The sequence below is a fragment of the Microchirus variegatus genome, assembly GCF_963457635.1.
Source record: "Microchirus variegatus genome assembly, chromosome: 18".
Lineage (NCBI taxonomy): Eukaryota > Metazoa > Chordata > Actinopteri > Pleuronectiformes > Soleidae > Microchirus > Microchirus variegatus.
The window spans coordinates 9,542,218-9,610,007 of NC_139819.1; the positions used below are offsets into that span (position 1 = coordinate 9,542,218).

Here is a 67,790-nt window from a genome sequence, read left to right on the forward strand (position 1 = left end):
TAGGACATCACATTGGAGCGACTGCAGAGTTCGGTTCCAGCAATAAATGAAGTAACCTACTGTTCCAGGGCCAGTACACGAAGATCACTTTCCGATCCCCGCTGTATTTGGGAGGATCCCCGAATGCTTATTGGCTGGTCAGGGTGACGGGGACGAACCGAGGCTTTGTCGGCTGCATTCAGAGTCTGACCGTCAACAACAAGGTCACAGATATCAGACCCTGGCCTCTGGGTAAAGCTCTGAGCGCAGCCGATATAGGTGAGGAAGCATATGTCACTGTATTAAACCAATGAAAAATTGGAAAGGAAACTACTTATTTTAATCCTTAGAACAGAGAGCATTTAGTTTTTTCCATTACTATGTTAAAAGGTACAGTATATACAGAGGCTATAAGAATGTTCAATATATAATGTTTTATATTCTTTCTTTTTTTCAATTTTCACCAACTTTATAAACACACCAGCGCAAAAAGTACTCCAGCTTTTTTTCTTTTTTCTTTTTTTTAAATCAGTCACATTTCAAAGTTCACTTGGCTCGTTTTTAATGACCAAATATAAAGTAAAAGTTGCATATTTTGACACTTCTGCACAATTATCGCTACAAATATGTGACAATAAATCATAACTTTGACTCAGCAACACATAAGAAGTCTTGAGGATGTGACCTGTAAACACACACCCCCCAGGATGCCCTTATAAGGAGTTGTGTATTATTCCCACAGCCATTTACCAAGGGTGAGCCTGTGCCATGTGAGCACTAAGGGTTAATGCTGGTACATAAAAAATAACACTACATTTTAATGTGGGTGACGTAGTTTATTAATTGCACAGACTAATGCTTTTTTATTTTTGTTTTTTCCAATTTCTTTGCCATTCGGATGCACGATTAATAACGTGATCTGATTTTTACTGTCACACAACATTTTTAGAGTTTTTAGCTCCTTTTTCACTTTTAGACATCTGTCACATGATCTGTCTTTATACAGAATCATTGGTGTATTGATATTATTATTATCCCCCTCACCAGACGACTGCAGTGACCGCGTGTGTGACCTGGTCAACTGTGCCAACGGTGGCGCGTGCTTTGCAAACCGGGCCGACGGCTACATCTGCCTGTGCCCGCTCGGATTCAGGGGAGAACTTTGTGAAGAGAGTGAGTCAACTTGAGTTTTCTCTCGTCTCACATCTGCACAAAAACAAACCATGGGCTGCACAATGTACTGAAAAAATGACCCGCATGCAAGATTAACACACTTTATTCTGCCCCTTGGCAACTGTTTGGTTGGACAGAAACCAGAACCTAGTTTTTAACCTAGTTAGTTCCATTGAGAGCTCTTTAACATTGCAGACCTGGCCAAGGCAGCAGCAATATAAGTAACAGTATTGAAAAATAAAATACAATAGAAGTAAAAAACTGATATAAAAGACAGCCCAGACTCCAGAGTTAAGTGAAGGGTACTAGATTTTGAAGTTCCTATAGAAGTTTATTTATTTAATTCAACAATCAAGGTAGTCAGGGATGTTTGTGCTTATGTGTAGTAGCAGAAAATGCTTAGAAGAGAGTTATTATATTTATTCTGAATTATTCTTAACTAATTGGAACTAATGCACTTTTTGTAAGCACTCAAAGAAGGTGACTCACTGTCCAGGTCTATGTTATCTGCACTTTAACAAAATACACATACTTAAGGATTTATTGTAAAAATAGTCAACGACGTTATCACATAGTGCATGTTTTTTTTCTAACATGGAGTAGCCAAAGAACAGACGATTAGTGCAAATGCAGAAAGTGACGTCATAGACCTTTTAAAGGTAAGTGCTGAGCGCAATATGGAGAAAATTGGTTGAGATGAGGATTTTTATTTCTTACACATAGGGAGTGATTAAACACTTTACTTCTCTTTTCATTGATTTCTCCTTCACCATGTCTTATGTCCTCCTCTTCCTTCCCACGCTTGTTATTTCCCTCTTCTCCTCTGTCCAAACTCAGGTTTCTCACTGTCTTCGCCGCTCTTTAACGAGACGGCGTTTTCGTACGCCGTCCTCCCGTGGCCTCAGTCCCCTCAGAGTTACCTGTCCTTCACGGAGTTCGAGCTGACGTTTCGACCCTCGGAGCCCGGCGGGACGCTGCTGTACAGCGAGGACGCCGGCAGTGGAGACTTCCTGGCTATAAACCTGGTGGACAGATATGTAGAGTTCAGATTTGACTGCGGCTCTGGAGGAGCCATCATAAGGTCCTGGAGTATCCATTTTTTATTTAGTCTGCTCTTCCTGTGTCTTTTGATTGATTTATTTTCATGAAACATTCCATTTTGAATGTGGTGATGTGGTCTACAGGAGTGAGGAGCAGATAAGTCTGGACACGTGGCATGAGCTGAGGGTTTCCCGCACAGCAAAGAGTGGCATCCTGCAGGTGGACAGTCAGAGGCCCATGGAGGGAATAGCTGAGGTATATTTCTTCTGTGTCTGTGTTTTTTTAACCCTTTAATTACGGTAATTATGCGACGGTTTGTGCTGTAGGAAAAATGTCCAACTGTTTCTGAAAGCTAAGAAGTTACACGTCAAAGCCAACGTGGATATTGCGGTAATTTCCCTCGAGCTGTTGCCATTTTTGGCCAGTTTTTGTTCATTGAGACAAAAACTCAAACAAATGTAAATATGTGTTATACTGTTCAAATTTAAAATTTAACACACAAAATCTGGTGTTCGTGTAAGTGTTTTTTCCTCAATAAAACAGTTTTAAATTGCTAATACATGATTTGAACATGCAGTAAATTGTAAATTACTGCCAGATATTGAAAGTTAATCCCTAAAAAAATGGCAAAAGAACTTCGTCACAGGACAGTTTTTAAAGGGTTAAAGCTGGTTTGTTTTTTTTGTGACCACAAGAGGGCAGTCAAACCACACAAAAAGCTCAACAACACTCACACTCACTTTACATTCTTGGATTAACGGCAGGGCAAAGTAACAAGGTTTTTTTAAGGGTTCTTGGTAACACTAATGGTTCCAGTAAGAACCATTTTGATCCAGAGAACCCTTTAAAACCCCTTTCCTGAATAAAGGGTTTTAAAAGGGTTCTTGGTGGAACCTTTATAAAAAGGTTCTACCTGGAGCCAAAAAGGGTTCTCCTATGAGGACAAGCCGAAGAACCTTAAATGGTTCTACTTGGCGCTTTTATTTCCAAGAGTGTACTATTCAAATCACCTTTTATTTGCACTGTAGCCCTCACCTGACCCCTGAACTCTGGAGAACAATATCATGCTGTATCAACTCTCTTCTATAGTATAACGTTTATATACTATACTATATTATATACTGTTAATGGTACTAACTGTATTTATGAATGGTCGTCATCATAACAACTATTTGTCCTCAGGGAGCCTTCACTCAGATCAACTGCAGTTCACCTCTTTATATTGGAGGAGTACCGGAATACGAAAAGACAAAGAAGATGGCAGGTGTAATAAAGCCGTTCACTGGAATTATTCAGAAGGTGGGTCTATATAGAATCTATAGTATCCATACTATGCTGTATAAATAAACACATATTTTCTCGCCTAATCTCTGTTTTCTGCCGTCTTTTCATCTTCACAGCTGATTCTTAACGACCGCACCGTCCTGATAACCACCGGTTCCGCTGGCGGCGTCAACGTAGCGAACTCTGCGCACCCGTGTGTGGAAAGTCCCTGTGCCAACGGAGGGACATGCAGACCGAAGTGGGACAAGTACGAGTGCGACTGCGCTCTCGGCTATGACGGCAGACACTGCCAGAAAGGTGAGTTGTGTGAACGCAGGGTTTACTACGGTCATTACCGGGTGAATTTAACTCCTCCAGTGGTTGGTTTGTTGATAGACTTTGTTTGTTGTTTACATGACACTCCTCAAAAGTGATGTTTCTCATTGTCGGTGCTTTGGACAGCAGAATTAAAGCAAAAATATGTACCTAGAGGAAGTCCTAGAGGAAATCAAGACCTAAACTGCAATACAAAGACAACACTACCTTGCTTTCATCTATGACTTCTTCTAAAAAAAAATCTATGGGAGTCAATATAACACAATATGGATAATAACCCTGATATTAAAGGCCTAAATTAAAGTAAACTACACTATGTGGATTTGTATGGGTGGGATATGTGTGGGGGTTTTCTATGCACTTTTATTTATGTCCATAGAGACTTTTTACTTATTTATTGCTACTTTTACACTGAACAATGAATGCACTTAACTTTTTTGTACCTGTTAGAATGACAAATAAAGATATTCTATTCTATTCTATATTCTATATTCTATTCTATTCTATTCACTACATTTTCCCTGCATGACATTTGCTGGCCTCTGTGGTTTCTTGATAATAGCGATGTTTTTGTAAATAAATGTAGTGTATGGCTTTACCCATGTGATGCAGTCGCTCATCCTCTGTTATCATGTAATCTCTTTAGAATAATATATTGGACATTGTAATCCTTTAAACCTATCTATGCCTTCTTCTTCCTCTTCTTTCTCTTCTTCTTTTTATTTAATGCTTTCAATGAACAGAGTGTGGGAATTACTGTTTGAACAGTAAGTTGTTTTTGACTTAGTTAATTTCAACATTCATTCATCAGTACTATTCTGGTAATTCCCTTATACATGTAGCCACTAACAGAGTAAAAGTTGATGCTGCCCCCTTGTGATCGTATGAAGTAAAAACATGTGTTTTTCTCTGCACAGCTGTGACTGAAGCCATTGAGATCCCGCAGTTCATCGGGCGAAGTTACCTGACCTATGACAACAGAGATATCCTTAAAAGGTTGCTTTGTAGAATATGTATGAATTAAAAAAAAACAAAAAAACATGTTTAATGTATAAGTAAACTTGTCAAACCCTTGTTTTCAGGGTTTCCGGTTCCAGGACCAACCTTTTCATGCGTTTTAAAAGCACAGCTAAGGACGGACTGTTGCTGTGGCGAGGAGACAGACCCAACAGTGACTTCCTCTCTCTGGGGCTTCAGGACGGTGCTTTAATCTTTAGGTATTTGTTTGTGTGGAACAGATTGCGCGTAACTTCTCATTATTATCAGACTATATTTCTCGGGTTTAAGTCAAAGAGCAGGCTCTGACGAAACAGGCAGATTTAAACAAAAGAGGAACTGAATTTAAATAGACATTATTTCTTTGAAAGATCCTTGTATGTTAATTATTTACATACAGGAATTTAATGGGAAATATTAAGTGACATGTCATATTCATTTCGCATATTGATAACATATATAATGGTTTTCACAGGCCAGAAACTAAGTGTATGTGTGTTGAAGGACTGTATTTCCCACAATGCTTGGCAGCTATACAGCAGTATATGCTGCACGCCTGTTTTATGATGTTGTTTTTACCGAAGATATCCCTTTTTATTCATTCAGAAAAGTTCAGTTAACAACAGAAGAAGACGATGGAGGAGGATGTACTTCATACGTGAAACTCTTTGTTTTTATGTTGCAGTTACAATCTGGGCAGCGGTGCGGCTAACATCGTCGTCAACGGGACTTTTACTGACGGAAAGTGGCACCGAGTCAAAGCCGTGAGGTGAGATTCTCTCTTTGTGAAGAAATCAAGTCAAAAATCAGTCTTTCACCACTCAAGACAGCAGCAGTTATCTTCCTTGTCCACCAGGAGGCAGTACACTGCACACAAAACCAATAATCAATCTCTGTTTATTCATCAGTCCTGGGAATGTATGTGTTTTTATTTCTCTAAAAGTGGTGCTCGGACACATTTCACTAATCTGATCCATGATGTCAGTAAATAAAGTAAAGACAAACAAACGAAACAGGGTTTATAATTATATATTTATGTATCAAACAGATATGGAGCAATACGGCAACTTATTGATTTCCCAGAGTTTAAAGATGCTGAAAGTCTATGCAGTGCTTACGTTGATAGTGTGTGTTTTCCTTGCACTTTTCACATACTCAATCGATCACTTAGGGTGAATTCCAAATTCCTTGCTTAACCCTCAATCTTAACCCTCAATCTCAAAAATGCACTCCCTCTAGTGCAAGTGCTGTCCCGATTCTCAGAAAAATTAAGTTGAGGGGCAAGTTTAAGGGCTGTATCGCCCTCAATATTGAGATTTTCCGAGACCACCCTTGGGAGCAAGGACTACCCAGAATGCATTGCGTGTTTTGACATAACAAAGATGGCGCCGAAAGCAGCAAAACGAGTGCGATACAAATTAAGTATTTTCTTTGTTAATAAAGATATAAAAAATATGAAAACCATTGTATTATCTTAGTTTAGACCCATTTTATGGATTACTGACGTCATTGTTGCGTAACATTTATTTTTTTATTTTACGATCTTTTGTCGGCCGGTGCGCACAAGCGATCGTTTGCTATCGTTTACTTTTCAATAAGCCGTGGTGTATCATCTTATAACTGATTATTTTTTCCAACCTAATAACTTGACTGACAAACAGATCGTTATAAATAATCGTGACGTAAATGTGTTCTTCTTCTTCTTTTTTGGAGTTGACAGACTGGACGCAGCTTTCGCGTTATTCTGCCCCCTACAGTCTGAAGACGTATCTGCATTTAAGGAGTGTCCCATTTCTAAGTGACAAAATAACCCTCAACACTTGGTTTTGAGGGCCAGTTAAGATTTAGGGTTAAGATTGAGGGTTAAGATAGGAATTGGAATTGGCCCTCTATATCCAATTATTGGTATAAGTGCAACTTCAAGGAGAGGTCATTTGCTATCTTTCAAGAAGCATGTGAAACAGTTTTAGCATGAAAACTGTAAGATCCAAGGCCAAGCTTACACATTTTTTGAAGGTTTTTAAATAAATCATATGTAAATTATCACATTTCTATACCTTCAGGGATGGTCAGACAGGGAAACTAACAGTGGACGACTATGGAGCAAAGACGGGCAGGTCAGCAGGCAAGATGAGACAACTCAACATCAATGGACCGTTATACGTAGGTGGGTGGAGCTCACAAAGCTGTAAAATATTATTTTTATTTTATACCTGTTGTTGTTCCCTTTTGACACCTCTTTCTGTATTTCTGAAGGTGGAATGAAAGAGATCGCTCTCCACACAAACAGACAGTATGTCGGAGGTTTGGTGGGCTGCGTGTCTCACTTCACGCTCTCCACCGATTATTACTTAGCGCTGGTGGAAGACGCCGCCGACGGCAAGAACATCAATACGTGCTCCAAGTAGAACGTAGCACGAGATGATTCATCATTGTCGTCTTGGGGGAAAAAAAAACTGACTTTGCCAGCACCAAAATGAGTGGAAACTAAACCATTTATATAAACCTAAGGTTTGCTGTAACGTTAACAACTCACCGACAAACTCACGACAACAATCAAAGGACAAGTACTTTGTGAGAGGAGGCAAAAATCAGGGTCTTTGAAATTCGAAGGACATTTTTTTTTTCAACTGTAAATCGTTACTTGATTGCTGGAAGAACCTGAAGTGAGCTGAGGGCTCAAAGAGTCACCACAAATTGCTTCGTAGAGGATTTTTTGTTTTTTGACTCTAGATGATTTGTGTTGTGTCCTTGTTGGTGACGTGCTGTCAGTCTGTTAGACTAGATCTTCTAGTCTTGATTGATGTTTTAAAGGCTTCTAGTTTAGTGTGAGGGGCTGTGACGATTATCAGCTGCACCATTTGTGTGTGTGTGTGTGTTTTTTTTGTTGCTTTCTGTTAGTTTTTCACGCCTTTTCTCATTTGGGAAACTCCGATGCGAGTCACACGAGGGTCTGATGTTGAGCCCAAAATCCTGTGAAGTGTGCAGAACAAAAAAAAAAAAAACGCACAACACTGTGAACATCAGCCCCTTTTTTTTTTTTTTTAGTTTAATCGCTTTCACACCAGAGGAAAACATGATCGTCTCAACTATTCAAGCATTTCCACGCCTCCACGTGCAAGATTTGTCTGCTCTCGTTGCTTCCTCATGCCTAAGCTTTACCCTTTAAAAGGGTCTGTCTGCAAATGTTCCATCTATTCCATCTATTTACTATGTTTTATGAATTATCAAAAAGTTGGAAAAAAAAAGGGTTGAATTCATCACGGATCCTGAAATACAATAAATAAACAGATAAATTAATTCACACGTGGTGACACTTCCTTAGTAAGAGATCAGTTTATGGCCCGAATGTCATAAGTCTTTATTTAAAACACGAACATGATCAGAAATGTAGTCTGAAATATGTGACAGTTTGTATTTTATGCAACAGAGGAAGTAGCTATAGAATGTAGGAATATGTAGAATTAGCATTTGTGTTGATCTGATCGGTTTAAACATTTAAAGGCGAGGTTTGTGTTTTCTTTTGACCACTTTATTATAGTGACAGATGATCCAAATTGATCTGAGTGCAGCTGACGGTCGAGGACATGCAACAACTGCCACATTTTGTTTTGTGAAACTACTGCAAGTGAGAATGTAAATTAAAGTAAACTAACCAGAAATAGACAAGCTAATTAAATGGTTTCACTGAGATTGACATTTTAATTTTAAGCTGAAATCCTAGAGTTTGTAAACCAATGTGGTTGCAGTAAGCACAATCACAATGTTCATATTTCAACAAGGCATTTCAAAGTGCTTTGCAATAAAAACAAGGAGAAACAGCAGCAGTAGCAGCATTATAATTATAAATTAAGTACATAATATACTGTAAAACATAAACATTTTAATTAGACAAGTAAAAGAAAGAGGCGGGAAAAGAAACCAAATGTTGTTTTTAGTGTTTTATTTAAATACAGTGGCAAACGGGTAGGTTTTAAGGCAAGATTGGTTGAATTTGCAGTCTTCTGGGAGTTTGTTTCACATATTTGGGGAATTAAAAACTTCCCTATGTTTAGTCCTGGTTCTGGGGACACAGAGCAAACCTTGACCCTGATGACCTTAGTGGTCTGATTGGTTCATAGTGAGCCAGCAGTTCAGAAAACCTAACCCTAACCCTTGGAGGGTTCCACCAAGAAGCCTTTTAAAACCCTTTACTCAGGGAAAGGAGTTTTAAAGGGTTCTCTGGATCAAAATGGTTCTTACTGGAACCATTCGTTTTACCAAGAACCCTTGAAAAACCCTTTTCTTCGGAAAGGGGAACGTTTTTCAGAAGCAAATGGTTCCAGGTAGAACCTCAGCCCTTGTAGAAGAACCCCTTTGGAACCCTTATTTCTAAGAGTAGGTGTTTTATAGACTAACAGCAATATTTTAAAATAAATGAATCGGCATACAGGAAGCCAGTCCAGTCAGATTATATTATATAATAAATCATTCAATGAAAATTAAGTTTTATTTTACTCAGTGCTTTTAAGATGCTCATATCATAAAAGTTGTCAAAATAATAATTCTGTTGCAATCAAGTGCTGGTTATTTGGAGAGAGAAAAAAAAGTATTATGAAATTTGCTGCACAGCTCACAAACCCCCAGTTGTGGCACCAATCAGGACTTGATGGTGAAAAATGTCTTTACAGAAGCAACCTTTACTCACCACATACTTACTTTTTTAGATGGGATGTTCTGGAGACAACCTATTATGTCGTTATGTTGTGTCGAAATGTCAACACAACAAACACGACGACAACAACAAAAGGAATGATGATGAAAAGCGTATAAGAACCCCTTTTTTTGTGTGCGTTGTATAATACGAACACAAAAAAAACACCACAAACCCCCTCAAGAGCACAATTTCCCCTGTAAATGTTTTGCCTGCACACAAAGAGGCACATCGCAGTACTCACTTTATTTATTTTTTTACTTTTATTGCCCTCGCTGGAGGTCTTTTCAATCACAAGCACTGTGACTGCGAAGGAGTCATGGGGTTTAATTGTGTTTTTCCATTATGCTTTGAAAACACAAAGTTGTTGTTTGAAACTGCTGAGTTGAAGGTTAAATAACGTTCCATCTGTACATGTTGTGCAATTTATATTTTCTTCTTCTTCTTCTTTTGGCTTTACCACAGCAGATCACCTGCCTCCATCTTGTCCTCTTCCTTCACAACATCAATGAAACTTTGCATTTGACTACATTTAATACAACTTATTTTTGCAGTTTAGCTTCACAACTTGATTTTATTATTATTATTATTATTATTATTATTATAATAATGATATTCTCCCGATCAATGGTCACTCCTGGTTTGGTTGGAAAGAAGAACATTAACTGACTTCACACAGCAACATCATCATTTAACTATGTCAGTGACTGTGTCGCTCTGTGGAATTATCTATTGAATTTTAATCGACCGTTCTCCCGCTGTTCTCCCCCGACACATTATGCAAGAAAGAATACCACCAACACACACACACACACACACACACACACACACACACACACACACACACACACACACACACACGCACACACACACACACACACACGCACACACACACACACACACACTCTAATGGTGAGCCTAGGCCCTGAAACTGTGAGAGGATATTTGTCTGTGCCGGAAAATGTTGAGTTTCACGCTCAAATGACTCAGTGATATTTGGTAAATGTTAGATTATATTCCACTTTATTGTCATGGCATGTCGCGGGTATACGAGGCAATCAAATGCTGATTGCCTCTAAGTGCATAAGCAGTGACAGAATAAATAATAATACACACAGAAAGTGCAGGTATGTAGTATAGTGTGATAATTATGTGTGTGTGTGTGTGTGCATGAATGTATAATATTAGGTAAGGTGCAGAGGTGGAAAGAGCACTGAAATATTCTACTCAAGTAAAAAGCACTACTATTGTGAGAACATGTACTTAAGTACAAGTAAAAGTACTGTTTGTAAAAAAACATTTACTCAAGTTAAAGTAAAAAAAAAAAAAGTAGCCTGTTTAAATTAAAGAGTAAAAGTGACTTCGTTTTTTGTTGTGCAAAAAGGGCAAGTGTACACAAATCTCGCATTAATTGTTTTTAGTTTCTGGTACTTGATTTAAAAAAAAAAAAGAAAAAACAGACATTTGTCTTTGTAAAAACCATCGCTCAAATCGGCTTTGATGAATGATTACCATACAAGGAAATGTTCTATTTGGTTTGATATTCCCCACATTCATATCGTCACAGAACAAACTGTATTGGGGGGGACAGGGGGAATGCAGTGTTTCGTTTAGCCCCCAAAAGTAAGATTGGTGTCAGTATTATTAGTTCCCATGATTTATGTCCTATTTTTTCATGATAATTTGATCTCAGTTAATGGATTCCCATTTTGAAGGAAACAAAAAAACACACACATTGTGGTCAGTGTGCAGAAAATGACAAAGCTCCTTTTTTTTTGAATCATACTTTCTATCCCTCAATAAATGATGAAAGAGTAGAGACGGAGAGAAATGTAAATTTAAACAGAGAGGGGAGGCAGAGAGAGCATGTCATGGCTGAATGTGCCTTATGCTTCTTCTTCTTCTCATATTCTCATATCCTGTTCATTTGTATGTGACATAAATTATACATCATATTCTGCAGACAGGAGAAGGAGAGTGTCAAGTGTTGGACTGACTGGGATAGAATAGAATGCCTTTATTGCCACTGTACACGTGCACGATGAGATTAAAAGCATCTCCAATAAACAATGTAAAAGAGAATATAAAATAAAAGTGGGGTAAGGGTGTAAATGCACCCTGCATGTAAATCAATATGGTACTGTTTAGTGTTTTTCAGTGTTTAATTTCACATTATGATGTGGGATATTGCGCATTGAAAAGTTAAACAGTTATTGTCCACACTTGCTTTGGCTTTCTTCCTAAAAAAAATACAACCAAAGAGAAACAAATCTTTTAGACACATGTGAGTAAAAGGCGGAACTTCCTTTGAAAAGCCTTTTCTGAGAACTGAACTGTTTAACATTTCACGCCGAGGAATGTTTTTTATCGAGGAATGGCATCATGGTTCTGCAGTGGTTGCCTTACATCTATATATATATATATATATGTACATATATATGTACATATATACATATATATATACGTATATATATATATATATATATATATATATAAACTGGAGTAATTACAATATGTGCCCTCCTTCTCTTGATTATTTGGAAGTTGTCCCATCAAACAGCAGTGATCATGTGCTCCCATGCGAAGCCTGATAAACTGATGATCAAGAGTGAACATGTAAAAGCACATTTTACGGTTAGATAAGGAATAACCGTGCAGGGAAATTAGAGAAAAAAAAGGGTTGTGTGTTTTTTTTGGGTGGGGGGTGGGGTTGTGTTTATCATCTTACACCAGTGTTTTTTCTTGTCCTGCAGAGCAGTCGCTTTGTCATTCGGCCTCATGGAGCGGGCGTTGTGCGGTGTCTTGGCACTTGGAGTGCTCTGTCTGGTCGGTGCTTATCCCTCCGGTGCTCCGACCGGTGCCTGCGAGGATATGACGCCTCGCCACACTGGGGTGAATCCTCAGCCTTCACCGGCTCCCTACAAGCTTCTCACCAACGCCATGACATTTAATCCAGGCATGCCCATTACAGGTAAGACGATGCAAACAGCTAATTAATACTAAAGCAGGAGACATAAAGGTATTAGTACTGGTCTTTTTTTTTTCCTCTTTTAATAGGAAATATGGGTATGGTTGTTATTTGACTCTTGATTAAACATCATATTATGTAGGATTACTGGATCTTTCACATGCTCAGACGTCTGTGTTCATGTGGTGATGTCTGAATGTCAAAGTTCTTCTATTCGGTAACACTTTACAATAAGTACACACTATTAGCATTAGTTAAGCATGAATAAATATTGAATTAATCATTCATAACACATGAATACTCGTTTGTATGTAGTTTATAAACACAGTTATAAATATATAAGAAGCCACTTTCTACTGTATGCACTTTATGGGTACGCCTCTATTTGCTTCATTAACATTTTTATTTGTTTTTAATTTATTTATTTATATTTTATTATTTATTTTGAAAAATATATATATATAATAAAAAAAAAAAAAAAAGTAAAAATATTTGACCGTAGCTGACTTTATATGGACACGATTCACACATGCTTGAATTAGAATTAGTCATTTTTGCACACACACTCACCCTCTGAGGTAAACCATCCTTATTACACACCAGTAGTGAACAGTGGGCAGCACTTATCTGTGCTCAGGGGACATGGGCATGGCATTTTTTTTTTAGAGGTTATGGAACTCTTAATGTGTTGCATGCTGAGTGATGCAATAAAATACCACATAGGACTTCACAACAGCGTCACGTGTTCTGCCGTGTTTTTCTTGCAGTGACCATCACCGGGCCAGAATACAGAGGTGTGCTCCTGGAAGCTAGAACAGGCGGCAGCACCAACGCTCTGGGGAGCTGGACGCTTCCTCCTCCAAACACCAAGTTTCTTCAGGTGACTCACTTTGGAGGCACTTCCTAACAAATGTTAAAATACAGGGAAGGAAAATGATGTCAACCTACCAATAACTTACTATTATCTCAGAAAATAATCCTTTTCAATCCATAATGATTTTTTTTTTTTCATGATGAGATGAAAGTGGAATCAACAAGAGGCTGAGAAATGTCGTACGTAAATGTTTTATGTTCACAGTGCAGTGGGAACCCACAAGGTGCTGTTACTCATTCCAACGTCAACCTGAAAGGTAACACCACTGCATACAGATGGACGCCGTCCAACTCCACAAGCCCTGTGTACTTCGTGTAAGTCAACGTGCTTTACTTCAATACTATCAGTCAATATTTGCTATTTTTATCTCTGTTATAGTAAAAATGTATGAATGGGTGACATTTGCTGTCATTACCTTGTTTTCCAGGGCCACCGTAGCTCAGCAGCGCACAGTGTTCTGGATTAACGTAAAGTCCGTTAGTCTGACCAGAGGTAGGTAAAGCACAGTGACAAATCAGTCATTTAAAGAAAAAATATTAATACAATTGTTTTGTTGTTGTTTTTTTTAAATTGTCCTTTTCAGGAAAACCCGAAGATCTCAATTTGTCATTAGGTGCAACAGGTGCAAGTGCTGAGATGGGTGAAGGGAAACGTCTGCTTCTCCTCGTCACATGTTTTCTTCTGATGGTTGAAGCGCTGGCGTGAACTTGACTTGAAAAATAAGAAAATGTTTCCCGCCAATCTATTTGACTCAGAAAACTCTATACTGTTTTCTTAAAATAAAAAAAAAGGTGTGCGAGGTAAATTTGCATCATGCAGTCTCATCTGTAGCTTTTTATGGTGTGTGTGTTCTGTCATATTTAATATGAATGAGAGCTGAACTGGAACACCATTTTACAGACCTGAGCTGCACTTTAAATAATAATAACATACATACATTTTTAGATATAAAAGAGTGGAGATAAAACACCTTCCCTTTTTATTATACACATATTCATATTATACTATATTCACTATGTTTATATTTACCACTTCACTGCATTTACTCTTGTGCCTTGTAAATGCTGCAATGTAATCTAATGAATCTAACCTGTGGTCAAATAAGAGTCTCCTAATAACAAAACAAAACATAAGTCATTGAACTTGCATTTTTTTTAACAAGCAAATAGAATGAAAAGGTAAAAACAAAAACAAGAATCCAGCAGTGCTCTTTCATTATTGACTGAAAATCGTTCCACTTATCGAAGCGCATGTTATGACCTGTTTTTTTCCCTCACATCATTTTAATGTATAACCCAGATTATTCCCTGGTGTGGTGGTTAATAAAAAACCCAGCCAGGCCCTAAAGAGGCTTAAGACGTGCATTACGTGATTTAAAGCTCTATACCATCACCATAATTCCCTGTATGACTCACACTCTGCTACGTTACGTAACTATCCGAGTCTGAAACCGGAGCAGCAGGTGGATGTCTGGCCGACATTCAGCAGACTTATCTGTGTTATTCTTTGAAACCCATTAATAAACAATAGATATCATATAATAAGTGATATCTGTGGTAGGATTAATTGTAGGAATTCCTGAGCATAGACAATAAACGTGAGCCTTAATTATGACAGACCTGCATAAATTATGATAATTTTAGGATTTTGTGACACAGTCGTCCAAATTTTTAGTTCTCAAGTTTTTCTTGAGAGCTTTAATATGTAGTTTTGGTGTATAAGGTACATATATCACCTCTTACATACGTTCAACAACTGGTAAATGCATCACCATGGTCCCCATGTCTCAAAACTCTCAGACGATTAAAGTTGTTTGTAAGCGTTTGGGATTAAAAAAAAATCTTTGCTCACCCGACAATCATCCTCCTATAGGAAATGCACGTTAATACCAATGATGTAACATTTTTAGCCCTATGTAACTTGTGACATATCGATCTCCAACTGACTCTTGTGTCAGAGGACGCGAGCCTGTACACAGAGTCAGTGCCACTCAATAATAATTGACCTCTTTCCACTCGGAGCCAACAGCCAACTCCGTCTTTTAGCCACGAGATTCTTGTGCAGGTCCATCACTAGCCGCGATGGTTCAATAGTAATTGAGTCATTGACATGTACAGTGTTGAACTGGTGCAAGTCATGCTCGATGAATTCCACACCAGTGATGTATTTTTCCATCAAGACAAGGTTATTTTTTTTCTCTGAATGACATGAGGTGAAACACAGGGGAAACAAGCGAGGAGGAACAGTGGGAGGAAGCTGGAGAACCCGGAGAAATCCCATGCACACGCGGGGAGAACATGCAAACTCCATGCAGATAGGCCCTTGTTCTGACTGGGTCGCAAGCCCAGGTCTTCTAGCTGCCACCTTGGTAAAAAACAATGTTAATTATTACATTATAACCATGTTACTTCCAAAGTTATATCCAAATAAAAACATTTGCAAAATTGATAAAACCTCTTCTTCCCAGACCCTCTTTTTGGGGTGCAAATGCAGATGGAACCATAATTGAAGGATTTTTTTTCCCTCACCTAAAAAAAGATTGCATTTTAAAGTAAATATCACCTTTAAAATAATGTAGAAGGAGCTTGAAAATGCCTGGTGGTCATGTAACAACATGTGGACATGAGCTGTGCTGCTGAAGTGAAGCAGAGTAAAATTGCAGAGGTTTTAGGAAAGAGATGTTTAGGCGTTCTCTCGTTAGGCACAGTTTGGCACCATCTGTGCCATTTGAAATTTTTTAGGTACCAAATTATTAAAACCCATTGAATTTTATTTATTTGTTTGTTCAGTTACGCAGCGCCATAGCTCTGGCTATCATTGGTTAATTTGGGTGACTGACAGCTCATTTTAATCCTCTAAACAGACTCCGGTCTCCGAATGCGTGTTAATAGATTCATTAGCGAGTCAAAAGGACGCAAATGCGTATGATGCAATTTGACGGACATTTGCCCATCTCCAATCAGAAATTTTGCATTTCAGTTGAACATCAGTTTGAATTCAAAGCTGCCGCTTGCTCCCCACTTGCTGCTTACATCTGTCATTTTGTAGAGTGCAGCAAAGTCCACTTTCATCTTTCATCTTTCTCTAATCCCTCTCTCTGACTCGAGCTTAATGTGCTTAACATGTGGCTTACAGTCAGAGTCAGTGTACATTTGACTCATCTCTTCTTCGTCTTTCCACTTTTGTTTTAACCGTGTCTTCGGTAGTTTGCGCTCTGCGGGATTTCTTTTGGTTTACACATCACAGCTTGTTTACATAATCATAAAAAAAAACGGGGTCAGTAAAGGAGAATTACATACAGTACATGTTTAAAAAATATTGTTCTCCAGGTTGCATTGTATATTTCCATGCTGTGCTGACATGTAAACATACAAAGGGAACGCATACATGGGTTATTTAGGCTAGCACATCCCTGCACAACAATAATCCTCTGTGATGTCTCTGTGTTGTAGCACATGAATAAACATACACAAGTACAGTCTAGAGGACAGACACACACACACACGCACGCATGCCCGTGTGCACACATATGACACACCCATACATGTTTCCAGGCACATCAAACAGTGATCCACATGCATGCACAGTGTGCAGATTAAGGCTATCCCTTCCTCTAGGGGCTTGTTGGCATCTCTGTCTAAGCTGTTCACTCTTCATCTCCTTTTCTATTCCCTTCATCTCCCCTTTTACCAGCTTGTCCAGCACCATAAAAAGCAATGACCAGCACATGTGGGCCTGCTTCCAACCCTCTGTATGTCTCACAGGCAGTCATAAGACCACCGTTCAGACCAGGACAGGACATATTGGGTCATAACTGACCTTAAATTAGATATCAGGATCCGTTTTTTAAATGTATATTAATGAGAATTAACGGATCACATGTCCAGACAATGTACACACTCTCTCTGATCAACTATAGGTGCATCGACAAACAAAAGACATATTGATTACTTGCCTCTTACCAAACAAAGGCTGGCTCATTATGCCCTCTATTCAGGTGAATAACCTCAGCTGAAGGGATGCGATGAAACAATGCGTGTGCATGCGCTTGTATTCGTTACCTCTCTACGACCTTTTCTGGCTTTAGTCTGACCTTGTCAGGACCAGTAGTCCTCATGGAGAACAGAACCTGTTCCTAATAAGGTTAGGCTAAGGTTAGGGATAAAGCTTTGTTTAGGCTGTCCAACTGAAACTCAAGTGCAGATCCCTAAGACAAATAGCTGCACTAACGTGTGTGCGTGTGTGTGTGTGTGTGTGTGCGTGCGTGTAGTAAGCTGTAAGGAGAAACTTTGATTTATCTTTGTGTGAACAATTTTGCCTGATCCTCACAACTTTAAAGGACTTTTTTTGAGGGTTAAGACATGGTTTCTATGGGTTAGATGGTTTAGGTTAGGATAATTGGCCAAGGGTCTTCATGAGGTTTACAAGAGTATGTTTGTGTGTGTGTCTATGTCGTGATGAATTGCTTCTATACTCTATATAAGTTATGAGTGGGACGTCGCCTGGGTGTTTTTTGCGGTGCCATTAATGATCTAAAACAGCCGTGTGCGTGTTAGAACTGACAACGATGTTGCAGCAGTGCATGCACCAATAGTCACGCATGCATGAGCGCTCGCGTGCATGCAAAAGTGTTTCATCGTCAGTTTTCCAAGATGAATGTGGTCATGGAATACAGATGAACACAAATTAAAGGAGATCACTGTTTTGTTGTTGTTGTTGTTGTTTTTTTAAAAGAAAATCTTCACACGTGCGATGCATTTCTGAGGCAGACGTGGCTGCTTGTTAATACTGTTAGTGTTGAGAGAACATCGTGTCTGTTATGTAAGGATCTGGTGGTTAAAGGGTTAGAGCTTAGGGTTGGACCACGTTGTGTGGAGGGCGGGTGGCACTGAGCAACAGGGACAGTGGGTTTGAGGAGAGATGGAGAGAGTGAGGAGGAGAGGAGGAGTATGACGAGGCAAAACGGAGCAACATATGGGACAGTGAGTGAGGGAGGGAGGGAGAAAGAGAGGGAGTGGGTAAGAGTTGGCAAGATAATCTGAGACAAGCCACTGATTCAGAGCTTGGTGCACAGCTGGTGCGACGGGTGAAGAGGCTGCAGGGCTCACGCTGAGCGTGACAATGTGGAGCAAGTGTTTGGATTTAACTCACTGAAGAATTTTTTTTAACTCAGTAACAGGTTGGGTCGCACAGGTGGAATAGAGTGGATGCTGCTTGTAAAGAATATGGACATCGTCTATATATGACCCCACTGGACAAAAAGTTTTTTTTTTTTTTCCAGAATCTGTTGATTGGTCTTGATCTTGCTTTATCTGAGGAAGACACGCCGTTTTACCAATGACACAACTATGGAGGCACAGCATGAGCAAAAGCAAGTGGATTACACCCTGGTAGACCTACTGCATCCTGCCAGGTTGGTGGTCCTGCTGAGGTGCTTGAGCCATGTGGTCCACTGAGAGCATGGAGCCAGAGAAAGCACACACCCAGAGCAGCTTCTTCAGCAAGGTGGATGTGCCCGACCACGCTCACTACATCGTCGCTTTTTTTGTCTTCGTCATCGGGGCGATGGGCATCGTTGGCAATGCTTTGGTTATGTTCGCTTTCTACAGGTGAGTTCATGTGTGTGTGTGTCTTGTCAATAGAGCTTTCAAAAACCACATTTCATCTGCCGGGAATAAGCCCTCTGGATCGCGTCTCTGTCAGAGGCCTGAGAAGATGTGTTAATCACTGAGATCATCTAATCACAGATGCAGCAGTGGACAGAAAGTCTGAGTTGTGGGCGGACCAAAAAAAAAACCCCTGCAGTATTTTAAATAGAAATTTGGGCATCAATGATACAACATTCAATTTAAGGTTTTTGCATTATTTAATTTACCTGGCAAAAAGCTGGCAACTACCAATAAAATAATCGTTGCATCTCAGTTGCATGGCAACAAAGTGCAACATCATGACCACAGGACTGAATCTCCCCTGTGTCTTTGAGAAATGATGTGAACTGCCGTGTCAAAAAAATGTTGGCTTCATTTTAAATGCTGTTTTTTGGTGCAAGGTCGTGATTTATATTTATTTTTTCTGCCCTGTGATGGACTGGCGATCTGTCCAGGGCGTACCCCGCCTATCGCCCTATGTCAACTGAGATTGGCACAGTGGTAGGAGGATAAAGTGGTAGAAAATGGATGGATGGGTGGATATTTATTTTTCTTTGGCAAAACTCTGTGGGTTTTGGGGGGTTTTCAGAAAAAAACACTGCATTGAATAGAAGGTGCAGTTAAAATCGCTGGCAAAATTTACTTGGGTTCACCTGCAACAGGTACCTTTCAAAATAAATGACATTTTTCAATATTGTATGTCATTCTCCAAGTAAATCCGTTTCTAAATCAGTGTGTTACGTGTTGTATAATTTGGACAGCCATTCCATTGATCTCTCATTGTGTCAGTGACGTTAAGTGTTTCACAGAAACTGGGTCAAAATCGAAAGTCTCTCGCTCTCTGTGTGTGTGTGTGTGTGTGTGTGCATGCATGAGTGAGTGAGCGAGCACGCGCGTTCTGAGGATTGTCATCTGTCCATCACTTTAGATAGATTATGGACCCTCCATTGTGCAGGGGAGGATAATTTGTGTCCACTGAATCAGAAATGTGCATGATTTCATGGGTTCTGGGAAAATGTATTCGCGCACAGAGAGACACCGAGTGACAGAGGGGTGTGGTGGGTAATTACCTTGACTGATATTCTTGGAATTATGCGGATGTTCTAGTGATATGCAAACGCACATGGAACACTGGCTCCGCCATTAGAAATAAATAAGTATATACTTGTTATATAAGTTCAATGGTTCTCAGGAAGCAGATACTTTTATTTCAGTAGAACAGGACACGCACAGTTTTATCGATAAAAAGTCAAAGAGGCAGATCAATATGCTGCTTACGCTATCTGGCATGAACGCAGGTTCACACAGAGTTGATCAGTTCACACAATTCACCAACTGATTCACGAGTTACAGTTGATGATTGTAATATTATTTGGAGTTACAAAATCAGACGAATGGTCCGTCATTACATTATATATGGATCAGAATTGCACATTATCAACCATCATGTCTTTCTTAAATGACTTCCAACCAAACAAAAAAACAACTCGGACCTGCACCTTTATTATATTGGAGGAGGAGAATATGTGGTATGTACTGATCATAAAAAAATCCTTCTTTATCCTTTTTTTGTGTGTGTGTGTGTGCAGTAATAAGAAACTCCGTAATCTGCCAAACTACCTCATCATGAACTTGGCAGTCAGTGACTTCCTCATGGCCTTCACTCAGTCGCCCATATTCTTCATCAACTGTCTCTACAAGGAATGGGTGTTTGGAGAGATGGGTAAATATGTTGTTTTTTTTTAATATATTTATTATAATAAGGAGATAATATGACATTAATACCATGTTATTTCAAAAGTAATAGCTTGATAATGAGAATCACTCTGGACTACTTTCAGTGTACATTCATGGAAATGTTTGGAAATTTTCTAGAACTAAGATGGTATTACCCTGATATCACCTTCCTTTTACAAAACTCTTACCACCCAATTATCATTTTGTACCTGTACTGTAATGTAAAGTGTTACCATTTCGTATTTCCAATATGCTCAGATCTCCTCTGTCAGTTGCCTTAAACACAGAGCCTGTACATACTGCTGCTGAGTCATGTACTAGATGTTGGTATGTACTCATTCCCCGTAGGCTGTAAGATGTACGCGTTCTGCGGTGCCTTGTTTGGCATTGCCTCCATGATAAACCTGCTGGCCATCTCCATTGACCGCTACATGGTGATCACCAAGCCACTGCGGGCGATCAACTGGACCTCCAAGCGAAGAACCACCCTGGTGATCCTCATGGTCTGGCTTTACTCTTTGGCTTGGAGTCTGGCTCCTCTGGTTGGCTGGAGTGAGTATCTTATCTTAAGACATGTTCAAACCCTGATGTTGAACCCGATATCACGCACACACACACCCACAAAATGTCCCTTTTACCCTTCTAGGCTCGTATATCCCTGAAGGCCTGATGACATCTTGTACATGGGATTATGTCACGTACTCACTGGCCAATAGGAGCTACACCATGATGCTCTGCTGTTTTGTTTTCTTTATCCCACTGGGAATCATCTTTTACTGCTACCTTTTAATGTTTCTGTCCATAAGAAAGACAAGCAGGTACGTAAGCGTTATATCAGAGAATACTATGGGACACAACTGTTGTATATCTGCTCCTGGTCTCGTTCTTCTGTCTCTACCTCATCTCCCTCTTGTCCCCCACCTCTCCTCTGTCCCCCCATTTTTCCCTTTCACCCCAACCGGTCGAGGCAGATGGCTGCACATCTTTAAGTCTGGTTCTGTCAGAGATTTCTTTCTGTTAAAAGGGAGTTTTCTCTCCACTGGTGCCTAGTACTCATTGTGTGAATTGTTGGGATTCTCTGCCCTGCGTGATGTTGTCTACAGTGCCTTGAGATGATGAGGATGTTGTGATTTGGCGCTGAATTGATTTTTTTGAAGTTCTAGCTTTCTCCGTAACTGCTTCTTTCCGGTGTGTCCCGCTCCACCTACAGGGAGGTAGAACGTCTCGGGACCCAGGTGAGGAGATCCACTGTCATCAAGCAGAAGTCCATCAGGAATGAGTGGAAGTTGGCAAAGATCGCCTTTGTTGTCATTGTGGTTTATGTCCTCTCCTGGTCACCGTACGCCTGCGTCACACTGATTTCCTGGGCCGGGTAAGACTGTATTAAGATTTCATGTTCATTGTTAAAGTGGAATTTTGTTTTGCTGCTTTTAGTACGATAATGTGTTATTGTGGAGTCAAAAATGTGAAAATACCTGGGAGGTAGGAATTCAATCCTTTAATTAAAAAATGACCACATTTGTCATTCAGGCTCTAAAACGAAACTTTCCACGCGACATGTGATTTTGAGTAAGCATGAACAAAGAAAAATAGCGTTCCGTGTGGCTTTACATAATGTTCCGTCTCGTAGTACCTTGGAAAAGGGGACAGAGAACAGACGATGTACTTTCTAATACCCTGTCATAACAGTGATTTATCCACACGTCTGTCCTGAGAAGAACAGGAGGATGAGCTGTAGTTATGTCACGCTAAAATTACATCTTTCTTTTCACATCGGGAATGGTAGTCTAGATAGATAGATAGATAGATAGATAGATAGATAGATAGATAGATAGATAGATAGATAGATAGATAGATAGATAGATAGATAGATAGATAGATAGATAGATAGATAGATAGATAGATAGATAGATAGATAGATAGATAGATAGATAGATAGATAGATAGATAGATAGATAGATAGATAGATAGATAGATAGATAGACAGATAGATAGATAGATAGATAGATAGATAGATAGATAGATAATACCAAGGTTAGTTACTGTGTTCTGTCTCGTTCAGGCATGCCAACATCTTGTCGCCATATTCCAAGGCCGTCCCTGCAGTGATAGCAAAAGCCTCCGCGATCTACAATCCTATCATCTACGCTATCATACATAACAAATACAGGTAACGCACGGTTCTTCTGGGACTTGAAAAGGACACATTACAACATTTTAACATTATTTACATTTACTTGTACTCAGTCTTGTATAAAGTACCTAATAGAGATACTTGAGTAAATTAAATCTCAGCAGAAAATGACTTTGGTAGAAGTTGAAGTCACTTTTAGTCACAAGAAGTGAGGAGTTAGGATTGAGCCATGGTAGCTCAGTGGTAGGGCAAATTGTCTATCAACTGGAAGGTTGAGTGTGGGTTCAATTCTTGACACTTGACCTCATGTCAAAGCATGTGAATACTCTTCTTCTTATTATTTCATTTGGTAGTAACAAGTAACAGAGATAGAGGAAATGTAGCGGAGTAGACGTCATAGTTGCTCGGAATATAAATAACAAAGTAAAGTACAGATACGTGAACTCAAGTGCAGTAGCATGCAGCGGTAATGTACTTTGTTACATTACAACCATTGCATATATGCTGTATTTTAGGATGACTCTGGCAGAGAAGTTCCCCTGCCTCTGGTTTCTGTCGCCCAGTCCTCGGAAAGAATGCATCTCGTCCTCCTCCATCAGCGAGTCTTCTTTTGGGGACTCTGTCATCAGTAGACAATCCACAGCATCAAGGAAACACTTCATTACAGCAGCCTCCAACTCCACAGACATGGTGACTGTATATAAGATCCATTCTCGACCTGAAGTTTGGTTTTCTTTTAGATGATTTGATGATTTTTTCTTTGTATATGAAGCTGATTGAACTGATAATAACAAATGTCTACCGTTGTTTTCCACTGATCCATTGTTAGAATTAGAATTATTTCATGTTATTTTTTTTTTTCAATTAATATAATATACATGTGTTTAAATTAGATTAATAAAACCTAAATGTTAAAATATACAAGATTCTACCATGCTGTAAACCCACTATGTGCAAGACAGGTTTTAAACACTCTTAGAAAGAAAAGTGCTCAGTAGAACCATACAAGGTTCTTCGGCTTGTCCTCATAGGAGAACCCTTTTTGGAACCTTTTTATAACCCTTTTGGAGGATTCCACAAAGAACCCTTTTAAAACCCTTCATTCAGGAAAGGGGTTTTAAAGGGTTCTCTGGATCAAAAACCCTTTCTTCGGGGAAAGAGTTTTTCAGAAGCAAATGTTTCCAGGTAGAACCTCAGCCCTTGTAGGAGAACCCTTTTGGAACCATCATTTCTAGGAGAAATGGAAGAAATGTTTTCCAAGTGAAAGATGTTTCTATTTCGATTTGAAATATCTTTTTTGAGCTACTGTATGTTCGCTCGGTTTAATCCGGCTCAGTCATTTCTGTTCTCTCCTGCAGGTACTAAAAGATGTACAGATGCAGCCTTTGGGCAGGAAGTCCTTCAGAAACACATCGGCACATGGTCGCTCTAGAAGGGGGAGGTCCTATCACAAACAATTAGAGAAGCAGACCAATGCAGTAGAGCGGGTGAGAAAAGACTTTTTAAAAAATTTATTGATTATTGAGTGTACGTCGAATTTGAAAATGACCTTGAAAGTGTGTCTGCATGCAATCATCTACTGATATTTTGCGAATCATTTGTTTTGTTCTTGTTTCTTCGTTTGTTAGCGTTCATCTACCATGAACGAGTCGTCGAGCATATGTGAGCACGAACTGGTTTCCAGCTCTCTTACCATGGCCACTGTCCCTCTGCTAGTTCTTACCGGGAGGCGCAGCCAGAGCCTGACCAATGACCTGTCAGACGCCGGGCAGGAGAAAAGCAGCGTCCATGATGGACTCAACAGCCACAAGAGCGACTCGTTCACCTCCTTCAGTTTCAGAAAAGTCCCCTCAACTGATCAGTTGTTGCCTCAGGGTGTTCCGCGCATTATTGTCATCAGTCCCACTGCTGAGAGCAGCCTCATCAACCGTGACAGCTGCTGTTTGGAAGAGAGTGATGAGTCAGTGGAGAACCATGTTTTTGTCAGCTCAAGCTTCTCATCAGAAGTCTTTGAGGCTGTGGAGCTGCTGTCATGATGAGCTGCACTTCTGTATTTACCCTTTTGCTCTATTTTTTTATTATTATTGGACCGCGAATCACACACATGACAATGTGTTTATTAATCCACTGTAATAAACATTGTACCTTCCTTCTCAGAGCTCGCAGATAAAAATGACACCACTCTGTTTCTTGGATAACAAAAGAGCAGGAGAAAGGCTGATCCGGCAGATAAATCAGTATGAGGTGGAATGCTGTGTTTTTCAGCCGAGGCAGGGACACGGGGACCCTGAGGGGGTAGAATGGATTGGAGCATAGTTTTATTAGATCCCTCAAAAATGACAAAGTGCAAAACATACTGTCATAAACTCAGAGTCCAAGTTTTGCTTTAGCCCTTTAGACGAGACAACTGAGGCAAAAGCATTACGGGTCAAAAAGAAACTGAAACTGGGGCCTAACATATACTTCCTTTAATTGACATGTTCTTTGTGGTGAATTTTTGTACATCTTGCCAATTGTGTGAATATTGTTTCAATAAATGCTCCACTGCTATTTTGAATGATGTATGTTTATAAGAAGGCGTATTTGTACTGTCTTTGTTGCTCCTGACTGCTCCAATGTTGGTTCCAGTGATGCGTGTGTGTGTGTGTGAAGTCTAAACGTACTTCATTTTAGTCAGATTATAATCCCTCTGTTGATAATGTGGATGGAATGATTTTGCTCTTCTTCATCCTAATTTGTCAAAATGTTGTCAAAACTAGAGCTAGTGTAAGTTGAGACAGGTGTCATCTGCTTTTTAGCATGTTGATACTTAAGAGCTATACACATGCAATTGCATTCCCATATTAGTTCATGTGTAAAACATTTTTAATCTCACATTTGGCAACAAATAAATAAATAAATCATTTGAGAAGAGCAAATTTAATTATCCTGATGGACTGAACAGCAGAAATTACTTTACTTTTAACCCCTGGTCTAAGGTCAGCACTGAACAGGTCCTTTATGGGATCTTTATTTTCTAATGATGATATATAATTGTTTACATGCTCAACAAACATGTTCAATACCAGCACGTATTAAATATAAAGTAAATTATAGCTAGGTTTAAACCATGGGTTAAACTTATTGTGATTTTACTGTTTCCCGGTTTTGTTTGTCATTTTACTGCTGAGCTTTATAAAGTCCAGTATTTTTTATTTCTTTTGTAATGTTCAGCTAAAGACAAGAGTAGTGACCGAGATAAATCCTCCCGCCCTCGTGTCCGCCTCATTTCCACATCCTTTGCTTACTCATTTACACATCTCTCATATGAAGTCATCGTATGATTTCTATTAATCCACAGTAACTTGCTTGTGTCAAATGTTGGCCTTGCTGAAATGTGTGCAACACACTGTAACCTCTGAATCCTGTTTGCTGTTGTTTCATGTTCCACTTTCATTTCCTGTGTACCACAGCAATAATGACAGTTCCTGCAGGCACAATAAAGTTATTTTTGTGTGTGCGTGTGTGTGTGTGTGTGTGACCATCTGAAGATAGCTACTGAAGTAAAGTACTTTGAAAATCTCTTGTTTCAGCAGAGGTTTAAATTATTTGTATATTTCAATTTTTTTCTAAAAATTGAATAGAAAATTGTTATGTAGACACAGAGGTTGGACTTATCATGCTGAAAATAACTGAGTGAGCATTTAAATTGTGGTTATTTCACATGTAATGATGGAAAATGGCCACTAGATGGATGCAGAGAATCATATTTGTAAAGGATATTCACACAGTGGAGTGAATAAGCTCCTGCAGTTAAGCTAGGACTGAGAGTGGAGACACATACCTGTTAAAAAGAATAACTGTCTTCTGATCTGTGTCTGACCTGAGAAGAGGAGACTCTTGTAAAGGCCCTGCCCACTCATGAGCATACACTGACAGTGGTTCCTGTAGAGAGGGATACATCATCTAAAATCAGGCCAAAATGTCATAGTTTCGTATGTCGTCCAAAAAGACACCAACATGTCAGAGTTACTTCACCCCACGGAGTGTTTTTGGTGGCTCTGTGTTTCTGCTTGTTTATGCTTCCACACTTACACTTGCAATATGACCAACAGAGGCCACCAGAGGCTATCTCTGATTTACTTTTTTTAGTATGTCATCCAAAATTGTACCGAGCAGTCATACTTTGGTATGTCTTCCAAAATCGCACAAAAATGTCATTGTTTAGTATGTCGTACTAACTTGCACCAAAATGTAATTTTGGACGACATACTATACTTTGCCGTTTTGTAGTATAGTATGACGTTTTTGTCAAAATTTGTCAAATTTTGGACCAATTTTTTTTTTCAAAAAATGGTCACATTTTGGACCGCATAGTATAATATGACGTACTACATAGTATAGTGTGACGTTTTTGTCAAGTTTTGTACCAAAACATTTTTTTTCAAAAAAATTGTCAGATTTTGGACGACATAGTATAGTATGACGTTTTTGTCAAATTTTGGACAGACTTTTTTTTTTCAAAAAATGGTCACATTTTGGACCTCATAGTATAGTATGACGTACTACGTGGTATGGTGTGACGTTTTTGTCAAGTTTTGGACCAAAAAAATGTTTTTCAAAAAGATTGTCAGATTTTGGACGACATACTATAGTATGACTTTTTTGTCAAATTTTGGACCAATTTTTTTTTTTTAAATGGTCACATTTTGCACCACATAGTATAGTATGACATACTGCATAGTATGGTGTGACGTTTTTGTCAAGTTTTGTACCAAAAAAGTGTTTTTCAAAAGAATTGTCAGATTTTGGACGACATAGTATAGTATGACGTTTTTGTCAAATTTTGGACCAATTTTTTTATTCAAAAAATGGTCACATTTTGGACCACATAGTATAGTATGACGTACTGCATAGTATAGTGTGACGTTTTTGTCAAGTTTTGGACCAAAAAAACGTTTTTCAAAAAAATTGTCAGAATCAAAAACGACATAGTATAGTATGTCGTTTTTGTCCAATTTTGGACCAAATTTTTTTTCTCCAAAAATGGTCACATTTTGGAGACATAGTATAGTATGACTTACTGCATAGTATAGTGTGACGTTTTTGTCAAGTTTTGGACCAAAAAAACGTTTTTCAAAAAAATTGTCAGAATCAAAAACGACATAGTATAGTATGTCGTTTTTGTCCAATTTTGGACCAAATTTTTTTTCTCCAAAAATGGTCACATTTTGGAGACATAGTATAGTATGACGTACTGCATAGTATAGTGTGATGTTTTTGTCAAGTTTTGGACCAAAAAACGTTTTTCAAAAAACTGGTCAGAATCAAAAACGACATAGTATAGTATGTCGTTTTTGTCCAATTTTGGACCAAATTTTTTTTCTCCAAAAATGGTCACATTTTGGAGACATAGTATAGTATGACGTACTGCATAGTATAGTGTGACGTTTTTGTCAAGTTTTGGACCAAAAAAACGTTTTTCAAAAAACTGGTCAGATTTTGGACGACATAGTATAGTATGTCGTTTTTGTCCAATTTTGGACCAAATTTTTTTTTTCTCCAGTAGTACTAGTATAGTATAGTGTGACATTTTGAATTTTGTCCAATTTTGGACCAAATTTTTTTTCTCCAAAAATGGTCACATTTTGGAGACATAGTATAGTATGACGTACTGCATAGTATAGTGTGACGTTTTTGTCAAGTTTTGGACCAAAAAAACGTTTTTCAAAAAAATTGTCAGAATCAAAAACGACATAGTATAGTATGTCGTTTTTGTCCAATTTTGGACCAAATTTTTTTTCTCCAAAAATGGTTACATTTTGGAGACATAGTATAGTATGACGTACTGCATAGTATAGTGTGACGTTTTTGTCAAGTTTTGGACCAAAAAAACGTTTTTCAAAAAACTGGTCAGATTTTGGACGACATAGTATAGTATGTCGTTTTTGTCCAATTTTGGACCAAATTTTTTTTCTCCAAAAAGGGTCACATTTTGGAGATATAGTATAGTATGACGTACTGCATAGTATAGTGTGACGTTTTTGTCAAGTTTTGGACCAAAAAAACGTTTTTCAAAAAAATTGTCAGAATCAAAAACGACATGGTATAGTATGTCGTTTTTGTCCAATTTTGGACCAAATTTTTTTTCTCCAAAAAGGGTCACATTTTGGAGATATAGTATAGTATGACGTACTGCATAGTATAGTGTGACGTTTTTGTCAAGTTTTGGACCAAAAAAACGTTTTTCAAAAAACTGGTCAGAATCAAAAACGACATAGTATAGTATGTCGTTTTTGTCCAATTTTGGACCAAATTTTTTTTCTCCAAAAATGGTCACATTTTGGAGACATAGTATAGTATGACGTACTGCATAGTATAGTGTGACGTTTTTGTCAAGTTTTGGACCAAAAACACGTTTTTCAAAAAACTGGTCAGAATCAAAAACGACATAGTATAGTATGTCGTTTTTGTCCAATTTTGGACCAAATTTTTTTTCTCCAAAAATGGTCACATTTTGGAGACATAGTATAGTATGACGTACTGCATAGTATAGTGAGACGTTTTTGTCAAGTTTTGGACCAAAAAACGTTTTTCAAAAAAATTGTCAGAATCAAAAACGACATAGTATAGTATGTCGTTTTTGTCCAATTTTGGACCAAATTTTTTTTCTCCAAAAAGGGTCACATTTTGGAGACATAGTATAGTATGACGTACTGCATGGTATCGTGTGACGTTTTTGTCAAGTTTTGGACCAAAAAAACGTTTTTCAAAAAACTGGTCAGAATCAAAAACGACATAGTATAGTATGTCGTTTTTGTCCAATTTTGGACCAAATTTTTTTTCTCCAAAAATGGTCACATTTTGGAGACATAGTATAGTATGACGTACTGCATAGTATAGTGTGACGTTTTGGTCAAGTTTTGGACCAAAAAAACGTTTTTCAAAAAAAATTTCAGAATCAAAAACGACATAGTATAGTATGTCGTTTTTGTCCAATTTTGGACCAAATTTTTTTTCTCCAAAAATTGTCACATTTTGGAGACATAGTATAGTATGACGTACTGCATAGTATAGTGTGACGTTTTTGTCAAGTTTTGGACCAAAAAAACGTTTTTCAAAAAAAATGTCAGAATCAAAAACGACATAGTATAGTATGTCGTTTTTGTCCAATTTTGGACCAAATGTTTTTTCTCCAAAAAGGGTCACATTTTGGAGATATAGTATAGTATGACGTACTGCATAGTATAGTGTGACGTTTTTGTCAAGTTTTGGACCAAAAAAACGTTTTTCAAAAAACTGGTCAGAATCAAAAACGACATAGTATAGTATGTTGTTTTTGTCCAATTTTGGACCAAATTCTTTTTTCTCCAAAAATGGTCACATTTTGGAGATATAGTATAGTATGACGTACTACATAGTATAGTGTGACGTTTTTGTCAATTTTGGACCAAAAAAACGTTTTTCAAAAAAATTGTCAGAATCAAAAACGACATAGTATAGTATGTCGTTTTTGTCCAATTTTGGACCAAATTTTTTTTCTCCAAAAATGGTTACATTTTGGAGACATAGTATAGTATGACGTACTGCATAGTATAGTGTGACGTTTTTGTCAAGTTTTGGACCAAAAAAACGTTTTTCAAAAAACTGGTCAGATTTTGGACGACATAGTATAGTATGTCGTTTTTGGACCAAAAAAACGTTTTTCAAAAAAATTGTCAGAATCAAAAACGACATAGTATAGTGTGACGTTTTCGTCAAGTTTTGGACCAAAAAAACGTTTTTCAAAAAAATTGTCAGAATCAGAAACTACATAGTATAGTATGTCGTTTTTATCCAATTTTGGACCAAATTTTTTTTCTCCAAAAAGGGTTACATTTTGGAGACATAGTATAGTATGACGTACTATATAGTATAGTGTGACGTTTTTGTCAATTTTGGACCAAAAAAAAGTTTTTCAAAATTATTGTCAGAATCAAAAACGACATAGTATAGTATGTCGTTTTTGTCGTTTTTGTCGTTTTCTCACATTTTGGAGACATGGTATAGTATGTCGTTTTTGTCCAATTTTGGACCAAATTTTTTTTTCTCCAAAAATGGTCACATTTTGGAGACATGGTATAGTATGACGTACTGCATAGTATAGTGTGACGTTTTTGTCAAGTTTTGGACCAAAAAAACGTTTTTCAAAAAAATTGTCAGAATCAAAAACGACATAGTATAGTATGTCGTTTTTGTCCAATTTTGGACCAAATTTTTTTTCTCCAAAAATGGTCACATTTTGGAGACATAGTATAGTATGACGTACTGCATAGTATAGTGTGACGTTTTTGTCAAGTTTTGGACCAAAAAAACGTTTTTCAAAAAACTGGTCAGAATCAATCTGTAGTTTTTGTCCAATTTTGGACCAAATTTTTTTTCTCCAAAAAGGGTTACATTTTGGAGACATAGTATAGTATGACGTACTGCATAGTATAGTGTGACGTTTTTGTCAAGTTTTGGACCAAAAAAACGTTTTTCAAAAAAATTGGTCAGAATCAAAAACGACATAGTATAGTATGTCGTTTTTGTCCAATTTTGGACCAAATTTTTTTTCTCCAAAAATGGTCACATTTTGGAGACATAGTATAGTATGACGCATAGTATAGTGTGACGTTTGTGTCAAGTTTTGGACCAAAAAAACGTTTTTCAAAAAACTGGTCAGAATCAAAAACGACAAAGTATAGTATGTAGTTTTTGTCCAATTTTGGACCAAATTTTTTTTCTCCAAAAAGGGTTACATTTTGGAGACATAGTATAGTATGACGTACTGCATAGTATAGTGTGACGTTTTTGTCAAGTTTTGGACCAAAAAAACGTTTTTCAAAAAAATTGTCAGAATCAAAAACGACATAGTATAGTATGTCGTTTTTATCCAATTTTGGACCAAATTTTTTTTCTCCAAAAAGGGTTACATTTTGGAGACATAGTATAGTATGACGTACTGCATAGTATAGTGTGACGTTTTTGTCAAGTTTTGGACCAAAAAAACGTTTTTCCAAAAACTTGTCAGAATCAAAAACGACAAAGTATAGTCTGTAGTTTTTGTCCAATTTTGGACCAAATTTTTTTTCTCCAAAAAGGGTTACATTTTGGAGACATAGTATAGTATGACGTACTGCATAGTATAGTGTGACGTTTTTGTCAAGTTTTGGACCAAAAAAACGTTTTTCAAAAAAATTGTCAGAATCAAAAACGACATAGTATAGTATGTCGTTTTTGTCCAATTTTGGACCAAATTTTTTTTCTCCAAAAATGGTCACATTTTGGAGACATAGTATAGTATGACGCATAGTATAGTGTGACGTTTTTGTCAAGTTTTGGACCAAAAAAACGTTTTTCAAAAAACTGGTCAGAATCAAAAACGACATAGTATAGTATGTAGTTTTTGTCCAATTTTTGGACCAAATTTTTTTTCTCCAAAAAGGGTCACATTTTGGAGACATAGTATAGTATGACATACTGCATAGTATAGTGTGACGTTTGTGTCAAGTTTTGGACCAAAAAAACGTTTTTCAAAAAACTGGTCAGATTTTGGACGACATAGTATAGTATGTCGTTTTTGTCCAATTTTGGACCAAATTTTTTTTCTCCAAAAATGGTCACATTTTGGAGATATAGTATAGTATGACGTACTACATAGTATAGTGTGACGTTTTTGTCAATTTTGGACCAAAAAAACGTTTTTCAAAAAAATTGTCAGAATCAAAAACGACATAGTATAGTATGTCGTTTTTGTCCAATTTTGGACCAAATCTTTTTTTCTCCAAAAATGGTCACATTTTGGAGACATAGTATAGTATGACGCATAGTATAGTGTGACGTTTTTGTCAAGTTTTGGACCAAAAAAACGTTTTTCAAAAAACTGGTCAGAATCAAAAACGACATAGTATAGTATGTAGTTTTTGTCCAATTTTTGGACCAAATTTTTTTTCTCCAAAAAGGGTCACATTTTGGAGACATAGTATAGTATGACATACTGCATAGTATAGTGTGACGTTTGTGTCAAGTTTTGGACCAAAAAAACGTTTTTCAAAAAACTGGTCAGATTTTGGACAACATAGTATAGTATGTCGTTTTTGTCCAATTTTGGACCAAATTTTTTTTCTCCAAAAATGGTCACATTTTGGAGACATAGTATAGTATGACGCATAGTATAGTGTGACGTTTTTGTCAAGTTTTGGACCAAAAAAACGTTTTTCAAAAAACTGGTCAGAATCAAAAACGACATAGTATAGTATGTAGTTTTTGTCCAATTTTTGGACCAAATTTTTTTTCTCCAAAAAGGGTCACATTTTGGAGACATAGTATAGTATGACATACTGCATAGTATAGTGTGACGTTTGTGTCAAGTTTTGGACCAAAAAAACGTTTTTCAAAAAACTGGTCAGATTTTGGACGACATAGTATAGTATGTCGTTTTTGTCCAATTTTGGACCAAATTTTTTTTCTCCAAAAATGGTCACATTTTGGAGATATAGTATAGTATGACGTACTACATAGTATAGTGTGACGTTTTTGTCAATTTTGGACCAAAAAAACGTTTTTCAAAAAAATTGTCAGAATCAAAAACGACATAGTATAGTATGTCGTTTTTGTCCAATTTTGGACCAAATCTTTTTTTCTCCAAAAATGGTCACATTTTGGAGACATAGTATAGTATGACGCATAGTATAGTGTGACGTTTTTGTCAAGTTTTGGACCAAAAAAACGTTTTTCAAAAAACTGGTCAGAATCAAAAACGACATAGTATAGTATGTAGTTTTTGTCCAATTTTTGGACCAAATTTTTTTTCTCCAAAAAGGGTCACATTTTGGAGACATAGTATAGTATGACATACTGCATAGTATAGTGTGACGTTTGTGTCAAGTTTTGGACCAAAAAAACGTTTTTCAAAAAACTGGTCAGATTTTGGACAACATAGTATAGTATGTCGTTTTTGTCCAATTTTGGACCAAATTTTTTTTCTCCAAAAATGGTCACATTTTGGAGATATAGTATAGTATGACGTACTGCATAGTATAGTGTGACGTTTTTGTCAAGTTTTGGACCAAAAAAACGTTTTTCAAAAAACTGGTCAGATTTTGGACGACATAGTATAGTATGTCGTTTTTGTCCAATTTTGGACCAAATTTTTTTTCTCCAAAAATGGTCACATTTTGGAGACATAGTATAGTATGACGTACTGCATAGTATAGTGTGACGTTTTTGTCAAGTTTTGGACCAAAAAAACGTTTTTCAAAAAACTGGTCAGAATCAAAAACGACATAGTATAGTATGTCGTTTTTGTCCAATTTTGGACCAAATTTTTTTTCTCCAAAAATTGTCACATTTTGGAGACATAGTATAGTATGACGTACTGCATAGTATAGTGTGACGTTTTTGTCAAGTTTTGGACCAAAAAAACGTTTTTCCAAAAACTTGTCAGAATCAAAAACGACAAAGTATAGTCTGTAGTTTTTGTCCAATTTTGGACCAAATTTTTTTTCTCCAAAAAGGGTTACATTTTGGAGACATAGTATAGTATGACGTACTGCATAGTATAGTGTGACGTTTTTGTCAAGTTTTGGACCAAAAAAACGTTTTTCAAAAAAATTGTCAGAATCAAAAACGACATAGTATAGTATGTCGTTTTTGTCCAATTTTGGACCAAATTTTTTTTCTCCAAAAATGGTCACATTTTGGAGACATAGTATAGTATGACGCATAGTATAGTGTGACGTTTTTGTCAAGTTTTGGACCAAAAAAACGTTTTTCAAAAAACTGGTCAGAATCAAAAACGACATAGTATAGTATGTAGTTTTTGTCCAATTTTTGGACCAAATTTTTTTTCTCCAAAAAGGGTCACATTTTGGAGACATAGTATAGTATGACATACTGCATAGTATAGTGTGACGTTTTTGTCAAGTTTTGGACCAAAAAAACGTTTTTCAAAAAACTGGTCAGATTTTGGACGACATAGTATAGTATGTCGTTTTTGTCCAATTTTGGACCAAATTTTTTTTCTCCAAAAATGGTCACATTTTGGAGATATAGTATAGTATGACGTACTACATAGTATAGTGTGACGTTTTGGTCAATTTTGGACCAAAAAAACGTTTTTCAAAAAAATTGTCAGAATCAAAAACGACATAGTATAGTATGTCGTTTTTGTCCAATTTTGGACCAAATTTTTTTTCTCCAAAAATGGTCACATTTTGGAGATATAGTATAGTATGACGTACTGCATAGTATCGTGTGACGTTTTTGTCAAGTTTTGGACCAAAAAAACGTTTTTCAAAAAAATTGTCAGATCTTGGACGACATAGTATAGTATGTCGTTTTTGTCAAATTTTGGACCAAAATTTTTTTTTCTCCAAAAATGGTCACATTTTGGAGATATAGTATAGTATGACGTACTACATAGTATATTGTGACGTTTTTGTCAATTTTGGACCAAAAAAACGTTTTTCAAAAAAATTGTCAGAATCAAAAACGACATAGTATAGTATGTCGTTTTTGTCCAATTTTGGACCAAATATTTTTTCTCCAAAAAGGGTTACATTTTGGAGACATAGTATAGTATGACGTACTGCATAGTATAGTGTGACGTTTTTGTCAAGTTTTGGACCAAAAAAACGTTTTTCAAAAAAATTGTCAGAATCAAAAACGACATAGTCTAGTATGTGTTTTTGACCATTTTTCACTATAGTATGTCGTTTTTGTCCAATTTTGGACCAAATGTTTTTTCTCCAAAAAGGGTCACATTTTGGAGATATAGTATAGTATGACGTACTTTTTTGAAAAACGTTTTTTTGGTCCAAAACTTGACAAAAACGTCACACTATACTATGCAGTACGTCATACTATACTATGTCTCCAAAATGTAACCCTTTTTGGAGAAAAAATATTTGGTCCAAAATTGGACAAAAACGACATACTATACTATGTCGTTTTTGATTCTGACAATTTTTTTGAAAAACGTTTTTTTGGTCCAAAATTGACAAAAACGTCACAATATACTATGTAGTACGTCATACTATACTATATCTCCAAAATGTGACCATTTTTGGAGAAAAAAAAATTTTGGTCCAAAATTTGACAAAAACGACATACTATACTATGTCGTCCAAGATCTGACAATTTTTTTGAAAAACGTTTTTTTGGTCCAAAACTTGACAAAAACGTCACACGATACTATGCAGTACGTCATACTATACTATATCTCCAAAATGTGACCATTTTTGGAGAAAAAAAATTTGGTCCAAAATTGGACAAAAACGACATACTATACTATGTCGTTTTTGATTCTGACAATTTTTTTGAAAAACGTTTTTTTGGTCCAAAATTGACCAAAACGTCACACTATACTATGTAGTACGTCATACTATACTATATCTCCAAAATGTGACCATTTTTGGAGAAAAAAAATTTGGTCCAAAATTGGACAAAAACGACATACTATACTATGTCGTCCAAAATCTGACCAGTTTTTTGAAAAACGTTTTTTTGGTCCAAAACTTGACAAAAACGTCACACTATGTGAGCTACAATACCTAGGTAAACATGTCTTGTAATAATACCATACATAGGCAGAATTTAACATACGTGTTAAAAGTTGGATATTAAAACCATTTATTTAAATAATAAGCATCTAACAATTGGTATTCAGATGTCTGGAAAAGTATGGAATTTTGAAATGGAAAACATGTAGTAACTCTTTGTGCAATATAATCCACATACTGAGTCAATGCCTGGTTTTGTAGACAACAGTGAGACTGATGTCTGTGTGAAGAAACATTTGTACACGTGTGTGATTGGTTGTGTCGACTCGGCAAACTGTCTATAATGAATATGTACGATCTGGGGAACAAATAAAGGACTCTCTTATCTTATATATCGTCTACGATAGTATCTTAATTGTTTTAACGATGTGTGAAATAACAATATCGAGTATGACCCTCATTTTGCAAAAAACCATCACAACACACCTTTTTGAGAGGCCACACATTCACATGAGTAAGCCTAATTGTCAGATTGGACTGTTTTCAGCCAAAATATTTGGGCGGTTTTAGTCAGGGTTTTGTATGTGTCTGGCTTGAAATGTAATCTCAATTTGGCCATAAAACGCATGAAAATTAGTTGTGAGTTAGATGCCAAAAAGATTACACTAGCATAGTGTTGTCCAAAAATGGTAAAAAAAAGTCATAGTATAGTGAAAAATGGTCAAAAACAATGGTCAAAAATGGCATAGTATAGTATGTCATCCAAAAAAATGTTTTAAGTCATACTATACTATGTGGTCCAAAATGTGACCATTTTTGGAGAAAAAAAATTTGGTCCAAAATTGGACCAAATTTTGACACTGCCAATGACACTGTCAAAAACAGTGTCATTTTTCTCCAAAAATGGTCACATTTTGGAGACATAGTATAGTATGACGTACTGCATAGTATAGTGTGACGTTTTTGTCAATTTTGGACCAAAAAAACGTTTTTCAAAAAAATTGTCAGAATCAAAAACGACATAGTATAGTATGTCGTTTTTGTCCAATTTTGGACCAAATTTTTTTTCTCCAAAAATGGTCACATTTTGGAGACATAGTATAGTATGACGTACTGCATAGTATAGTGTGACGTTTTTGTCAAGTTTTGGACCAAAAAAACGTTTTTCCAAAAACTGGTCAGAATCAAAAACGACATAGTATAGTATGTCGTTTTTGTCCAATTTTGGACCAAATTTTTTTTCTCCAAAAAGGGTTACATTTTGGAGACATAGTATAGTATGACATACTGCATAGTATAGTGTGACGTTTGTGTCAAGTTTTGGACCAAAAAAACGTTTTTCAAAAAACTGGTCAGATTTTGGACGACATAGTATAGTATGTCGTTTTTGTCCAATTTTGGACCAAATTTTTTTTCTCCAAAAATGGTCACATTTTGGAGACATAGTATAGTATGACGTACTGCATAGTATAGTGTGACGTTTTTGTCAAGTTTTGGACCAAAAAAACGTTTTTCAAAAAAAATGTCAGAATCAAAAACGACATAGTATAGTATGTCGTTTTTGTCCAATTTTGGACCAAATGTTTTTTCTCCAAAAAGGGTCACATTTTGGAGATATAGTATAGTATGACGTACTGCATAGTATAGTGTGACGTTTTTGTCAAGTTTTGGACCAAAAAAACGTTTTTCAAAAAACTGGTCAGAATCAAAAACGACATAGTATAGTATGTTGTTTTTGTCCAATTTTGGACCAAATTCTTTTTTCTCCAAAAATGGTCACATTTTGGAGACATAGTATAGTATGACGTACTGCATAGTATAGTGTGACGTTTTTGTCAATTTTGGACCAAAAAAACGTTTTTCAAAAAAATTGTCAGAATCAAAAACGACATAGTATAGTATGTCGTTTTTGTCCAATTTTGGACCAAATTTTTTTTCTCCAAAAATGGTCACATTTTGGAGACATAGTATAGTATGACGTACTGCATAGTATAGTGTGACATTTTTGTCAAGTTTTGGACCAAAAAAACGTTTTTCAAAAAACTGGTCAGAATCAAAAACGACATAGTATAGTATGTCGTTTTTGTCCAATTTTGGACCAAATTTTTTTTCTCCAAAAATGGTCACATTTTGGAGATATAGTATAGTATGACGTACTGCATAGTATAGTGTGACGTTTTTGTCAAGTTTTGGACCAAAAAAACGTTTTTCAAAAAACTGGTCAGATTTTGGACGACATAGTATAGTATGTCGTTTTTGTCCAATTTTGGACCAAATATTTTTTCTCCAAAAATGGTTACATTTTGGAGACATAGTATAGTATGACGTACTGCATAGTATAGTGTGACGTTTTTGTCAAGTTTTGGACCAAAAAAAGTTTTTCAAAAAAATTGTCAGAATCAAAAACGACATAGTATAGTATGTCGTTTTTGTCCAATTTTGGACCAAATTTTTTTTCTCCAAAAATGGTCACATTTTGGACCACATAGTATAGTATGACTTAAAACATTTTTTTGGATGACATACTATACTATGCCATTTTTGACCATTGTTTTTGACCATTTTTCACTATACTATGACTTTTTTTTACCATTTTTGGACAACACTATGCTAGTGTAATCTTTTTGGCATCTAACTCACAACTAATTTTCATGCGTTTTATGGCCAAATTGAGATTACATTTCAAGCCAGACACATACAAAACCCTGACTAAAACCGCCCAAATATTTTGGCTGAAAACAGTCCAATCTGACAATTAGGCTTACTCATGTGAATGTGTGGCCTCTCAAAAAGGTGTGTTGTGATGGTTTTTTGCAAAATGAGGGTCATACTCGATATTGTTATTTCACACATCGTTAAAACAATTAAGATACTATCGTAGACGATATATAAGATAAGAGAGTCCTTTATTTGTTCCCCAGATCGTACATATTCATTATAGACAGTTTGCCGAGTCGACACAACCAATCACACACGTGTACAAATGTTTCTTCACACAGACATCAGTCTCACTGTTGTCTACAAAACCAGGCATTGACTCAGTATGTGGATTATATTGCACAAAGAGTTACTACATGTTTTCCATTTCAAAATTCCATACTTTTCCAGACATCTGAATACCAATTGTTAGATGCTTATTATTTAAATAAATGGTTTTAATATCCAACTTTTAACACGTATGTTAAATTCTGCCTATGTATGGTATTATTACAAGACATGTTTACCTAGGTATTGTAGCTCACATAAGTGAATGAACAACATATGAAAGAAATGACAAGACAAATTTCCCCACGGGGACAATAATGTTGAGCCTAACCTAACTCCAAAACCAAGAGATGTTCAATGCACATCATTTTACTGAAGCTAAATGCTAAAAGAGTGCAATTAATAACTGTGTTCCTGCAACCCATACATACAGTAACAGTAGGGATGTATAATTAACCAGGGAACTACAAAAGAAAATATAAGTCTTTGATTCATTGGGTATTAGATGGAGTAAACATACTTGTCAATAAATAAATACTTTAACGGTAACGGAACGGTTACCATGGTAACCCGACACCATTCTATAACCAGCTTGATTAGTTTCATATCTACAGGTAGGCTATGTTGCATTTGTAAACTTGTTTCGATTTGTACATATATATATAAATATATTTTATTTTAAAAAGTGAGATAATAGTCTGGAAACAACACAAACATTTTTCCATACTTCTTTTTTTTCCCCCCTTTTTCCAGACAAAATTAAATTAAATTCCATACTTTTCCATACTGCGTAGGAACCCAGTGCACATGTTTTCTGATGGACATTGCATCCAACATGAATGAAACACATCCATATTTAGCCTGGTCTCCCTGGCATCATCTTGTTCGAGTAAGGCTTGGCATCCACCAAAGCCACCTGTAAAAAAAAAAAAAAAAATTGAGAAGAAGCTATTTAACATTTTAACATCTTTGCATCAGTAATTTCCAAAAAATTAAATCGGACAACATTAAGCCTACCTTTGTAATGTTTGGGGATGCATTACTTTTTCACCACTAGTTGATGGTTAAGCCACTGCCAGCACTGTCTCTGTCTGTCTGTCTGTGTGTGGGTGTGTGTGTGTCTCCCCCTGTCCTGGCTGTTACTGATAGATAGAGTGAATAGATTTTAACATATACTATTAATAGATATATACATACATTTGTGTCAGTTGTAATCAGTAATCAGTTGTAAGTCAGTGTTATGGAATATGACTAATCAAGTATCAGTAAACATAGCCTAGCTAGCTGGCTACGAGTTCACTACTGTAATATCAGAGTTCCTTGCTCCTTCTCAACTCCCTGGTAATATTCTATTCACAAAATACAATACAATAGTGCGGTCATATTTTAAATCTTGCTTGTGAAAAGTAAGTTCACCGGTTTGAGCAGGAATATGCTGCATAGAGCTCTGGCATCTTGTTTCTTCTGTAGATGTACGACCGGTCCAAGCTGGCGGACCCATTTCCTGCACCCAGCAGCCAATGCGGCGTCAGCGAGCGAGAACACTTCCGGGTACGAGTGCCGTACTCGTTGCTGTGAATTGGAACAGAACTTTGGACTGAGGCTGACGACGTTTCGCAAGTAATGCGAAGTATGCATATTGAGAAACGACCCGGTCTCATTTCAACAGCGCATCACACCTCCGTCCCCTCCTGAAGGAGCAGCCGACGGAGTCGTCTTCTCCCTCGGCTGCGCAGGATACACACACACCGGTACTGTTTGTTCTGCTGCTGCTGCTGCTCCTTTACTTCGATTAAAAACGGTTTCCTCTAGTCTCCCTGTGTTTTTGGTGGAGGATGACCATGGATATGACCTTCCTCGGGACGGGCTCGGCGTACCCGTCTCCTCACCGCGGTGCCTCGGCTCTGGTGCTGCGGACAGAGGGAGACTGTTGGCTGTTTGACTGCGGGGAAGGAACCCAGACGCAGCTGATGAGGAGCCAACTCAGAGCCGGTGAGTTCATGGAGAACTTCTGCTGCTGCGTGAAAACGCCAAAACAAGCGAATGTGATTGAAATGTTCATTTTCTACTATTAATACATTTTTTAGATCTCATATCCACTCAAGAAAGTGTTTTATACTTTGTATTTCTATGGAAAACTACAGTTAACTGCATTCTTCAACCTGCTTTGTTTTTGGCCATATTACACAGTTCTGCTCAGTGAATATCTGTAATTATAATGTATGTTGTTGATTTAACTTTGTTTTCTACCCAGGTCGAATCTCCAAGGTTTTCATCTCCCACTTACATGGAGATCACCTGTTTGGTCTGCCTGGTCTTCTCTGCACCATCAGTCTCAACACCAACCCGGACCCTCAGCAGAACCACAACTGCGTGGACATCTACGGGCCCCGGGGCCTTCGCCACTTTCTCAGGGTGACGCTTGGCCTCACAGGGTCACAGCTGCTTTTCCCATTTGCTGGTAGGCCTAACACACACACAATGTATGTTATCATCAATACAAACATTTATTATCCATTTTTTCCAGGTTAATACCACAGTATTACCATCTATAGCTTAATAAAACTGCTCTGACATTAGCGACAATGTCTGTTTGCATCCGTAGTTCACGAGCTGGAGCCCACACTTGACCAGAGTCCAGCAGAGGGACAGCTCAGTTTGGAGGTAAAAAAAAACAAAAAAAACATCATCACATCACTCTGCTGGAAAAACACTGCAACAAACTGGACCGACGAATGTTTTTTTTTTTATGGGGGGTAATATCTCATTTTGAACTCAAAATGTTTGTCAGGGATTCTAAAATCATTGAATTCACTATAACAACCAGTCAGCATCATGCCCAACACAGTTCAAGGGCCCAAAATCAAGGTCATTAAAGTTAACGAAAACAATGCATTTTTGAATCTTGCACCTGGCAAACACTCCATATTACAAAAAAACTAATAAAAATCCAACTAAAACCAAGCATTTACAAAAAATAGAGACTAATAAAAAGTAGCAAACTCGCTCGGAAGTCATGCAGCTAGGAGAGTGGAGTGTGTGTCCATGATATGTCTACGAGACATGAAATGAGACAAGTTAAGAGGATGACGTCATTAAAAGGTGACCAAAATGAAACGGTCCATTGCATTGAATATAAATGTGGATTTCTATGGGAGATTTTTAGTGTTATTTTTGAAGTGCTGGGTTGTTTCCGTCTCTAGATGACAGCAGAGTGCAGTCCTCTGCACCCACAGGAACGACTGGGCAGGACGATCGCCCTGGACGCGTCCAGTGACTCTTACCTTCTCTTTGAAGACAAGTCGTTTGTGGTCAAAGCCTTCAGGCTGTTCCACCGCATCCCTTCCTTCGGTTTTTGCATTCAGGAGCACGATCGTCCCGGAAGACTGAAAATCGAAAGACTCAAGGAACTGGGTAAGAATCGCTGAATCCTTTCAGATATTTCTCTTTTTAAATTCAGACACACGTTAATCACTACTATTCTCATTTCTGTGTCTCTCAGGAGTGAAACCGGGGCCTTTGTATGGGCGTCTCAAAGCCGGAGAGTCCGTAACTTTAGAAAGCGGGCATGTGGTGCTGCCTAGTGACGCGCTGGAAGAAACCATTCCAGGGAGGAAAGTCTGCATTTTAGGAGACTGTAGCGCAGTTCTCGGGGCTGGGCCTTTGACTTTATGCAGTGGAGCAGACGTTCTGGTTCATGAGGCGACTCTTGGGAACGAGCACAGGGAGAAAGCAGTGGATCACGGACACAGTACACCAGAGATGGCGGCCACAGTGGCTCGGGAATGCTGTGCGAGGATGTTGGTGCTGTACCACTTCAGTCAGAGGTACAAGCCCAGCTCCATGCAGAAGGAAGGAGACGAGGACGATGTTTCGGCACTCAAGAGACAGGCTGAAGACGCTCTGCAGGGCAGTGATGTAGAAGTGATGCTGGCCGAGGACTTTCTGACTCTGCCCATTCCTCTCAGAAGACCGAGGTGAAAAACATCCACATCTCAGCATGTAGAAGAATGTTCGTCCCCCTGTGATTTGGAAGGCAGATAACATTTTTAAATTATCGATTAATCTGTCAATCATTTTCAAACAATGGCAACAATTTGAGATAAAAAAAAAAATAATCGCTGCCATCGCTGGCATACAAAGCAACTTGTAGGATCAGTCACTTAATCAGGAAGTGAGCGGAAGCTCATGATCCAGCTGCTATGTGGCTATATTGAGAGTGAGAGAACGTTTGTGGCAGAAATGACAATGCATTTTTAAAATCAATTACTGTTTTGATCAAATACTGATCAAAATCACTGGATTAGATATTTTGGTCAGTTTTTTTGTGTCTTTTAACAAGTGGTGTTTTTCTCCCCACTACATTTTCTTCTGAATGAATTATAGCCCAATCTCACACCTGGTACAATGCAGAGGAAAAAACATGCAATCGTCTTCGAACGTTTTCCAGAGCTTTATTTCTGGATCTGTACACAAGGTATTAAAGTACAACAGAAAATACAAAATAATGTTTAACAAAAGACAAAAAAAAAAAAAAACTCAATGTTTATGTACAATTCTTATAAACAATAAAGATAGCTTCTTGAACATTTCTCATAGTGAAGTTTTTGATTGTCTATATTTCTGGATATACATTTTTAAGTTTTGTAGGTTTTTATTCACAAAGATGTTTTTTGTTTTCAGCGGACTGTGGTTTTGTTTTTCAAAACTACTGCTATATATTTTTTTCTTTTTCGAAACTTCAAAACACAATATAAAATAAATTTGTTTAGAGCCTGCTTGCGCACACAAGTCTCACACCGGAGAGATCGATAAAATCACATTTTTGTGAGTTCACAGGGAAAGTGAAAAACCTACTTCTATTACTGAATGGCCTTAACATTCTGACAGTTTTTCTGAGTCTTTTGTACAAACCACAGGTGAAATAAATATCACTGCACTGCTAAAGCTAGAAGAGCTTGGGAGGACCTACTGCATTATGCACATTGCATGAAAAATAGAAACGAGCTCTCTACATACTTAAGAGTAGCAGCCATCCCTTTACCATCAAGACAAATCGACGACATGTAAAAAGGGGGGGGTGAGCGTCTTTTACATGTGGTTGCAAATTCCAAACGCAAAACTGCAACACTGAATAATACCAATATGTCTTGGGGTAAAGCCGTTGTGGGCGATACGCCTCAGAACGGGAAACAGCCAGCATGCGTGGTTTCAGCTGTGCCCCGCTGTGAGGGTATCAGGACTTTCCAAGGAGGGGGGAAAAGAAATTCAAACACCTAGGTCAAAAGGTAAAATGCAAAAAGGAAACTCAAAATATCTGTACATATCTACAAATTATTGCCTTTTGGACAAGGAATCAAATTAAAAACTTTGTATCAACACAGATTCACAAGTGTAAGAGGTCAGTTAATAGACTTTTAAAGGCTATTTGCTAATTATTTACACGAAACACACAAGTGAATACCTTCTCTGATGCTGGGCTTGGAAACTTAAAAGATGATTAAAGAGGCATGGATCCTGTCTGTACATATGCAATCATGAAATACTACATCATCTACTGACGTGACAAACATGATGAACCCCTGAAACAAACTAATTATTCATAGCACAATGCATAGATAAATTAAGTAAACACTACTACTGCATCCAATCAACTGACAATGACCTGCTAAACATCTTACGGTTCACAATTATGGACTCAAGTCAAGATATAGCGGCTCAATTTCTGCTACTAGACTCCAAGAAATTGTAGACCAGATTATGTGGTACAGGTTAGGCAGAGGTCAAATACATAATCGGAGTGGCTTTAAAATAAAATAAAAAAAAAGAGAGAGCTAATACTGCTGGCTGGCTTACCGAAATGGTCTGAGAAAATGGCCCGACTTGATTTAAGAAGAAATTCTAACAATAAAAACATTTTTTACTAAAGAACATGTAGCATGGGGCTGAAAGGATTTAACAAATGTGAAGATTGATATCAGTTTAAACAGCATTGTAATATTGTCATTATAGTCTGACTGACCGCATCCTAGAAAGAAGCAGGTTTATATATGGATGTATGTATATACATCCATATATAAACTTGATATTGAACAGTGAAATCAGATGACTCCCATGTTGTTCTGGACAGGAATTTCTCATCCGTTATACAGTACTACACACTATAGGGACTATAATTTGGGTCAACTATATGGGATATAAATATTAACTGTAGCAAACATTCAAATGTTGCAGTTTGGCCACTTTGAACAGTTGAAGAGTAAACAGAAAAGCTTCCACAGGAGAAATAATAATAATTAAAAGAAGAAGAAAAAAAAAAAAAAAAACAACATGGACCATCTTAGCAGCTGAAGCTAAAACTTCCGGGTCTTCAAGCTAATCTCCAAATGTTGTTCTTCATACAATGTCAGGCCAGGGTTTATTTTTTGAGACAACTAAAACCATTTGTGCTAGTCTGGTTACTTTAAAGTACCTGTAAACCAAACACTAATATATATAAAAAAAAAAAGAAAAGAAACGCACCTCGTACCACTTCAAAACAAAAGAGTCAAGCGACTAAATACTAAAAACTACAGGCAGAAACCAACGCAGGTTTTGGCAGCTGAAAAAGAATGGCAGGATAACAAAAGTGTCGCTCTGAAGATGTGTGTAGATGTAAAGGAGGAAGATACACAACTCTCCGACTGCAGCCTCTGGGCCTCGCTGTACAAAGATGTTCCACATCTCAAGACTGCAAAAAAATAAAAAATAAAATAAATGGCTATATAAACTCTTGAGAGAAATCAAGATTTTAGTTCTATATGATAGACATCACTGATGTCATATTACACAAAAATGAAAACAAAGTATATTTATATACATATATAGATATATATATAGAATAGAATTTAAACAAATTGGTTTCTCCAGTGAGGTCAGTCTTATTTACAAGAGAGATATGGGGTTTTAAAAAGGGAAGAACAAGGGAACAGGTGAGGAAGATCACTCTGATTGAAGTGCTGCAGTGTGCTGTGTGTGGTGCCTCGCGTGTGCTCCTAAAAACCCGTTTGGCTCGCCGCTGCCGGCCAAGCTCCCAAAGTCTGTGACGGACACGGCCATTTTAGCGCCGGTGATTCGGTGGTGGTGTGTCGTTGTCCGCCGTGCCTCGAAGTCTCCCAGGTTACTCACAGACACGTCACTCATAAAGGAGTCCGGTAGCGCCATCTTGAGTCTTTTGGAGGGCCGCTCGCAGTCCTTGTTGACACACACGCCCCCCAACTGGCTCAGGTCAGAGTGGTAGAAGCCAGCGTCGAGCATGTTGAGACAGTCGGGGTCTGCGCCATTGGAAGGGAACCCGAGGGACTCGTCGTGGTTGAGGGACCCGCGGTGGAGGCTTTCCAAAGGAGGAAAGCTGTAGGAGTCGAGGCAACTAACATCTGCAGGGCTGCACACGGTGGCTACAGTGTTGCTCAAAGCTGCAACAACACAGGACAATTCAGATTACATTCAGATGTAGCTCCAACAGTTTTGGCAAGAAACACAAGTTGCATAAGGAAAAATAAGACAATTACTAAAACAAATGGGATACGAGTAAGAATTTATATCTGCCTATATCACACTAAAATTAGGGGGTATATACCTGGAAATGTTGTTTGTTAGTTTCTGTTGCAAATACATTAAGATAAATAAAAAAAATACTGTGTGCCATTTTAAAACTCTAAAATTTACGATTCACTAAAAACTAGGGATGCACCGATTGATCAGCCGGTGACTGGAATTGGTCGATTTCCACGTGATCGGCCATGACTGACGACCGGCCGGTCAGACAGAGATATGCCGCACAGCATATCTGTCATATAACAGCAGCTCACTTTGTAACATGAGCTGGTGCAGGTGGAGAGGCTAACGGGATAAGCAGTTAGCAGAGGCTCCGGGTAGCAAGTTAGCTCAGAGTCTACAGAGAAGTGGGAATTTCCACACGGCAGCTTTACACTACAGTATTCACATCGATCATACAAAGCCAGGTTTCCACGGCGCTACGTTTACTAATCATACATGAGCAGTAAGACGTAGACAGTAAAACCAGCACCAACTCGTTAATGAGAGTTCCTTCTTGGGGATGTCCACAGAGCAGGTGCCACCACCTTGTGGTGCTATTCAGTATTGCAGTACGCTTTTTAAATTGAAAAGAATTGTTATTCCTTAACATCTTGAAGAATTAATTAGTTAACCTGTTCCATTTCTTTTAACAGACATTACATGACTGAAAAGTTGGTTGTATTTCTATGTGAGAATGTTATGTTAAAGAAAAGATAGAAAATTAATCCCTGTGTGCTGTAATGTGGTTAGAAAATGTTTTGTCGGAATCGGCTAAAATTGTTATCGGCAGGTCCAACTCCATGAATAATTGGAATAGGCCCAAAAAATGGCAAATCTGGGCATCCCTACTACAAACATCTGTGGCTAACAGCTGGAAGATGGAGCATTTCAGATTTTGTGCTGGAAATGGCAACACTGCCCAAAAAAATTAAGCAGTAGATGAAGATACATGCGTGTTCACCTGGGTCTTGTTCACAGACAAAGATGATAAAAATCTAGATGCATTTTTTTAGAATGGAGTAAAAAAAAAAAAAAAAAACTACCGACCTGTGAGATCACTGGCAGTGATGGAGTTGAGCAGACTGAGCTGTTGGTCAGTAGTCGTTTCCAGCCTTCCTCCTCCACCAGCACCTAAACACACCGAGGAGGAACTGTCCACTGCCAAACCCTCTGCTTCATCCACAAGTCTGTCCATCAGGTCACTGAATACAGAAGAGCACATATAAGCACCAACACACAAATGGTCTCTTTATCAAAGCTCATTGTGCAAATGTGTGCAAAAACAGAAGTAATACAGACACATCTTGTGTCACTTACGTTACACCAGGATAGCTGCTGTATTTTTTCTTGCCAAAACGATTTTGCTGTACAAAGAAATCAAAGCGCTCCGACTTTTTCCACATGTAATAAAACGCCACACATTCTGCTACAGTTCGTGTTGTGACCTGAGGGGGGGGGGGGGCAAATAAATACAGGAATGAGAAACGTTATTAATCGAATTTGCTGTATGACAGTGAATGTGTTTAAGAAACTGTGGAACAAGACTCACTTTGTGTTTCTGTATGAGGTGAAAGTTTTTGTCATACATCTGTAGTGCGTGTTCGAAGTTCTTGCATTCTTCCTCTGACCACGGAGGCGATTTTTCTGAAATAAAAGCAGTAAAACATTTACATATTGCACAATAAAAGACTTGTCAGCAAAACGTTATTCACTTCAATTAAATCTTTTCACCACTACCAAATTTAACATCACATATAGATGCTTTATAATGAATTCTCTTAATTGTAAGTTAAATTGATATTCATAAAAGGTATTCTATTCTGGTGGTGAAATTGATTTTTTTGTTTCACATATTACACAAACTGCTCAACAAGAAGAGATAATAACCTAATGTTTAGCTTTGGGCTGGTCGTCACTTATTATCCAAAAGTCAGAAATCCATTCCAACTGGAGTGGAAAAGTTGATGTTGAATTACTTATCGATTACTAAATCAATTAATTTAATAGCAGATTAATTACTTTGAGTCATGGCTGGCCACATCATTCGTGTTGTTGCATAGGAGCCATATTAACCGTCTAACAGAATCCATATATTCTGTTATAAAAGATTACTATTTTCTGTTTATTAGGCTGTTGTTTAATAAGACAATAAATAACATAATAAAATTCCTTTGTGCTTCAAGGAGAATATCTACTTTCTCAGTCCATTTGCCTGAAAACAACTGGCTGAGCTGAAGCTCACTTTATCGAGGAATAATTATATAACAAATGGGAAATTGGTGCTTTAGGCAAAATATTGCAAATTGAGTTATTGTAAATTCTGATTTTTTTTACTCTGTTAATAAATATTTAAAGGACTATCTAGCTAGTGTAAAGGATCATTGAAAGTGTTATCCTGATTTTACTGTAGTTTGGCTCTACACAATACACAAATCCACACAATATGAAGGAATTCCAACAGAAAATCATATTTGTTCCCCGTGTTCCCTCTTACACTGTGATTAATGATATGACAACACTTTCCTCATGTCGAAGTGACAGTTTAGTACAGTTGGCGTTAACATCCGGTACATTTACATTTTTCACTTACCTTTTGAGGACTTTACACGGCTGCAGTATCTTTCTAGTGCTTCACGGGTGTTGTAGTTGAACTTGACAAGCTCATGCAAAGCCTACGTGGAAAAAAAAATAGTCACGATTAGAAAATACTGTGTGTAATTTAGTAAGAAATATTCAAAAATCCGGCTGACGACAGAAGCGTAGCACCATGCTCATCACATGAAATGTTTATGAATAAAAACGTGACTGACCTGCTCATTATCTCGAACATGTGACCCTGGTTTGTCACATCCTGTATCATCTGCTGTCCGTGACGATACTTCACATAGAAAACTCCTAACTTTGTTTTCTGGTATTGTACCTGGGCTCCATAACAACTCGTCGTCATCTTCATAAACTGAATAAGAAAGTGAAAGGTGAGATGAGTCGCCTGGTTTGACTTTAGCACATTTAACATAATAGAACAGCTTAAAATAGAAAAATGTAGTCACCTTTCTCCCCATCTTTGTAATGACAGAGGCAAGAAGGAACCTCTGCTTGGTACTGTGATCCCACCATTATTTCCTTCAATAAAAAAAACACAAACACAAAAAAGATAGTACAGATTATTTCAACTGTTAATTTTCCCTCCCTATACCCACACATACATAAGAAATAAATGTCAAGGTTTTTTTTTTATTATAAAACACCCAATTGTTTTAAAATATCACTAATATACTTTTGAGGGCCCCTTGTATGCATGTTATAACATTAAATGGGTCTTACCTTTCTGGAGTCCTCTGGGCTGGGACCATCTTCATCACACTCTGACTCTTTATCACCATCAGAGATAGCGTTGGCTGAAAAATTAATAATAAAATAAAAACAGATAAATACCAGTTTGCACATAAAGGTGACACGTTCTTAAATGGCACAGCAACAGGTGATTGGCAAAGCCCCTCATGCAATAAAATCCCTGACACTTAATGGACTTGCACATTGTACCAGTCCTGATTTACTTCATGACATAAAATAAATAAATAACTAAATTGACAAAAAAAAAGCTAATCACAAATTAAATGTAAGAAATTCCAAATAAAAACTAATGAAGCACCATAACATTTTAAACCCCTTTGAATGGCATCTTTTTAAATAAAGTTGAGTGAGAGAGACTGAAAGCACATTCCCAAAGTTACATCAGATGTTTGGATACCCATTGTATATAGCATTGACAGCGTTGACAATAATAATTTTTTTTTTCTTGTTTGGTTTTGCAATTGAAGAGTAAAATAGAACGTATGACTTACATCGAAGTGTTCTTGGAAAGAAATCAGTGGCTTCGTGGGAAGTGACTGAAGGCGTAAGATCATCAGCCGAGGACTGGGTCTCCTCCTCGTAGTCTCCAGACAGAAGGTCTTTAGCTATTTCCTCCTACAGAAAAACATTATTCACTGTATAACTGACACAGACCAAGAATGACGTAAACAGATATCTGAATGACATAGTGAAAATAAATAAAATTGTTAATCTTACTTTACGCCAGAATGTGCTGAAAATATGACATCACAATAGAATAGGAGGTATTTACCTTGTCCAAAGTCATGTCAGGCAGCTCATCAGTGATGTCTCCCGAGGAGCTGTCTATACTGGATCCTGCCGAGGCCTCATAACGATAGATGGCCAACAGCTCTTCCAAAGGCATGGTCCCCTCCTGTTGGGGTCAATTCATAAATTGAAAAAGCTTGCACATATGAACACTTTGATTTCCTGTCTGAATTCTAACAAAATATTCATATTAGAAACAATTGTAAATGTCCTTTATTAGGTCCCACAGGTGCTCTGAAATATTTTATTCAGAATACAAACTCAGTTACATGCAGAGGAAAACAAAATATTAATTCACTATCATTTTAACACTAGAGGGCCACTAATAGAAAATGTATGTGCAAAGTTAGCTGATTTATTCATTTTAAATGATGCAGCTTTAAAAAAAACAAAATAACATACTCAGACAGGTGACATCAACAATTGGCACAAACGAACAACTTCACTTTAAATATTCACACAAAACTTGCATAATCCGCATTTATTAGTTCACCTTCTCTAGATCCGCAATCTCAGATCTGAAATTCCTCCCTCCATCCAGAGACTCTTCCTCCTCCAGAGTCCTTTCATCATCATACTCATGAACTAACATATCCGCTGTTGGATCAAAGTCATGGTCCTCTGATGATAAAGAGCCAACTGAATGAGAAAATGAATGAGTAGAAGAGAAAACAATCATGAGTATATTATTTTTCTTTCACATATAAGCTCATATACACTTACATTTAAATGCACACAATGAGTATACTGTGAATGCATATAGTCAAAGTAAACGCCCCCTATAAGCCAAAAAAAGATGCAATGCAATATGAGCAAATAATGCAATTGCATGTAGAAAGTTGAGTCGACTAAAACATCATTACAAAATATCTACACATATTATGACAGAGGTTTTCTTACCTGGACTTGAACTCCCTAGAGAAGCCTGCAAAAGAACACAAACCAGAGCATAAATAAAACACTGCAGACAAAACATGGGTTCAAATATTCTACATGCGCTTTAACATGATGTTTTACACTCGGCGCTGGGTTAAATTGCTTGTTATGGCCTTGGGCCAGGACCTCTGTTTTACCGCTAACGTTACCTGTGATAGGTGGCTAATGTGTCGTCGCGGCGGACGCGACACGCCGACGACAATTATAAGCAAGACACAGGCTTATAACACACTAATAAAATAGATGACATGACCGAGAATAGATCCGAGTGAAATCAGAGGAATATCATCACCAAGTGATGTGATGTTTGCAATGTCGCCTCTAGAAACAGTTTGCTAGCCTCGAAGCTAAATCCAAAGCCACCGTTAACGCTGTCCATCGAAAAATGTAAACACTAATTTCGTTTGCGCGGCACAACCATCGATAGACGTGAATTATCCTTACCGCGTAGGTGTCGCTAACTAAAAAGGAGAAATACAAATTTTGTCATTCATCACAAACACGACATAGCATGTTATTTCCTTTAACAAGTAAGCTAGCGTTAAATTTACGTATCAATTTACACAGCCGCTACTTCGTAGCAGCTGAGAGAGCGAAGGCGCAGCGGCCTTGTAGTGAAGGATCGGTCCACACATTCAAGCCTATTTTTGAGCAATGGAAATGGAATTTGTGACACGAAACCGGCTATATAGACGGAAAAAAGCCTACTCTGTCCAATCGATAACAAACAAATGAAAAATACAGCGCAGAAAATCAAAAAATGTCGATTTGAGATCGACAGCTTCTCCCCTGTTTTCCCTCTTACCTCCGCCATATTGGTACCTTTAGCTGATGGGCTCGCTCCGGCGCAAGTACCCGGATGAGCGCTCTGAGCCAATCAGAGATCCAGGTGTCCGCTGTAGTCGTGACGACGTTCAAACCAACCACCGACCAGACTGACGGCAATCATCAATAAATGGCGAATCTACACATCACTATATCTTGAAGTCACACTATCAGGGCGGAGTGTGTAAATATCTCTCACAGTGACATTTAATCAGAGCATTCCTAAGAACGTACCGGCTGATTTTCTATGCCCAATGCTTAGTAATGGAGCTGCACCGTTTTACTGTCAGAGATGCCTGTTGCCATCCTCTGTATATTCCCGTTACAATATTCACAGGGACGTCAAATTGTAGCCACTGTAATGTCTTAAAAAACAAATTAAAAACAGGCATTATTTTAGGTTAAAATAACTAATCTTTAGCTGCAATTATTTTGCATACAGATCAATTTATAGATTAAAGATCATTTCTATATAAGTCAAACGTTAAGATTCCTGGTAAATGCAGTGCCCACAGTTCAATTTGTGACAGCTACAGTCATGAAATAAATGAACACACTTGCTCTTGAGGAAATGATATTGCCTGATGTTCATTTATTAATCATACTCATAATATATATAATACATGTTTATCATGCTCTTTACATTGCAAAATGATCTCAAAGTGCACACAGTAACAATAAAAACAAGAGAGCAAAACAAGCAACATATAACAATAAAAGCACAATGGAGTTAAAGATTTTAGTCATTTATGTTCATCTGTGCCATTAATGTCAATTCATAGACACACAAACACATCTGAAATACTTACAGGACAAGAATTTTATTTTCCAAAAATAAAGAATAAATAAAAAGCCCTGTAATCATTTTCATAAATAAATACTGAAAAATAAAAACTTTAGGTGGATAATTAGGTGTACAGGCCACCAGAGGGCAAAAGTACCCTTAAAAAGTAACACTACTCACACCAGTGATTGTTCCTTCCCTTCCTGTTAAACTCCTCCTGATATGTTGGAGTCACGTGGAAAAACAGGTTGACAGCAGTGGAATTAATGAGCTTCTGTTACTGTACTGTGAAAAGAAAGGAAAAGAAAAACAAAACATTAAAAGCTTTTAGTAACATACTGATAAGTTGAGGAAAGGGCTGTGACTGCTGCTTTACATTCAGGAGATCTGTGTGCAAGCCACTAATGATTAATTGTGTCCTGATGATTAAAGGTAAGGGGGTGGGAGTCCTTCCTGCAGCACAACCAGAGCTGTTATCCGTCTGTTTTGACTGTGTCAACAAGATATATTTTGTTTAATCATAAAGTTTTATGCATCTAGATTAGATGTAAGAGAGGCATCGTTCAGTTTGACTACATTTGTGAGAGATACATTTTACAGTTTAACCCTCTCCCAAACGCATCAGGGAGCGGAGGGTGGTGTCCTTCACAAAAAATGATGTTGGTCCTCCTCATTTGCTTCCTCTTCAAAATGCAAAAATCCACGCTCTGGCTGGTTTATTATTATTCAGGCTGCTAGAAACAGCGCGGTACAAGATCTTTGAAAAGCAAGGCCCTTACCCAAATTGTATATAATAGTCTTATTGAAAGGCTGCGAGAAGCAACCAAAACAACTATATACTTATACAATATAGTAGCATATTCAATTTCTGACAATAAATGTTACACAACGGACCTCTAAGTTTGTTACATTTTTACTAAAGTCCTCATATTCTCACGCATAAAGAAAGATGTACAGTATATCATGATTTGTATAGCAAATACTGTTTAACCAGTAACCATGCCTATACCAGAATTGCAATTAGTGTGTATTGAACTTTTCAACTTTCCAGCACTGTTGTTGTTTACGTCTTGGTTCCATGCAATTTGCCACGTTGGTGGTTTTTTTTTTTGTCATTTTGTTACTGCCTAGTAAACACTTGTCTGTTTGGTAAACAAAGTCCCCCCCGTTAGGTTGTAGGAAGGGCAGCGTGGGTTTCCTTTGGTGGACAAGTGAGTCACTGTTTGGAGAGTTCACAAACACATCCCATCTGATAGTGTCTTTACCCGAGCTCCATAATAAGGAGCAAAAACTGGTCCAGATAAAGCAAAACTGTACCGACTTAAACAGTGCTGGTTCTTCTCCTATTTATTAATAATACTAGTCATAACATGTCCTGTTTGAGGTCAAAAGTGGTTGCTTGCGTGGACAAGAAGTGTACAAAATACAACCATCCATTTCTGTCTTCTTCCTGCAGCTAATTCATGATTATTGCGCTGGTTTTTAAAAAGCCCACTAAAAGCCTTCTTTCACAGAACAATGTAGTCAGGAAGATGTGGGACCTCACCTACTGAGTGAAGCTTTCAGGTCAACAAGTTATCCTCTGACGTAGATTATGGCGAGGCGGGTGACAAAGGGTCACAATCCATTGTTACAATGTAAAACGGATGCTGCTGGTTAGCACGGGCCGACACCTACACTGGTTTCTACAGCTGCCCACTCAGCCGATGAGGCACTGGAGGCAGAAAAGGAACGGCAACATTCATGGTTTTATGATCTATTATATTTGAGGTCAAATTGACTCATCAGCTGCATAAATGGAGCATTACTTAACCTTGCACATATGTAGGTCTTCACACGGTGGTTAAGATTGTTTGTTGAAATAATGTTTTCCACTTGTAGATATTTACCGTGAACGCCCTCATATGCACAATCAATAGAAATCGCATCTATAGATTTATTGTGAAAACAAACACGTTCATTCAGTATCCAGTGGAGTCTTTCTCCTGTCAGTTTATTCGAAACACCAAGCAGCAAACTCAACAACCTTGGGTTGACTCATACGTCCATGTAATGCAGTTTGTGTCGTTGCTGAACTGCATGACACCAAACAAAGACGAGTAATTGTCTTGTTTACTCTGCCGTCTGATGGAAAAACTTCTCAACAAGTTGTTACACTTTAACAGCACAGACTACCAACTCTGAAATGACCATAGAGTGGAATTAAAAGGTCCCATATTATGCAAAATCAACTCTTTAATCATCTTAATACTTATATTTGGGACTCTGGAGGTCCTACCAGTCGCCAAAATGTGAAAAAAGATGACTTACTCATGCTAAATTCCTGGAACTGTTGTCACATGGAGCTCTGCTTTGTCCGCAAAACATGTGAGAGTGCTGGCGAGGGCAACGACATCCGAAAAGTGTTTTTAAGTTCTATTCTTGGCTCCACAGTGCAGCACAGAGTTCTACACAAACTTCCAGCCTCAGAGGATTTATCTGCCCAGTGGATACATGTTATATATGACAGCAATGTGCCTCCTAGAGCCTGCAAATCATTACTTTTCCAAATGCTAACTGCTGTTAGCTCCCAGTAGCCTCTGTGGCTACTTTTTTTTTTTTTTACTACTAAACAGAGCGTTCTGAACAGGGCTGTTTTGACAGGGTGATTGAACTGCTGTGCTGCTTCATCCTTATGGTATTTTGACCAAAGCATGTCACAGACATGTTCATTAGGACACCAGGGAACTAGGTTAACTTGGAGAAACAGGGTATAATATGGGACCTTTAACACTTCTCTTAGACCCACAGGATGAATTTGCGACATGCTTTATTCTTCAGTTCCAGATACCCAGATATCCAGCGAGTCATCTTTCAACTAAAAGGTCGTCGGGTTCAATTTCCGGCGCGTCTACATGCGGATGTGTCCTTGGGCAAGGCACTTGACCCCCATGTTGCTCCTGACCTGGCAGCGTGTGAAATGACATGCAAGCTGTGTGATAGTAAATGGCTATAAGCGAATGGGTGAATACCAAAACTGTTGTGTAAAGCACCATTGAGTGGTCATCAAGACTAGAAAAGTGCTATATAAATATAAATACATTTACTACTATGTGTTACATTAAGTTAGTTTCCAGTTAAAGTTGGGTAGATATAGGTTGGGGCTAAAACCACTAGATGGCAATGTGTGACAGCCATGGGTTCTTTGTGACTCAGCCTTAGCCTTGCATGTCCCCTGTAGCCTACTATGAACACAACGACCCTGCTCAGTCAGGTTGGCCGTAACAATGACTGCGAGTAAAGCAGGGGCCTGTCGTGTTGATATTCGTCGGTGAATCATGTAAAACTCTGCCACGTGCTTTGACACAGATTTGTGTGTGTTTACATGTAGCCTACACTATTTACCTCCGCCGTGCAGTTTACCAAGCAGCGAGCAGCTGCAAAGCCAACGCATCTTTCTGAGGCCATTTTGATGTTTATGATACGGGGTGAGTAATATAAACAGGACCTTGTGTAAGATGACGTCATTTTGAGAGAAAACCGATTGCGCATTTTATATTTATAATCAACTCTAACATATACTGACTAATGATGCTAGTAGATCATTTGTTGATGTACTATGAAAAAATAATCCTTTCCTGGGCTCCAGTGGAAGAGGATTTCAGTGAAAGCTTTAGGGGTTTTTCAATGGCAGTTGAAGGAAGACTGAAGGAGAGGATCCTGCAGCAAGGCATTAAAGCTAATCTTTGAAGTCACAGCACACACACATAGCAAACAACATTTCAGTAAAACAGTCCGTTTGAAATCACACTGAGACATAAAGTGGCGCACACTCGGGATAAAATCAGATATCACCATGTTTACAGGAACTCTCTGAGAAGAAAACGTCAGAGATATACTTTAATGGCCAGTTATTGTGTTTCATACCATCACCGGCACAGTGTAACCCCTCAGCAAACACTCTTAGAAATAAGGGTTCCAAAAGTGTTCAAGGGCTGAGGTTCTACCTGGAACCATTTGCTTCTGAAAAACCCTTTCTTTAGGAAAGGGTTTTAAAAGGGTTCTTGGTAACACTAAGGGTTGGTTCTACCTGGAACCAAAAAGGGTTCTCCTGAGGACAAGCCGAAGAACCTTATATGGTTCTACTTACCACTTTTATTTCTAAGAGTGTAGACTGTAATGTTACACATCTGTGAAGAATTCCAGTCACCCATGTCATAGTATCTTCATGAGACATAGATATAGGTAAGTGCACTTATTGTAGATCAACTTAACTGAAGCGTTTCCATTTGTGTATGTATTCAAAGGCCTGAAGATATCGTATGTTATGCATGTGACGCATGTACTTTACTTATAACCTTTATATTGTAGTCAGTAAACAGACACTGAAGCACAGAACATCCCTTGCAGGTTTCTGTAATATGAAAGCAAAATGTTGAGATGTTTTTTAACCGAATTCAACAGATAGAGTCATATCTCTATGCACCTTTAAAGATTCAGGATGCAACATCAATATCCAAAATATTTGAAAATGTGATGCGGTGCAATACTATCCGAGTGTACATTTGAATTATCACGTCCCTACCAAGACCTTGTGATATCCTCCTCACCAAAACTGCTGATTCATTGAATTTGGAGTGGTCAAAAAAGACCACCTCAGGAAATGAAAATGAAAAAAAAAATGGAAAAAAGACTATTCAGTGCTCATCTAATACATGGAGAAATATTCTCATCCTCAAATACACAACCACCCACATGCAATCCACATCCCTTTCTCCTGCATATGTCCCCACGTGAACCACACCGTTGAGAGTATTTTCAGATCTCTTACGTCCATTTTCTGAGGACGTGACTCAGATGTGATTTTTTTGTTTTTTTCATCAGGGCTGTGTGGACACAGGAGACCTATCATCAGTTCCAATTTTCAAATTAAATTTGTGTCACTTCAGCATGTGGTCCTAGATCAGATCTTATAGTCGGCCATGTGACATGAGTGAGAATGTTCAAATCAGAATCCATGTATGTGGACTTTTACCTTTATGCACGTGCTTAGCATTGATGATGACGTCAGCCTGCACTGGCAGCGTGACAAAGCCCATATGTAATATAAGAGAGTGCTGCTGCTTCCCCATCAATACCGAGTATCCATATTAATATGTACATGTATATGTAATGCATGAGAATTGAATGGAATATAAACCTAAAGCTTTCTTTGCTGTTGCACATGTTCACCACTACACCGGTCACTGTGAACTTTTGAATTGGGGAGGTTTCAAGGGAACAATGGAGAAAGAGATTAAATGCACCCATTCAGTCTCCAAAGGTGTATTAAGGCTACAGCGGTTACACAAGGTACGAGTATGAGAGCTCGTCATGTAACAGCAGCAGCGGACTCTGCCTGCTGGATTGTTAATCGAGTGTTTTTAGGAGCACGCAATGTCTCCATGCTCTTATTGACTCTTTAGATTTTGCACAATCCGTTCTTCATTTACCCCCAAAATGCTGCTCTTTCATCATGAATGGATTATGCCCATAAAAATGTATGGTAATGAATGGTACGCGCTTTAAATTTAAAGGCGCCATATGTAAGAATGTGGCCAAAAACGGTTACTATGCTCAAATTCAAAATACAGAGGTCTTTTAGCTTTCGTTTTTATCCGCCATTGTAGCTCAGATGTAACTGGCAACCCGTGGTTGCTCTGCAGCTGAGACTCTACTATGGCAGTAGGTGGCACCACATGCCAAAACATGATTTCAAAACATAAACATGATTTGCAGTCTGCAAAAGTTTTTTTTTTATGCAAATATTTTGGCTGTACTGTTGTTGTTGGTGAGTTCAGTTTGTTATATGAACATTATTCCTGAGTCTCTGTGACATATTAGGAGGATTTTATGGCCTGTTGCTTTAGATGTATTACATAATGCACCTTTAAACTTATGCAAACTCTTTATGTTTTGAGTGATTTGAAGAGAAATTGGAACATTGGATCAACAGGTTTATACACTGGCCCTGAGGTGCAAAACACAAACGCAAAAACAGAAAACACAAAAAACAGAAAATGGAAACACAAAAGCAGAAAACACAAAAAACATTACCTCAAAACGGTAACACAAAAGCAGAAAACACAAAAACATTAACTCAGCTTTTGCGTTTGTGTTTTGCAACTCAGGGCCACCGTAGTAAGTCGAGCATTGCAACTACAGGTTTGAAACATCTTATGCAGTACAATTGCCCTTCAGGCAACGCTAGAAACTGGCAACGCTAGAAACTGGCAACGCTAGAAACTGGCAACGCTAGAAACTGGCAACGCTTTTTGAATTTAGATTGCAGTACACGTTTTGAATGTGAATAGATACATTTTTACATATAGCACAGTTATTTTGGAAACTTAAAGGGCAGGTTTCACCCATTTTATTCCAATTTGGTCAAATGAAGAAAATCATGTTCCTGCTGTGTGACCAAATTTGACCAGTCATTCATCTTTTAGTCATAAAACTTGACGAAATCACAGTAAAGAGCAGTGTAGTGCTTTTATTTTCTTTGAAGGAAGTGGCTTTGGTTTCAATCCCAACTTCCTCTTGCTGTGGGAATGAGACATGTATCTCAGATCCACGATCTGATGATCGAAGAACACATTTATCTCTGAAATGAAATGAATAATGAAAAACTGTATATTTTTTGGGTGAACTGGCCCTTTAAGTTCATTCCCACATTGTTTATTTCACTGCATCTCGATACATCAGCAGTGGGTTCAAAATGAGGACATCCAAAAAGGAAGAACACGATACATTTTGCCCACGGGGCTACATAAGCGATTTTCAAAATGGATTTTAATGGCTGTGATGGCTTTTTTAAATTCGTATTTTTGTGGTTTAACATGTGCATGGTGTACTCAAGTTCCCATGGAAGAGACTGCCAGTGCCAGCAAATATAGTCTGCTTCAATAAACAGTAAGCAAACTCATATTACTGTTGTCTAATATGCACTCATAAGGACACAGACAATTTAAAGTGGGGGTTATAGAGAGGGTTGCTTCTTGGTGTGGCCCCAGCTGCATAGGACAGGGTTATCAGGTTTGTATGGTTCATATCTTGAAAATGCATTACTATTGACCAAATGAACGACAGAAAAGCATGTTACAAAATCGGGGGCATTTCATTTGTTGTTAAGTACACTAACCAAGAGTGTAGAACAACTAAGAGGGTCTTCATTATATCAACACTCCTTTACCATTAGTTTAATGCAGCCATTATGAGCTGCTGCACAAACTCATTCGGCCTATCGGGGGTTCTGTCTCGTCTCCTCAGGTTGATGCTGGGGTTGTTGAGTTTGAGGACATGCAATAACCAGGAGTCTGAGTATTAACAGAGCTCCCTCTCTGCCCTGCACCACACTGAGCTCTGTACTGCAGCACAGCAGCGTGCACCATTCACTGACAGACAGACAGTGTTTGAATCCATCTACTACCCCGTTTATCAGAGTAAAACCAGTGTAAGAGGTCGGAAATGTTGTATAAGAACTTGGCAATTCAACCCCGTGCTGTTAATTTTTTTTTTCTTCATGCTTGAAACTGTGAGCAGCAAAAGCTCACTTCAAGGTGGAGTAACAGTGAGTAGGCGCTGCAATTTCCTCTTTTCCTGTAGTCAGACGCACTATCCACTTGTGTAGGTGTTTGTATATATCGACCATTTGCGTCATGCTGTGCGCATGACTTTTATATACGAGATTGCGCTTGTTGTTTGAACGATTAGTTCTCTTGTTTTCAACAGCATTTACTATATCCACACTGGAGTAAATGCGTCAATTCAATCAAATAGCTTTTGGGTTTTTTGTCTTACATAATCATACAAATAACAGCAGATCAGCAAAAGACAGAAAACGCAATTTTTCTGTGAATGTATTGTTCAAAAAATGACTTCACACCAGTGACAGCTGTCAAAGTTATTTAGCTGTTCAGGACGTTGGCGCTCAAAAGCTCCTCTGATTCAAGTATTGTACAGAATTATGCAAAGTGATGAGCAACATGCCAAATGTGAAGGATAGAGGAAACAGCTGTGCTGTCATGGATAAGAGGCTCCTCATGACGAGACATGTGGGTGTTTCTGTCTCCATGGTAACCTAAGAATCTACCACAAGAGCAGCCTGTGATAAGAACAGGAAATGTAAAGGCTGAAAAGTTGGGTAATTCGCACTTTTTTTTTTTTGTTGTGAGTTCACATTAATGCAGCTGTCACACATATCTCCCAGTCACAGATTTGTCAAATGACAAAGGAGTGCTGTCGCCTTATACACCTACACGCCAGCTCCCAAAAACAAGGAAAGAAAATGCACCGTGGTTTTGTTCGACTGTCATTTATTTGCCTCTTCTTTTTTTTAACCATCAGTCTTCTGACTGAAGTGGAAAGTGAATTCATTTGAATATTATCTGTTATTGCACTGTAGAACATTGTAGAACAAAATGTGCCGTTTGTCCAGAACGACTTCTTTTTCACTCTCCATTATAATAACCACCACAAGGCCAATAATATGTTGATTAAAGCATGGATATGCAAGGCCATGCAGCCATACCAGAGGGCCCAGGTGTAGACTTGGTCATGGAAAAGGGGGTGGTGCCTCACCAAATTGTTCCACCGAATCCCAAAATGCGTTTATTTGATTAGGTTCTATGTTTTACTCATAGACCATATAAATTGACGCAGTTTGGTGGTTTCAACCAGGAAATAAGAATATACGGAACTCTACCAATTGCAAAAAGCACTCAGTTTGAATAGAAGTCAATGGGAAATTGAGCCTACTTTCATTTGTAAACATTTTCCTTAGGAGTTAATGGTCTCATAATCTACACTCTTAGAAATCAGGGTTCCAAAAGAGTTGAGGTTCTACCTGGAACCGTTTGCTTCTGAAAAACCCTAACCCTGAATAAAGGGTTTTAAAAGGGTTCTTGGTGGAACCCTCCAAAAAGGGTTCCCCTATGAGGACAAGCCGAAGAACCTTATATGGTTCTACTTGGCACTTTTATTTCTAAGAGTGTAGATACGGGTCAATCAAAAATTATCAGTCAATTTTGTAAAATGTAAATGTTCCCATTTAGAGGAAAATAGATGACAAACCATGTTAGTGGACAACAGTCTGCAATGCTGCCAAAAAGTGACCAACATTGTTCAGTGCAGGTCGAATTTTACCCATTTCAAAGTTCCATATTATACCCTATTTCTCCAAGTTAACCTAGTTCCCTGGTGTCCTAATGAACATGTCTGTGACATGCTTTGGTCAAAATACCATAAGGATGAAGCACCACAGCAGTTCAATCACCCTGCCAAAACAGCCCTGTTCAGAACACTCTGTTTAGTAGTATCTCTTTTAAAACAAAAAAAGTAAAACAAAACTTAAGGGACAGGAAATGACATCAGCCACAGAGGCTACTGTGAGCTAACAGCAGTTAGCATTTGGAAAAGTGATCATTTGCAGGCTCTAGCAGGCACATTGCCGTCATATATAACATGTATCCACTGGACAGATAAATCCTCTGAGGCTGGAAGTTTGTGTAGAACTCTGTGCTGCACTGTAGAGTTAAGAATTGAACTTTTTGCGAACTTCTGGTTTTCAGATACCGTTGCCCTCGCCAGCACTCTCGCGTGTTTTAGAGACAAAGCAGAGCTCCGCGAGACAACAATTCCAGGAATTTAGCGCATTGTGATGTCCCAGTGAGAACGGAAGTCAACATCGCGTGTTTTATCTCCTGTAGGAGGAAGACCACAAAAACATGAGTGAGTCATCTTTTTTCACACTTTGCCGACTGATAGGACCTCCAGAGTCCCAAATATAAGGAGTTAAATGATTAAAAAGTTGATTTAGCATATTATGGGACCTTTAAATGCATGGTCTTGAGTGCATTAGGGTGCATCCTCTACTCTAATTCCGTTAAACACATGACACACAATCTCGGTGAGACGATGCAGAGTGTACGTGCATTGTGAACCTACACATGAAATGCACCGTTTACAGCCAGTAAGCATGGAAATACTTGGCTTTCTTCTGCCTCAGGACAGCAATGTCCGTGACCACACACTCCTTTTTAATATCAACACACCCACGGGTGCACGGATTAACGCATGTGCGCTTGCTATACCTACACACAACGTGGGAGCGCTGAACGTGAAAGTGACAATTGCGTTGGTTGGAAAGGTTTGCACCAGGTGTAAAATAGAGAACCAAAGTGTTCATGTAGGACAGCGATTCCTGAACTTCTCACAGTCCCGTACCCCCCTTCAGCCATGTACCGCCTACTCCAATGCACATCAAATAAAATCTCTCAAAGTCAAGTATTTCTCACCAAATAGATCTATTTAAAAATTAATAAGTTCCCGTTTTTCCTTCAGTGCATAGTGTGTATATTTATTAATTAGGATCAACAAATAGTACATATACATTGTGCCATGGGGCTTAATCAAGAGCAGGGATGCAAAGGTAATTCATTTAGTCTTTAAAAACCAAATGAACCACACTCTCTGACATTGCTTGTCAGCAGCACAGCACGTTGCAACAAATTAATGACCACGACCACGACAAAACTTCCCTGACATTAAAGTACAGGAAATGATATTTTAGGTTTGTAAACAGTCTGAAATATAGCAGCGGACAGAGAAAACGAGATAAAAATAAACTAGTGTGACGTTCTTAGCGACGGTTTAGCACGCCATGACACAAAGTCAAAAGAAAAACATCATAACCTAATTTTAGTCCTAATAATTAGTTCTGTCTGACTGCAGCGTTTGATAAGTCTAATAAGTAGACTTTGCTATTAAAGATCACATAAAACAAATAGCCTCTTAGTCATGCTCATATGAATTAACTGAATGGCTTGGTGAATAAAAAAACATGTATTTATTTGAATGCAAATTGATCAGAAGTAATTTTTTCCTGATCTTCAAAGCCATGCATTGAAGACTGCCTTTCATCTTCTTATTCTAGGGGCCGAGTAGTAGGCAGAAAATTCAGATAAATGCAGAGATGTGTGTCTGAAAAGAAAGGCTATAGTGTATGTAAATTAGGATATAGGGACAAAAAAAAAAAAGTGTCTTTAACTATTTTCCAACCTTTACTAATTTTTAAGATCCTTCAGATGTAGAAGACAAGCAGAAGACAGAGTTAAGATATTCTCCACACTTTAGACTGCGGTGACCCAACATCTATCCCACTAAATGGAAAAAAAAAATATATCCGGCATTACAGTTCTATTTTTACAAGTAAAACTTGATAACCAAGCCAAGATTGGGAGCCTTTGAAGATACACTCAGTGTTTCTAATGTGTAATCTCCCCCAGAGTTTTCTGATCCTGCCTTTATCGCACGTCAGACCTATTTTTGAAGACATTATCAGGAGACTGTAGGTGGTCAGATTGGAAATGGAAAAAAGGCGCTCAAAAAATGTCTGGCGGAGTAGTATAATGTCACAGCTTGGGTTTTCTAAGCTGTGAAGTCACTTGGCCTACATGTTTCCATTGTCCAGAATTCCTTACAGCCTCCATCCCTCCCCTCTTCTCTATCACTAATGCACCGCTGGTAGCGAAAGAGGGACAATTATGCTTCAGATTTTGCACCCAGACGCTGCACGTCTCTCCCGTTTTCCTATCAATATCGTCTCTTTGAGCAAGAGTGGCGGACATGAGAGACACTGCCCTGCAAATGGTGCAAAACAGACACAAAACAGGCTAAATATAGTGCCTGTGCGACATCCTGAAAATAAAGATAAACTTCCACTCTTGCTGCATGCTATTCTGATCGGTATTGAAACGTGAGAATGCTCATGACAAAAGTCGTGTTGGCAGAGAGCCAGAATTCATTGTAACACAAAGTGGCTGTGAAGGGAAAATGTGTGTGTGTGTGTGTGTGTGTGATTGTTCTCTGCCTGAATAGACTTAAAACAACCAAGGTCGTAGATAGAGAGAGACAGAGAGCATGACTGTCATTTGATTCAGCAAATCTGCAATGTATGCACCGACACACGGCGCAAATTCTGTGTTGTCTTATTTACTCATTCATTCATTTATTTGCAATCATTTTTACACAGCATTCCACAAAGAACGCAGTTTCCCACGACAATTCAGTGTCATCCCTGTGATGAAACAGCACATCGAGCCCTTTAGCTTCTTCTGTCCAGACCTTGGTGTTATCCTCCACTCTGCAATGTCCTTTGAACAACATTGTAATGTCTCTAAATTGAAACCCCTTGTGTCTAAGGTTGAATTGGAGATGATAATTCAAGCTTTTATATCCACACGTCGGGACTATTGTAACAGTTCTTTTCACCTGTTTATATAAGAAGGCACTTGAGCGCATTGAGGTCGTCCAGAACTCTGCTGCAAGGCTTTTCACTGGAACTCACAAAAGGGCTCATATCAGGTCTGTTTTATCCTCGCTTTCCTGATTAATTTAAAATCTTGAGCCTAACTTTTAGAGCGTTGCATGGTCAAACTCCTCCTTACATCTCTGATATAATTCCACTAGTGCATTGCCCGTGGGAACTATGTATTCCTAAAGTGGGAGCTGAAGAAGATTTTTCAGTTGTGGTAATGCATGATAAGGAACGCAAAGTCTAACATAATACAAACTCTGTGCAACAACAGTCACAACTGCTAGCTACGCTAATGCTAATCCAAAATTTGAAAAATTCAATTGTGCCTAATGAGGTTGCACAGTGTTTGTATGATGTTAGCCCTACGCTAATGCTAATCGCAGTCTCACTATGATTAGCGAAACAGGTTCGCCAAGTTAGCCGTCAAGTAGTAGCATGCTAACGCAAAATAAAAATGTGCTCGCGTATTGGTGAATGGACACCTCGTCGTTTCAGTATAACATCATGTTCTGCGGTGAACCGTGTGAAAATGTCTCACCCACCGTGAGGACAGCCTCTTCACTCCCACCTCCCCGCTCCAGACAGCGCAGCTGCTGCTGATGAGCCGCTGCCTGCCTGGTTGCATGATAAATCAGCAAAAATTTAAATTCCTCCAAAAAATTGGAAAAATCAAGGATGCACACTGTCGGACCATGCTCAACCCATATCCAAATTCTTAGGGCAATCTGACTAACAGTCAGTAAGATATGCCCGTCACAGTCAGACAGACACACAGACATGCAGACACAACTTGCTTTATAGATAGATATCTGTGGAAGGTGCTATATACATAAAATTGACTTACTGTAACAATACAATGTCTAAAATCTTGCCAAGTGGAGTTTGGACTCCTCTCAAGACGTACTAATTTGACTTTTAAACAAAAGCCAGTGGGGGAAAGGTAACCCTACATGCGGTTCCTGCTGAGGAGATGTTAGCCTACGTGCTGCGCTCACCTTTCTGCCCTGTGATTCACAAGCACCTTGCTCCCTAACCCGGGTGGTGGCCGACTTTCACAGCATTGTTCCAGGCCTCCCATTCTCCGCCATTTTCTTTCCTGTGCAGAACAGGAAGTCCTGCCTGCAGCTGTTCCCAGCACTGTGAACTAAAGAGCTTTTGCACACACACACACACACACATTAGTGTACACACATCCTCTTCCTTCATGCTTCCCTTGCAGCCTGAGTTTAGGATACCCCTCTCAGATGTGAAGATGACCCCCAGGGACGATGGGATGAAGCCAAACGCACGTCTGATTTCCTTTCCAAGATAAAGTCCCTGCCTGTACGTAAGCTGTGTCCAGTGTCCTAAATGATTCCTGGAAGGGCATTGCAGCAATCTGGGCCTTTCTTACCATTTCAACATGAGTATTTGCATTCTTGTAAGAACTAATCAAATTTAAAAAGTTCTGGCATACAGATATAGAGATTATTTGCTTTTTAGGCTCTGAAACCTGATTTAATATACAACAATATAAGTCTCACATTCACTACTGTTTATCATCATGTGACTCTCATATGAAGGCATGGGAAAAAACGACCTAAATGACCTCGATGTCGAAAAGGGTCTTGAGAAGGGGATGTTGTCATTATTTGAGCAGCCACAGTGGCACAATAGTCAACACAATTGGTCAAAGAACTTATCTTTGCCGTTTATTGTTTCTGTGGAGTGATCCTGATAATCCCGTCGGCCACTGAACAGACACGATGCCAGCTTGTCTGAAGCGCCCCCACACTGGCTCATGTGTGTGTGCGCACACACTGTAGATTGTGTACATTATCGGATGCAGATTATGATTTGTCTATCAAAGGATTTTAACTTA

The 67,790-nt window shown here is 38.2% G+C and overlaps 5 protein-coding genes across 6 annotated transcripts in view; 4 read left to right on the plus strand and 1 right to left on the minus strand.

Annotated features, from left to right (window-relative positions):
- Positions 1-7,196, plus strand: part of egflam (EGF-like, fibronectin type III and laminin G domains) — a gene marked incomplete at both ends in the record, with an annotated part of 24,357 nt that extends 17,161 nt beyond the window's left edge. For both annotated transcript variants that reach the window (XM_083904923.1, XM_083904924.1), the window contains 12 exons: positions 69-258; positions 1,027-1,152; positions 1,990-2,233; positions 2,337-2,448; positions 3,376-3,492; positions 3,594-3,774; positions 4,536-4,559; positions 4,710-4,788; positions 4,875-5,009; positions 5,474-5,557; positions 6,852-6,955; positions 7,045-7,196. In XM_083904923.1, the coding sequence (XP_083761049.1) occupies positions 69-258; positions 1,027-1,152; positions 1,990-2,233; positions 2,337-2,448; positions 3,376-3,492; positions 3,594-3,774; positions 4,536-4,559; positions 4,710-4,788; positions 4,875-5,009; positions 5,474-5,557; positions 6,852-6,955; positions 7,045-7,196 (1,548 nt within the window). The remainder of the gene's footprint in view (positions 1-68; positions 259-1,026; positions 1,153-1,989; positions 2,234-2,336; positions 2,449-3,375; positions 3,493-3,593; positions 3,775-4,535; positions 4,560-4,709; positions 4,789-4,874; positions 5,010-5,473; positions 5,558-6,851; positions 6,956-7,044) is intronic.
- Positions 7,197-12,259: 5,063 nt separating this feature from the next.
- Positions 12,260-14,028, plus strand: LOC310940230 (putative defense protein 3; the record flags this gene model as incomplete). The annotated part of the gene is made up of 5 exons (XM_083905161.1): positions 12,260-12,452; positions 13,217-13,329; positions 13,528-13,637; positions 13,751-13,815; positions 13,907-14,028. The coding sequence occupies 5 exons, from the start codon at positions 12,260-12,262 to the stop codon at positions 14,026-14,028; spliced, it is 603 nt and encodes a 200-aa protein (XP_083761287.1).
- Positions 14,029-18,765: 4,737 nt separating this feature from the next.
- On the plus strand, positions 18,766-24,878 carry LOC310940231 (melanopsin-A-like; the record flags this gene model as incomplete). Its single annotated transcript, XM_083905162.1, has 9 exons — positions 18,766-18,932; positions 20,561-20,694; positions 21,057-21,260; positions 21,355-21,526; positions 21,919-22,080; positions 22,771-22,878; positions 23,358-23,532; positions 24,201-24,329; positions 24,471-24,878. 9 exons carry the CDS (start codon positions 18,766-18,768, stop codon positions 24,876-24,878), a joined length of 1,659 nt encoding a protein of 552 aa, XP_083761288.1.
- Positions 24,879-41,051: 16,173 nt separating this feature from the next.
- Positions 41,052-43,795, plus strand: elac1 (elaC ribonuclease Z 1). Its single transcript, XM_083905348.1, has 5 exons — positions 41,052-41,321; positions 41,584-41,790; positions 41,935-41,993; positions 42,533-42,743; positions 42,832-43,795. Exons 1-5 carry the CDS (start codon positions 41,165-41,167, stop codon positions 43,308-43,310), a joined length of 1,113 nt encoding a protein of 370 aa, XP_083761474.1. The 5' UTR covers positions 41,052-41,164; the 3' UTR covers positions 43,311-43,795.
- A 2,515-nt stretch (positions 43,796-46,310) lies between these two features.
- Positions 46,311-51,657, minus strand: mier3b (mesoderm induction early response 1, family member 3 b; the record flags this gene model as incomplete). Its single annotated transcript, XM_083904842.1, has 11 exons — positions 51,544-51,657; positions 51,034-51,156; positions 50,753-50,876; positions 50,232-50,305; positions 49,958-50,030; positions 49,718-49,863; positions 49,498-49,579; positions 48,457-48,551; positions 48,225-48,352; positions 47,955-48,109; positions 46,311-46,783 (listed from the first exon to the last, which is right to left on the minus strand). Exons 1-11 carry the CDS (start codon positions 51,640-51,642, stop codon positions 46,311-46,313), a joined length of 1,572 nt encoding a protein of 523 aa, XP_083760968.1. The 5' UTR covers positions 51,643-51,657.
- Between the last annotated feature and the right edge of the window lie 16,133 nt (positions 51,658-67,790).

Excerpts from the sequence above, each read along its gene's own strand:
- elac1 (XM_083905348.1), top strand. The coding sequence starts at position 41,165 with ATGACCATGGATATGACCTTCCTCGGGACGGGCTCGGCGTACCCGTCT. Across the intron at positions 41,994-42,532 it reads AGGGACAGCTCAGTTTGGAG|ATGACAGCAGAGTGCAGTCC; the intron begins GTAAAAAAAAAC and ends TTCCGTCTCTAG. Across the intron at positions 42,744-42,831 it reads CGAAAGACTCAAGGAACTGG|GAGTGAAACCGGGGCCTTTG; the intron begins GTAAGAATCGCT and ends TGTGTCTCTCAG.